We start from the raw sequence: 57,786 nt of genomic DNA, 5'->3' as shown, positions 1-57,786 counted from the left end.
CCTGCTGCTTGTGGACTCTTGTGAGGATTACATGGATAAGCTACCAAGGGCACATGCCAGACAAGTGGGCATGGGCAGTAGGGATTGTTAAGGTAGAACCCTGGGCCCAACGTATAAGTCCTAGTCCCCTCACGAGTCCAGGGTCCTCCCTCTCCTGATTTTCTTGAGGTAGGCACTCATCTGACTCTTCACCTAAGATTACCTTGACTCCTTACCACCTTTCTCAAAATGCAAGCATGCAGCCCAAACTTGACCATTTGGGGGTATTAACATGATCATTTCCTATTCTCCACAGTCCTCATCCCTGCCTAATATTTCCCACCTACATACCATCACCATCATGCGAAATTAGAGGCTGACTCCATCTGAGGGAGGTGAAGGCAATAGCTCCATATAGAGCATCCCTGAAGATGAGGGGAGAATAAGAAATGGGGGAGTGAAAAGAAACACTTGCAAAACAAAATTCCTCTGGTTTCCTTTACAATTGTCCTGGGACCAGCGGCCCAGAAGAGAAGTAACTGGGAGTTGCAAAGGGCCCCAGTGTTTCATGGCTTGCTCCTAGCTCGCACCAGTGGGCAGGTGGCACCTGTGGGCCAGGTGTGTATGCCCTAACCAAGTTGGGAGACTGGATGTCTGGATTTCCAGAAGACTGGAGGAACAAACAGCTAACTGCTGCTCAATCTGATTCCTAGGTCTCAGGGCCTGGGATCACCAGGCTGATTTCCTGATTCTTTTCTCAAAAAACTCTCTCCCAAGACTCGAGACAGTTCTTTTGGGTAGTCAAGTAAATTCTAGCTGAGCACATGGCTCACTTACAACTAGCTGAGCACACAGTCATTAACATTTCCCAGCCTCCCTTGCAACTAGCAATGAGATAGAAGTTGAAAGGAAGCATGCAACTTCCTGATGACATCTTTGAAAGGAAAGGTGCTTTCATTTCAGAGGGGAGAAAACAAAAGTCCTTCAAGCAGCCTACAGGGTCCTAGACCAGGGCTTTCCAATAAATTGTCCATGATGATGGAAATGTTTTAGAACCTGACCAATGGGGTAGCCACTAGTCACATGTGGCTATTGAACACTTGAAACGTGACTAGTGTGACTGAGTAGCTGAATGTTTAGTTGAATTTCATTTTAATTAGTCGAATGGCAACCATTTTCCACAGCACAGCTCTAGATGATTGGCCTTGAGCCTTCCCAACCCCCTACCCCACATAGGAATTTACCTCCCATTCTTCCCAACACTGGCCTCCTTGCTACCGAGTACTCATGGGATGCTCCTGTCTTAGTTTTACTCTGGCTCTTCCCTCTCCCTAGAACACTCTTCTCCCAAGCATCCACTTGGCTAATTCCTGCATCTCCTGCAAGTCCTTGCTTAAATCTCTTTTACAATTTTTACCCTGACCCCCTATTTAATACTACAATCTGCCCCCAGCCCCACTTATATTACCTTGTTCTATCCTCCACCCCCATATCATTAATGACTCTCAGACCTACTACACAGTTTATTTATATGTGTTCTTTCTGAATGAAAGTACCACAAGAGGCAAGATCTTTGTTTCATTTATTAATGAATCTAAAAGGGCCCAGAATAGGGCCCAGCGCAGAGTAGTTAAGTACTCAAGAAGTACTTATTGAATAGGGGGTTGGGGAGACAGAAAAGAAACTGTTGCCCACCTCCTTCTCTCCTTCTTCCCTCTGGGTGGAATGAGGGGGTGGTAGGCTGCGACAGTTCTTAGACACAGTTGGAAGGAATGTATCAGAATGGCAAGAAAGAAGATTCAGCAAGGTGTGGGCCTCCACTACTGGAGAGCCCTGCCTCTGCCCAGCAGAAATGCCCTCCTTGCCTAAGTCGCCATTATATTCGAAGCTTGCTTACAGCACCCCAAATGAACCTGCACCTGTTTAATGGGTTGAATCCCACTTGATACTTCAGACAAGTTGCTTTTATTCTCGGAGCACATTTCTTCATTTCCAAAATGAAGCAAAAAGTCGCTTCCTGAGGTGCTCAGTGGCATCATGGAAGACCCAGACTCTAACAGGTCCACCATAAATAGTAGCTACTCAGAGCTGCTGGACTGAATATAACTTGGGCATGTAAGAGGCAGGCCCCTGAACTCCATGGGGAAGACACAAAGCATCAGTGGGGATGTGCATGCGTCGGAGGCTGGGCAACATGTCCCTGGCTCTCTAGTGTCAGGGACACAGAACGGGAGTGGCACTCAAGCCCCAGCGTACCTTGTCGCTCCTCGGGGCTAGAGAAGTACCTGCTCTTCTCCAGCATCCCCCCAAGATAAGACCAAGGAACAGAGGAGCTTCCATTTGGTGAGGAGGAAGGGCCTGCAGAAGCCAAGGCACCGTCAATAATTCGAAGTAGGTAGAACCCGAGTCACTGCGGCCAGACCCTACTGGAAGCTCTTTCTTCCAATGAGGCAGGCACCGCCAGCTCCTACACTCCCACCGCAGCCCAGAGCCCAAGGCTAAGACCAAAGTCTCAGGGAAGAATTGAGAAGCAGGACCAGCGGTTAGGTGTCTGCCTTCAGCTCAGGGCGTGACCCTGGGGTCCCAGGATCGAGTTCCACATCGGGCTCCCGTGGGGAGCCTGCTCCTCCCTCTGCCTGTGACTCTGCCTCTCTGTCTCTCATGAATAAATAAACAAAATCTTTAAAAAAAAAAAAAAAGAATTGAGAGGCAAGAAAGTCACCACAAAGGGAAAGATGGATAAAAGGACCACAGGCCATAATGTTTGAGATTTTAAAAGTTTATCTCATTCCTAAACTTCCAGGTGGCACTGCCTAGGAGGAAGGCTGGGCAGGAATGTGAACATCTTAAAGACACCCAGTGATGCTGACCAAGCCAGTCTGTTTCCTCATTTTACAAAATGAGGGAGGTGAGCCGCATGGTCTCAGAGGACCCATCATGCTCTGACGCTGCCAGATCGGTTTGTCCCAAAGGCAGGTCTGAGGGAGAAGAAAACCCCCAGGGTTAATGAACTGGTGCTCAGAGCTCCTTGGGGCTGGGACATGCATCCGTCAGCTGCCGGAGGTGAGAGGCTGCCTTGTCCAGCTTTGACAACTCCAGCTGGAGGGAAGAAAGCTAGACGGGAAGAGAAGCAGGTGAAGATTCTGATATAAGGCCCACCCTCTCCAGCCCACGTTCCCTCAGGGAGTCAGGCTTCCCCCCAGCCTTACCCTCTGCTGCCTCTTAGTCTCTTCCTCTCCCCCTGATGGGGTCCAGGCCATGAGGCCATCCAGCTGCTTCTGCAACTTGCGTCTTCGGGCAGCTAGCAGAGCCAGATGGGCCTGGGGGTCCACCAGGCCCTGTGGAAGAACAGTGAGGGCTCAGCCTTCTCTGTGCCACCTGCATCTCTGCTTCACCCACAGCCCGTCCAGTACCTCCCTCACCCCATTTTCAGGAGTCTTTCTCACTTTTACAGAACCCGCCCCTTGCCCTCCTCCTGACATCCGTTCGATGTCTCCCTTCCCCTTCCAATCTCCTCTCAGCACCTGTAGCTCCATGTACACCTGAATGGTGTCACTGAGTGGGGCCTGAGCCCAGCCGGAGGGTGCCGCTACACCTGGGGGTAACAGGCCCACGGCCCCACAGTGGCCCAGTGTGGCCAAGGGCTCCAGGAAGGGCTTGAAGAGGCTCAGCTCTCCAGGCTCTGAGCTCTGCAGCAGTACTGAGGAGGAAAGGGCCACTGTCAGGGTCAAAGCATGAGACCTTGCTTCTCTTCCCATCCTGCCCCTCCTAACTCTGGGCTCTGCCCCCCAGGCTCGCACCGTGCCTCTGCCAACCCCTTCTTGCCACAGGGCCTCAGGAACCTAGGGCCCATCTCACCTCGGGGCCGGGCCTTGGTGAGCTGGTACGTGGCTCGGAGGGCCCTCAGTACCTGCACAGCCTCCTGGACCTGAGAGAAGTGTTGTTCCAGCGCAGGCTGGCGCCAGTGCTCCTAGAGACAAAGACCCAGAGCTGACAAGCAGGATCCGGGGAAACTCACTATCAACCCTCCTGGCTCCAGCCCACACCTGCCTACCCCAGTCTCCACTACACACAATTCACCACCTCAAGCACAACCTGGGGCACATCTAAGATCTTAACAGATATCTGTGGTTGATGTCTGTTAACTGCTCTGATCAAAGATGTCAAACAACTTAACAGATATCTGTGGTTGATGTCTGTTAACTGCTCTGATCAAAGATGTCAAACAACCAAAAGGAAATTAGAATTTCAACTGTGTTACTCACAAAACCGAACAAGCATAAGAAAATTTAAACAGGTCAACTTTAAAATAATTTTGGGGGTGAGTTGGTCAGCATTTATTCTTCTGAAATTATTAAAGCTTAAAATTGCAGATATTTGGGGGCCATCCTATCCTTATCATAACTGACATGAACTATTACTACCCCTGGTTAAAGATGGCAAACTGAGGCACAGCCACATAGCAATGTAGTTCTGCTCTTGTACGCTGCCCCCAACACATCCCTGCAAGAACTACTCACCTCCCTGAAGACTCTATATTAAAGTCCACACCAAGACTGTTGATGACCCCAGGGCACCACACCCTTTGAGAAGCCGGCGCCCCAGCTGTTCACCAACGGTCCCATTCACAGACGTCAGGGATATGTCACTCACCAAGCTATGGGTGGTGGGGTAGGGAGCAACAGAGATGCTAGGGGCAGAGTTGCTGCCAGGCCTGGGTGGCAGCCTCTGCCAGAGCTCTTCAGCCAGGAAGGGCATCAGTGGGGCGAGGAGGCGGAGACCCACATCAGCACAGGAGAACAGGACCTGAGGCGGGCCTTGGGGATGGGGCGAGTGCGAAAGCACTGGCTTCACAGCTTCCTAGGGAGGAAGCCATAGGGTCAGGGGAGAGGCCCAGGCCCAGGCCCCCTCCATGTCCTTTGTCCACACATTCACTGCCCTGCCAGTGGAAAATGCTGTGGGTAAACAAGGGCGGGAGCACACAGAAGCCTGGAAACCACTGGCGGTCCCAGAACACACTCTGGAGCAAATGAAAAATGGAAATCTATGGCAGGGAGTCTCAGAGGTGGGAAGAGGGAATAAAACTGGTTTGTATACTTTAGAAAGAAAAAAAAGCACTGAATTTTTTGCCTATTAAAAAGAGACAGAGTCCTTTCCGCCCCCGGACGCCGCCGAGTAAGCATCGTTAGTCTCCCCTCCCACCACCATCATGTCTAAGTCAGAGTCTCCCAAAGAGCCTGAGCAGCTGCAGAAGCTCTTCATCAGAGGTTTGAGCTTTGAAACAACCGATGAGAGTCTGAGGAGCCATTCTGAGCAATGGGGAACGATTACGGACTGTGTGGTAATGAGAGATCCAAACACCAGTGCTCCAGAGGCTTTCGGTTTGTCACATATGCCACCCTGGAGGAGGTGGATGCAGCCATGAATGCAAGGCCACACAAGGTGGATGGAAGAGTTGTGGAACCAAAGAGGGCTGTCTCAAGAGATTCTCAAAGACCTGGTGCCCACGTAACTATGAAAAAGATTTCTATTGGTGGCAGTAGAGAAGACACTGAAGAACATCATTCTAAGATTATTTTAAACAGTATGGGAAAATTGAAGTGATTGAGATCATGACTGACCGAGGCAGTGGCAACAACAGAGGTTTTGCTTTTGTGACATTGGATAATCATGACTCTGTACACAAGACTGTCACTCAAAAACACCATATTGTGAATGGCCACAACTGTGAAGGAAAGCCCTATCGAAGCAAGAGATGGCTAGTGCTTCATCCAGCCAAAGAGGCCGAAGTGGTTCTGGAAACTTCAGTGGTGGTCGTGAAGGTGGTTTTGGTAGGAATGACAACTTTGGTCATGGAGGGAACTTCAGTGGCTTCGGTGGCAGTCGAGGTGGTGGTGGATACGGTGGCAGTGGGAATGGCTATAACGGATTTGGTAATGACAGAAGCAACTTCGGAGGTGGCAGAAGCTATAATGATTTTGGCAATTACAACAATCAATCCTCAAATTTTGGACCCATGAAAGGAGGAAATTTTGGAGGCAGAAGCTCTGGCCCTTATGGTGGTGGAGGCCAATACTTTGCCAAACCACGAAACCAAGGTGGCTATCTATGCCTGTTCCAGCAGCAGCAGCAGCAGCTATGGCAGTGGTAGAAGGTTTTAATTACTGCCAGGAAACAAAGCTTAGCAAGGGAGGAGAGCCAGAGAAGTGACAGGGAGCTACAGTTTACAGCACATTTGTGAACTCAGCCGAGCACAGCAGTGGCAGGGCCTGGTTGCTACAAAGAAGACACGTTTTAGACATACTTGTGGGTATGGGCAAAAAACTTGAGGATCGTATTTGTGACTAATTGCATAACACATTATCTTAGTTTCTGTTCTGTCTAAAGTGTAAAGAGTCTTAATGTAGTTTTCTTTTTTCGCACCCATGCTGTTGATTGCTAAATGTAATAGTCTGATCATGACGCTGAATAAATGTGTCTTAAAAAAAAAAAAAAAAAAAAGAGCGGCTCCTGGGTAACTCAGGTCATGATCCCAGGGTCCTGGGATGGAGCCTCACATGGGATCCCTGCTCAGGAGCATGCTGCCCCCTCTCCCTCTGCCCCTCCCCTTGCACATGTCTCTCTCAAATAAATAAATAAAAAATCTTTAAAAAAAATAATGATTCTGTAATGCTATTTAACATTTAAAACAAAAAGAGACTGAACTCTCTGCCAGAAAATCCAATCTCAAGGGGAAGAGGAGGCAGGCATGCAGGAGTGGAATGCCATATTCCAGTCTAACTCACCAAGTAGACATCACAGAGGCTGTGGAGCCAGAAGTGGTGGAGGGCATGGGTGATGAGTGGCAGCTCCCGAGCAAGGAAGGCTCGCTCACACTCCTGGGCAGTGTGGGCCAGACGGCTCAGGATCCAGGCGTCCGTGGGGGATGAGGGGGATAGCTGCGGGGGGAAGACGGCTTCAGGACAGGATCACTCCTCCTCCTCCTCCTCCAAATGCCATCTTCAACCCTCAGAGAACTAATGATTCTGCCTCCCAAGCCTCTTTTCTTATTCTCTTACCTCCTCTGCAGGCTGCGGTACAAATCCCTCTCCTAAGGCATTGAGGATAAAACGCAGGGCATTCCAGATTTTGTTGCAGAAATGCCGGGAACTCAAGACCTCAGAGACGGACAAGTGTACATCGCCCCCTGGTAGGGAGTGGGAGGAGGAGTGTGCACATCGGTGGCAGGAGCACAGGGAGCCCTTGACCCTGCCCCACCCCTCTACAGGGGTGCCTACAATGCCAGCCCCTCCCTTGCCCAGGCTTACCCAAGGCCCTGTGGGAGCACAGGGCAAATCGCAGGGCATCTGTCCCACACTCAGGGATCCCATGAGGGAAGTCCTTCCTCTGCAACCAGAGGGATAAGAGGGTGGCAGATGCCTACACAGCTGCAGGGACAGAAGCCTGGGCTGCAAAGGAAACCCAGCAGCCGCCAGCTTGAGGCTGAGAGAGGCAGATGCTGGGGACTCACCTGTGCCGCAGCCGCAATCGCCAGCTCTGTGGAGTCCAAGTTCCCGTCCTTCAGCTTTTCCTGCAGCACCTGGGATGGGTAAGCACTTCAGTGGCCTCGGTCAAAGACCCTGCCCCTTCAAGGGTCCTACCCGCTCACTCTCCCTCCCAGCCGGCTCCTCTGCTCAGGCTCCCTTCTTCTGCCCCACAAACCCCATCCTTCGCCAGACTCTTCATCCTGACCTGCAGTTCCACCCCACTGATGATGTCTCGTGGGTCCAATACATTCCCCAGGGACTTGCTCATCTTCCGGCCCTGCCCGTCCCGAACCATGGAATGAAGAAGCACCTGGGGGGCACAGAGGGAGTTGGTAGAGGGGTTAGGGGAGCCTATCCTAGGAGGTGCCCAGGGGCTCTCTGGCCTCCATGTGTCAGGGGTTAGGACAGGAAATGAATCAGGAAAAAGGAATTGGGACCACAGACAATAGCACATTAGAGGTTCGAACAGAGACCAAGATTTAGGGAAAACTGGGGAGTCAAAGATGGGCTAGGCACCTAAGGGCCATTACCTTGGTGAAGGGGAGCTGCCCTGTGAGCTGTGTCCCCAACATGACCATGCGGCCCACCCAGAACAACAGGAGATCACTGCCTGTTTCCAAAAGTGACAGGGGGTAGAAACGAGCAAGGTCTGGGGTCTAGGAGGAAAAAGAGAAGCAGTGAGAAGCCTAAGCCCTATACCTGCAGCTCTTGAGGCTCACTGCAGGGGTGGGGGTAGGGGGGCGCTACTGCCTCCTTCATCTCCTTCATCATCCCCATCTTCACCCTCTTCCTCTCAACCCGCCTCACCTCTTGGGGCCAGCCCAAGGCAGCAAAGGGGAAAAGAGCCGAAGAGAACCATGTGTCCAGGACATCAGGATCTGGGAAACAGAGTGGGGAATGGAGACAACTGGAACGTCGAGCGTACTGCTGTGCACCTTTCCAGCCCAACTCCAGGCAGAAAGACCACGGTCAGGCCCTAACCCCATTCCCAACCTCCCTGACCTCACCTCCTCCACCCCAGAGTCTGCTCCCCCTGAGGCCCAACTGCCCTCCTTTGCCCTCCACAACCCTGACACTCACCCCTCTGCAGGGTCAGCTCTGCCTCTGATCTCCCAGTCAGTTCTGCAGCTATTTTTCTGGCCTCGGTCTCTGTCCGCCCAACCACCCAACAGTCTTCTCCATCACCCTACAGAGAAAGTAAGGGATCAAGAAGAATAAGGAAGAACAGCAGCCACCAGGTGTGAAACGTCACGGAGTTTGCACAGTCTCCCTTGTGGCCTGGGAATTGCCAGCCCCCTCTGGCGGTGAGATGAAGAAGTGCCAGCTCGGAAGCGCCGATCCCACAGTGGGGTCCCTGCCCAGGACAGGCAGGGAGCTGGGACTGACACTGGAAGCCCTCTCTGACTCCTGAGCTGTGGCTACTTCTCTTTCTGCTATGCCCAACCCTCCCATCCTCTTCGTCCTACCGACCTTCATGTGCTCCTCTACAACCAGGTAGGCGGGAATCCGATGGCCCCACCACAGCTGCCGGGAGACACACCAGTCCCTGCCCAGAGAACAAGAGGGCATCAGTGACTTCTCAGAATAAGCAGTGTATCACCCTGCCCCACCTCCAGAGCTCCCCTCGCCCTTACCCGATGTGGGAAAACCAGTGCTGCCAGTTCTTCTGGTGGAAGGATGGACTGAGCTCCAGAGCCCCTGACTCCACGGCCTGAACAGAAAGGCCGTTAGAGCTTCCCTTCCTGCACCTCACTTGCATCTGTCCCGAGATGGAACAAGTAGCCTCTGAGGCAGTGCTGTGACTCAGAAAGGACCTTCCAAGGCTCCCAAGAAGATTCTGAGGTCAAGCGGGAGATGAGCCAGCCCTTTCTGGGCCATCCTTGCCTCCACCCCCACAGCTCTCCTCTCAAATGCCAGGGCCAGAAGTCTGTGGGGCAGGAGGGCCTCAGCCTCCCTATGTCTTCATTCCAATTTTCAGGGCCTTCCCAGTACCTGAGGCTCCGGCCTTCCCTGCACTTCAGCCTCACCTGGGCAGCTCGGTCCCCCATCTCCCGGCAGCGGACAAACCACTGGCTCTTCAGTAGATATTCTATCACGTCCCCAGAACGGCTGAAAGAGAAAGGAGGAATCTGCTGCTCCTCAGCTTCTGTGCTTTCCCCCCAGGGGACACGGGACCCTGCTACATGCCAGGCCCTCAGAACTGAGGCTACAGCAGCCAGTAAAACTGACACAGAGCCTCTGTTCCCTTGCAAGGGGTACAGAGCCCACCCTATTGTACTCTTAAGCTTCTTCCACTCCCTTCCACTCCCTTCCTCGGGAACCCCTAAGTAAAAGGGTTAAAATGAGGTTACCTGCAAATAGGAAGCACCATGGGGTGGTTCTGGAGGCCCCGGAACAGGCCCCGCTCCCGCAGCGCAGATATAATCTTTTCCCGGGCCACAAATCGGTGAAGACCCTGGGGAGAGAATGGCAACAGTCACAGTTAGAGGTCACTAAAAAACAAGAAAGCAAGAGAGGGGAAGAGGTGAGGAAAGGCAGAGTGCCCCCCAAGGACAGGGTGACAGTGAGGCCAGTATCACCTGTAGCCAGTCCCCACAGAGAGAGGTCATGGTGCCATCCTCCGCGATGACACTCAGAGGGCTCAAGCCGTGTCGGGCCCCCAGCTCAGCATCAGCAGGGCTATGCGCTGGAGTCACCTTCACTGCCCCTGGGGGAGCAGAACCACAGTGAGCACTGGCTCCTGGCCTTTTCCAGAGGTTCCGTCATCGCCCACATCCCCGTCCCTCCTCCCTCTTCTCAGTCTCTGCCTCCTTTTCGTCCCACTACCCACGGAAGCTGCCCTAAAAGAGGCTTTCCCTCCCCTCCTTCCTTCCTCACTCCTCTAGGATCCCCGGCCTGCTCTCCTTCCCATGGCTTCCACCCACCTGTGCCCACATGTGGCTGAACAGTGGAGTCTGTGATGAGGGGGAGAAGCTGCCCAGTCAAGGGGTGACGAAGCTGTCGCCCATGCAGGTGCTTAAAGGAAAGGAGCAAGGTCAAGGACAGGCATGCATGTGGGGTACAAAGGTCTGGGCCGAGTCTGAGAACCCTGGGAATCAGAAGGTGAAACCAAAAAGTAAAAAGCCAGAGCAGTGGTCTGTGAACTTTTTCTTATGGGGCCAGAGTGTATTTTAGCCTTTGCAGGCCAAGAGGCAAATTCAGTCTCTGCACACTTACTCTGCTCTGCCACTGCAGCAAAGTTGGGTATTGACACCCAGCTGCAGGTAATATCTAAAGGTGCAAGTGTGGATCATACAAAAATAGGCAATGGAATGGACCCGGCTTGCAGGCCGCATAATTTGTCAACCTCTGAGCTAGAGAAAAGAAAAGGCATCATGAAAAGAAAGAGACACCGGAGAGCTGAGATGAGAGAAGTCTTAGGAAAAGAAAATTGAAGAAAAGAAGGCACTACCAACAGAAAAGAAGGGAAGAGTAAGTTATGCGGTAGGAAAGGCAGGTGGCAGACAGCACGCTGCTGCATTACTGTGTATCGGGAGTCGTCGGGATGAACAGCCACAGCAACGTCTCCAGGCAACGTCTCTGGCCTTGTAGTTCCTACCACGACCTCTGCATCTAAAGACAAAATTTAAGCACTTGACACCAGTCATCACCCTGGTCTCCCACTCCCAGGGCTGGAAGCAGCCAAGGTTGAGCAGGCTCCCAGAAGCAACTAGAGAAAATTAGGAGACTAGAATTTCCCTGTGAGCTGATGACCAGAAGCCTGGAAAGCTGTCTGGTGCTAAGGAATTTCTCGATAACTTGCATGGGGGAGACGGAGCATTAACAAAAGCAACCAGAACATTTACTTGGCGCCCAGATAATACAGAGGTTTCTCGGTGCCCTAATCATAAATGCTATGCATTCTTAGGGGTCAGCACCAGGCCCTCCTTGAGAAACTTCCTCTGTCTTTTCCAGCTAATCTTTCTTCACTTTCTCTGAACTCTTCCAGACACTTACTGTTCAAACACACTTTGGACTGATCTTTTATCTCTTTCAGCGGTACCAGCCTCCTGTAGAATTATGTAAAGCTCCTGGAGGGCAGCCACCATGTGTACTTTTCTTTCACGGCCCAGAACACCCAGAATAAGTGCCCATAAGAACACAAACACTACCAAGGCTCCTTATGTGCCTCCCACCAGGTCATGTGGGAAACAGGCTGGTGGGTTCCCTCCCATCAACCCAACACAGGCTCAAGAAAGCAGAGGGAAAGGGCAGCCCAGGTGGCTCAGCAGTTTAGTGCCGCCTTCCCTGCATGGAGCCTGCTTCTCTCTCTGCCTCTCTCGTTGTGTGCGTGTGTCTCTCATGAATAAATAATTAAAATCTTAAAGAAGGAAAAAATAAATAAAAAAAAGCAGAGAGAAACAGGCAACTTTCCCAAGGACTATCCTCACCAGGCTCTCCATCCACAGGGAAGGCCACAGACACAAGGAGGCCAAAAGACACAGGAGTGGGGCAGCCAGGCAGTTGAAGCTCCGTGTGGCCAGGCAGGGGCCGGCTCTCCACCTGGAGGAATCAAAGCAGCAGGGTGCTGCTGAGAGTAGCCTTTCTGCAGGCTTCCCACCTCCACTCACCCACCGCCCTGGGCTCCCTACAGGCATCTATAGACATTCAGAGGATTGAGGACTCACCTTCCCCTCCCTTAAGTCAGTCACAGTTACAGAAATATTCACCAAGCACTTACACCATGCACAGGTATTGTGCTGAACACCTTCCATGAATTCCCATTAAATTCTCACAATGCCCCCTTGACACAGGCATTTCCATCATCCCTGATCTACAGACTGGGGAAACTGAGGCTTCCAGGGGCTTCCAGAGGCCTGCCAGAAGTCACACAGCTAGCTGGTAGGTGGCCAGACTCAGTGAATCCTGGCAGTCTGGTTCCAGAGTCTGAGCTTTCTCCTCCTCTGCCTCACCTCAATATCCGAGATGGCTGATCTTAAAGTGCAGGACCAGTTGACAAGCTGCTGGCTCCGGTACAACAATCCTGCCTCGTAGAGTCGCACAAAAGCTTCGGTCACGGCCACTGAGAAGCCCTAGGGAATGACTTCAGTGTCCAGGGACCCAGGCATTCCCATCCTGCCACCCCCAACATACACTACATCCCACCTGCCTACACGCAACTCTTGACACTGCCTCAACACCCTCAGGTACCAAGCATGGAGCACTCACAGCATCCATAGTGAAGCACTCTCGGTCCCAGTCCAGGGAGGCCCCCAGAGCTTGGAGCTGCTCACTGATCTCTCCACCTTTCCTGTGCCCAGAGAGACTGTTATCAGCAAACGTGTCCTGAGCACCAACTACGTGCCAGGCCCAGTGATACTCCCAATAACGCTGGAAATTGGAATATGGCATTGATCTAGCTTCTCGAAGCCAATGGAGACAGACATACAAACTCAGCATGGGCCTTCCATGGCATTAAAAGAAGTATAAAGTTCTGGGGCGCCTGAATGGTTCAGTTGGTGGAGCACGCGACTCTGGATCTTGAGGTTGTGAGTTCAAGCCCCACTGTTAGGTGTGGAGTTTTCTTGGAAGGAAGGAAGCAGGAAGGAGAGAAGGAAGGTAGATAGACAGTAATTCTACAATTACAAAATGTAATTCTACAATTACAGAGGGGGCAGCTCATCTGGGAAAACCCCAAAGAAGCTTTACAGAGAAAATGGCATGTGATAACAGACCTGTAAGAATGAGGGTAATTTCAAGCAAATGGAAGGTAGGAACAGATAAGTAGAAGACTTAGTGAAATCTAGGCAAGGTATCATGAAATAAGCAGAGAAAAAAATACACAAAATGCCCACACACACAAACATGTGCATTTTAAAGTACGTGTAATACACACACACATGGAGACCCTGCTGAATGCTAAAGGAATCCAGAGCTCCCCTCTCTGAGGGAGAGCCCATCAAGTTAGGGAGAACAGCTGGGGCAATCTCGGCCCCTCCACTTCCACTGGTCATTACTCACTCGTCCTTCCACTTCCACACCTCCCTAAGGAATTTTTCCCGGCTCAGTTCATGTCTCCTCATTCCTCGCTCCTTCCACAGTTGCTTCTCCACCACAGCCTAGGGTAAGATCAAGAGGCAAAGGGACAGAGAATCAGGTCACTTTGGGGGTACTCTCCTCTACCCAAGAAACGGGAAGAATGGCAAAATGCATACTTGTGTAGCAATTCCTGCATGATCTGAGCCAGGGATCCATAGCACCTGATCCCCACGCATCCGGTGCCTACAAAACAAATACCATTACGTGAACCCCTGAGCTTACACGTTTACACTCCTTCCATACTACCACACTTCCTCCTTCCCCTCCAAGGATGCAAGTAGCCCCATTCCCCTCTCACCAGCGCACCAGGGCATCCTGTATGGCTACTGTCAGTGCATGACCGATATGCAGGGAGCCAGTGACATTGGGAGGTGGGATACACATGGAAAACGTCTCCCCTGTGGCCTGGGGCAGCCTGGTCTAGAAAGTGGAAAAGTCAGTGAGCAAAAGATAATGGGATGTTACCTGGGGGAATAGCACCCTATGGTGTCTCTAAGACAGAAAAAACTGGGGGGGAGAGAGAGAAGGAGGAACAGTTCTGCAAACAGGAAAGGAGAAAACCTTTTGGACAGGAAGGGCAGAGGACAAGCCCTGCCAGTTTCCTTGGGCAGGCTGGCTGGAAGCTCGACTGTGAGGCTCAGCTGTGACCAGCAAGCTCAGTGGCCATTCTGTCGTGGGAACCGCTCAGCACCCCTCCCTCCCAGGTACTAACCTGATACTCCGGTTTGAAGAAGCCCTCTCGCACCCACCAGGAGTACCAGGCCGCCTCAACGTAGCGAGGACTGTATGCAGGAGGCAGGAGGCGGTACACATCTGCAGCAGTGGCGGAAGGAGAGCTCCACTAAGTCCTGAACTTCGTTCCCAGGCGGCACTTCAGCAGCCCAAGCCCGCAACAAAAATGTGGGTGCAGAGGCCTTCAAGTACCCTACGTACCTTTCTTTTCACCCGGTTCCGTGGGGACTTCATACAACACTACCTCCTTAGGAGTCCAGGCCTTACTGGATCCTGCAGGTGCCTGGAGAGGAACAGCAGAAGCGAGGGTGTGGGATGCCAGGTCCAGCGTACCCCGGGCAGAGAACCAAGGACAAGCTGCGTGACCCCCTGACCTTGCCCTTCGGGGTGATCCCAGCCTCCAGCGCCATCTGCTTCTCCCGCTGGCGCTTCTGTTTGGCTTCATGGTTCCTCCGGGAGAGGGAGGACCGGCACGGCTCTGACTGGGTAGAGAGAGGGTGGGACCTGCGGAGGGCCTGAGAGGGCCCGAGCCCCCAGCACCGTGATGGAAGCGAGGCCAAGGGCGAACGAGGCATCAGGAGTGTCTGCAAAGGCGGAGAGGCGCTCCAGACCCGCAGCATTGCGACCCGTGGGTGGGCGGGCGCGGCACGCCTAGTCCTCACGCCCGGGCCCCTCGCTCCCACACAGCGCCTCCCCGTGAGGGCCCGAGGGCGCGGGGTCCGGCTCGGTCGGGCGGACCTCAGGGTGCCCCCCCCCCGCCCCCTCGGCCCCACCCCCACCCCCCCACCCGCCCCGCAGGCCGACCCGCGCGCTCACCGCGCCCGCCCGCCGCTATCCCAGGGCGCCCCGCGGCCGCCGAGCCGCAGGCGCTGGGGAAGCAGCGAATCCGGCCGCCGACCGGGCCCGCGAGCGGCGCGGAGCAGGGGCGGGGCCCCGTCCGGGGCATGCGCGGTAGCAGGACCCGCCCCGCGCGCTCTCCCTCGGGTCCGACGACGGTTACGGCTGCAGGAGGCGGGGCCTCCGAGGAGAGAAGCAGCCTCTAGGGCAGGCGCTGGGGGCCGCGTGGCTCGTTTCCACAACTTTATTAAACCGGAGCCCAACACGTAAATAGAAAACACCAGAGTTCTGAGGCCGCCCCCGCCCCGGTCCCAGCCGCCCTCAGGAGCTGTGCTTCTGCCGCTTCCAGAAGCGCTTGACGTCGCTGTGACCAGCCGGGGTCACCACCATCAGCCGCTTGGCCGAGTTCTCGAACACCAGCACACCCAGCTCCCGAGCATGGGCCAGCAGCAGCTCAAAGTCCACTTGCGACAGGAACTGGTTATACAGGACACCTGCAGTCCGCAGGGCAGGGGCAGCGGAGGGCCAGCGTAGAGAGAAAAGCCAAGAACGTGAGGCCCCTGCGTGGCAGCCTCGGGGCAGGGGTCTGCGCTTGCCAGCCACCTCCATTTCAAAGCTAATCCTCTATGCTTGTCTGTTCCAAAGCTCATCCTGACAGTAGTTGATCCAGCCACATTCAGTAAGGCAATATAACACGGGTGGGTAAGAAAACCCACTAATGCTCACCAAACCAGAGAAACTACTGTGAATTATCCCTCCCAATTTCCCTCTTCTAGCTAAATCCCAACAGCACTGATTTGAGACAATTTACTACTACAGACTCACTCCCCAAATAAAGTGTCCTGCCAGCTTTCCTCTCCCAGCCCATGTAATAAACAAACCGAAATGCATGAATAGCTTTTTCTGTTCATCAAGGCTCAAGTGTCCTTCTTCCGGCCGGTGACAAGAATCAACCACCAGAAGCCACTCACCCTCAGTGAACCGGAGTCTGTCCCTTTCCAGCTCCCATAGCCGAATCTGGTCTGTGATGGTGGGTGGCAGCACAGGCGTCTGCAGGGGCAAGCAGTTGCTCTGAAGATTCAGGAATACTGTCCCAGACATCCCTAGCCATCTACTCATTCCCCAGATTTGGATGTCCCTTTCTCTTTTCCATCACTTCATCGCCAGATGCCAGGGGTTTCCAGCCTCCAGCAGCTTGGTACCTGTTTGAGCATCACCGGGTGGGCCCTTGTCCTTAGGAAATGGATGATCTGGGAAAACAGACAAGAATGGGATCAGGCGCTCAAGTAAGAAGGCAGGAAAGCTACCTAAGCTGTCACCTAATGTCACCAGAATACCAGCTTGCTGTTTAAAAACCTGCAGCCATGTGCCTATCATTAACCTATCCCCATTCAGCTGTCATTCTAAGCTGCTGCTCCCACTGGTCATGTCTGCTATTCCTTCTCTAGCACATCTGCCCTTTGCATAGTCTTGTTTTATTCTTCTTTCTTTAAAATAGCAGCAACTATTATTTTTTGAGCACTTACTGCATAGCAGGCTCTGAGCCAAAGGCTTTACTGCTATTCTCTCATTGAATCCTTCCCAAAGCCTGTGAGGGGAGAACTGTTATTATTTCCATTTTCCAGATGACAAGAGTGAGGCTCAAAGAAGTGAAGCAACCAGGCCATTAATGCAGCTAGGAAGGGGTTGGCGGTGGAGACACAAATCTATATCTCCTCCCCTTGTGTTTTTTCCCACGCTCAGAGCCTTGACTTCTCTTTATGTGCATGGTCTATGCTCAAACACAACTCGCCAGCTGATAGTAGCCTTCTGTAAGATGAGCTGTATCCCACAGCCCAAGTGCAGCCTATCTTCCTGCACCCACCTTCCCCAAGTGGGGATACCTGCTGGGCTGTGATGCCACTGGCGATGGCCTGCTGCACGCTCTCCCGGGTCACCTGTGCCACCACCATATTGGGGAAGCGATAGAGCATCTCTGAGAAGAGGGCAATGAGGGCGATCTGCAACTCCGACTCTGGCTCAGGGGTAGGAAGACAAGATGAGGAGGCTATCCCCATACCTAGACTCCCTCCAGACCTTGAAGTGTGACCCAAAATGTCAGAGAACTCTGTAAACTGGCAGGTAAACATGAACATGAATCGGCACTCCCTCCTGCGTCCTTCCCTCTCCCCACTCCCATTCCCAGGCTGCTGTCCTCCCAGCCCTCTCTGGCCTCACCAGTGTAGGCATATAGTCGGTAATTAGTTTCCACGATAATGAAGCCTGGCTGATGGGCAGTACCCCCAGCTCCAGAAACACCTGATGAGAGATTGATAGCCAGGCGTGTGGGGTAGTAACGCCGAGATTTCCTCTAGAAAAGACAGAAGGGAAAGGCAGAGGGCCCCCTCTCAGGTGTCACTAACCATATTCCTGCCTGAGATATCAGACCCCTCCCAAAGCAAGAGCCTCAACACCCAATTTATCGACTCCAAGGAACCCAAGTACTCAGTCTGGCGACTTCTTCCTGGTACTGCCTCCTGAGATCCCATTCTTTTTTGTTTTTGAGTATAGATGATACAATGTAACATTAGTTTCAGGTACACAAAATAGTGATTCAAGAACTCTACATCTACTTATGCTATACTCACTGCCAGTGTAGCTACCATCTGAGACCCCACCCCCTTTTTAAAAGCCAAGGCAACAGACCACCTTGCCTTTCCTAGAAGCCATGTATCTGGGTGCTCATACCTTCCTCTGGAAAACAAGCCCAAACTCACGCAGATGTTGCAGGAAATTCAACAACGAATCACTCATACCTTCCACAGAGTAATCCTGGGGAAAAGAAGTGGCCAGTTGGGGTCCAAACACATCCCATTCTCCCCCTTCCCAACCCCATACACTCATTCCCTCTTTTCCCATCTATGCTTTGGTCATTTTTATCTTTCACACTTTTGCCCATAACCTGACGTCCCCCCTCATCTACCTACCAGCCTGCCCACCCAAGCCTCCAGCTGCATCCCCCTTGCTTACCTTGCCCAGAGTAGAGAAGCTGAGCTGGAAGAGGAAGGATAGAATCTCCACTAGGTCCATGCCCCGACTCTAGGGATGAATGGTCAGTGACAAAGGGGCAGGGATGGAAGGGAGAAAATGAGGGGACAGAACATCAGGAAACAGTCTGTGAGGGTAGTCTCTCAATGGTTCTCGCGAAGATCAGAGCATGCCAGCAAGTCACCTCCTCACCTGGGCTGTCTGCAGATATTGCAACATAAAGTACCATAGCTGGGCAGGAGTGTCCAGCAACAGGAACTGGAAGCCGGCTGAAGTAATGCAGGGTGGCTCTCCGGGTTCAGTGCTGGAGGCAGAGAGGGACCATGGCAGAGGTATGCGAAGAGAGGCCATCGTCCCCATTTGTCCTCGCATTTTACCTTGGTTTCTCTCTGGCCATACTCCACGCAGCTCTCCTTTTTTAGTTAACTGCCTGCAATCCTAACCCACCCTGGACACACAGTTTAGCAGGGATCTGATGCACCTCTGGTTTCCTCACCTCTTCATGAGCCCAGCCTGGCTGAGGAGCTGAGCCAAGTCCTGGCTGACGGCTGCACTGGGGGAGCCCACCATGAAGTGCAGGACCACCTGAGGAACAGAAGTAGACAGAGAGAACGATGCCTTTAAGGGCCATGGGATGTAGGAGTACAAGCAGAGACACAGAGTCCCAAGTCCTCACCTCCCATCGCTCCTCGGCGTACTTGTCAAGTGAGGGAACATCCCGGGCGTGCTTGTCTGGACCCAGCTGACTTGTGTCATCAGACCAGGCCTTGCCCCTATGCCAGAATGGGCCAAGAATAAGGGACCCTGGCTGTGTTCCCTGCCTGCCCCTCTGCTCTTTCCCTCTTCATCCCCACGGGCTCTGAGTAGGAGACACTTCTTTCCTACATCATGCAGCTCCATCTTGTCCAATTTATCCCTAAAGGAGCTCCCAACAGTGGAGCCCACAAGGTTCCAGAGAGGCTCCTCAAGGGCTCTCTGCCCCATCGCTGCCAACCCCACTGCTAACAGTTTAAATACTAGTTCCCCTGGCCTAGCTTAGGAAGATGGAAGTGACATACCCACCCAGAAGGGCAATGCGGAGGTTCTGGCGGAAGATGGGGTTGAGGATGAGGCCCTGGAGACCACCAGGGAGCAGCTGGGTGTGCCAGATACGGAGACCACTCAGCAGTCCTGTACTTTCCTCCTGAGCTCTGAAACAGAAGCAGAGAGGTTAAGGGGGTGTCTGGAGAATAAAAAGAAGGAGGCCCATAAAGGCCTCCATTTCTGCCTTTTCTGAACTGATCATCCCTTGGAACACCATTTCACACAGAGAAAACAGTGTCTTCTTAAGGCAGATTTCTTTACTGCCACGCCTACCAGAACTTTGTTGAAGACATCACAACTTTCCGGGAGGGAAAATAGAGTATGCAGAGTTTCCCAGACTTGTTTAAATGTAAGTGTTGTGGTATATCCATTAATATTTCTTGGAAATGTTCCAAGGAACACCTGGAAGATCTAGTTGTTGAGAAATCTGTATCTGGCTGAGCATGCTGCAAAGACTCACTTGCTGAATTCCTTCTTCACCCACAGGGCTACAGCAGCTTGTGGCAAAGGCTGCTCCAGAAAGAGCATCCGCATCACCCAGTTCTTAGCCAAAAATGGGAGCTCCCTGTAAGGAGGTAGAGGTAAACTGTTAATATCAGAAACTGCCTTACCTGTATCTCTGCCCTCAACAGCCTCTCAAACATCTCATCCCGCCCACAGCTTTACCAGTCTTGCTGTTCCCACTCTGTTTTGGCTTGACACACTTCAATCTTCAAGCCCCAGCAGGGCTAAGCTTCAAGTCATGATAACTTATTCCAGCCTGAAGGCCCCATTACATTTGGTCCCTACCATGAAGGAGGTCCTCACCTGAAGACAGCCAGACAGGTGGCAGGATGCCCATACAATCGGTCCAAGACGCCAGGGCTCAGGCCCCCTAGGAATTCCTGCAGATTCCTGCATTGTAGGTGTACTCGGTTCAGTCCTCCCCTTGCGGGGGTGCTCTCCATCACCTGAGAGATGCAAGGTTAGAAATGCACCCCCACAGTCCACGCCAGTGTCATCCCTCAGCTCATTCCCGTTCCAGACCCACTGGCCCCCACAATAACCTGTACTTTCTATGATTTCCTTTCTATGTCACTCATCTCCTTTCCTTTCTCCCAGACCTGACCAACCTCCTCTCCTCTCTTGCTTCCTTGCCACTTCTGGCCTCAACTCCAGTTTTCTCTCTGTTTCCAAATAGAGAATTGTTCATTGTCCCACATTTGCAGAATCAGTTTTTATTTCAATGTTTACCTAAGCAGTGACGCGGAAGCTAGTTTCAGACCAGCCCTCCCCGGGCTCCCGGCTCCCGTCAGCTCAGGGCATGAGCTCGCGTTGGCCAGTCCTTCGCACCTACTTCCCGCCCGTGGGTCCTGCGCTGCCTGCCCGCCTGTCCTCCTGGCCCCGAAGGACCGCACCCGAGCACCCGGACCCACACAGCCCCGGCTCCTGTCCCCCGCCCCCGGCCCCCTTCCTCCCTCCCGCCTGAGTCGCCACCCCTCGTGTACCCGGAGTCGCGAGGCGTCGCTTAGCCGGAGCTACGGTCCCGCCGTGCCTCCCAGGAATAGGAGAATGGACGAGGGGGATGGAGAGAGGGACAAAGAACCGCACAGGAGACCAGACGGGAGGACTGCGGCGAGAAGGAAAGGAGGGGAAAGAGTGGAAAAGTAGGGAGGTAAGAACAGGCGCGGCACCCGCTCGCCCGCCGCGGCGTATTCTGGGAATTGGAGTCCTGTCCTGGCTCGCCCCGGGATGGGCCGAAGCGTGGCTGACTACAATTCCCAAAAGGCACCGCCGCCGGGAGGGAGGCTGGCCTTTAATCGAGAGAGCCGAGGAAACCCGAGGCCGCGCAACTTGGTTCCGCGTCGGGTTCCGCTCTCGCCGCCAACGGCTAGTTTAACCGACCTGGACAGCGGGCGGATGCCGGGAGGGGAAGGGCCCCGGGGCTCCCTGGCAGAGGTGCGGACCTGGCTCTTGGCGACACGCTTAGTGGAGAGACGCGGCGAACCGCGCTCCTTGAGCCCTTTGCTCTCGTCAAGTCGGAGCAAAGCACTCTGTATCTAGAGCGAGTTAGGGTTGGCGCTGCTCCCCGCGCTCAGAACAGCCCTAATGCCACTTCCCCGGGCTCCCACCGCCCCGCTTCTGTAGAACGTGCCAATAAACACAGTTGCTGTAAAGAAACCAGTGGTTGGTCTGGTTGGTCGATGAGGCTGGGGCAGGGCTGGGGAACGTCCTAAGCCAGAGCCAGGGCTGCAGTACAGCGGCCTTAGGACTGTATCGTTCCCGTTACAGACGACGAGACGGAAGGAGGCCCCACAGACCGTCGGCCCGACGCCCCGCGGCTGGGGTTGCGGAGCCCGCACAGCGCACCCGGCCCGCCCGGCCGCTCCCCCGCCTCTGGCTCTTTCCGTGGCGGTCGGTGCATCACATCCGCAAAAATGACACGAAACTGACAATGGCTAACGGTACGTAAAATAAGAGACAAATTAGTCTGGGAAGAAATATTTGACAAAATAGACAATACAACGAGCTTTTACAAAGCAATAAGGAAAAGAACAGAATAGAAAGATTGTACAAAGACGTAGCAGGCAACAAACAGAAAAAATATAAATTGTTTATGATCAAATGAAAAAGCTCTCATCAGTAATTAAAAGTAAATTTAAAAAATAAATAAAAGTAAATTAAAGAAACAATAAAATATCTGATTAGCAAAAAAAAAAAAGGATTGGCAGCCTCGATGTTGTCACTGCAAAGGGAGCATACAGTAGTCAGATACTTTTGTTGAAAGTTTACGTAGTCACACCTTTTAAAGGCGGCTTTGGCAGTACCTACCAATTATTTTACCGCAACTGCCATTTGACCAACTCCACCTTTAGAAATCTATCACACCGAAATCCTCCCACATGGACACAGATACACATGCAAAACTACTGAAGTGTGTCTGTTACTGTTATGAAAGCAATGGAAACCGGGGCCCTTGAGTGGCACAGATGGTTAAGCATCTGCCTTAAGCCCAGGTCATGATCTCAGGGTCCTGGGATGGAGCCCCACCCACATCAGGCTCCCTGCTCAGAGGGGAGCCTGTTTCTCCTTTCTCCCCTCCCTCTGCTTGTGCTCTCAAATAAATAAATGAAATCTTAAAAAAAAAAAAAAAAGAAAGAAAGAAAGAAAGAAAGAAAGCAAGCAAGCAATGGAAACAGCCCAAATGTCCATCATGGGGAGTTGGTTAGATAAAATGTGGGTCATTGCAACAATGTAGAGTAGTGGGCAACACTTAGAGCACTGTATGCATAGTGGCTGAGCTGTGTACAGCCTATCAGGAGGGGAAGAAGAGCAGATTGCAAAGTGGCATGCAGAACTTTTATCTGTGTGTAAAACTGAAATAGGTCATGTGCTTCATTTTGACAGGAGCAAGCAAGGGGAAGTCGTGCAGACCAGCTTTAAAAAGAGAAAACCCTTTAAGGCTCTATCCAGGGGTGCCTGGGTGGCTCAGTTGGTTGGGCATCTGCCTTCAGCTCAGGTCATGATCCCAGAGTCCCAGGTTGGAGCTCCACATTGGGCTCCCTGCTTAGCAGGGAGTCTGCTTCTCTCTCTGCTCCACACCCCACTCATGCTCTGTCAAATTAATAAAAATAAAAATAAATAAAAGGCTGCCCTGTCCAGAACAGGAGCCACTAGCCACCTGTGGCTATTTAAATTAACCAAAAATTTAAATTCAGTTCCTCAGTCACATCAGCCCCATTTCCAGTTCTCAATAGCCACAGGTGGCTAGTGGCTACCTATTGCATGGTGCAGATACAGACCAGTTCTATGATCACAGGTTGTCTTGGAGAGTCCTGCTTAAAGGGATGCAGTGAATGGGGGCAAGTTATCTGATGTCAGGAACTGAGTACAGGTTGAGTTTCTGGAGCTGGATAATCAGCCTGCACTCCTTGGAGCTTCCCAGCATAGGATTATCCAACCTGTGATGGAGAGATCATAACCTTCTCCCCTCAGGCAGCACCCTGGAGAAAAAGAACAGCCAGGAACCTATGGGCTGCTTCACACTAGCTTTGCAGTTTCCTGGCCTGTGTGGCCTTGAGCAAGTTGCTTAAAATAGTCTTTTCTGTGAAATGGCAGCAACTGTTTCATCTGTATTAAATAAGGTATAATATGTAATAAGCATGGTCCTGGCACACTGGAGGTACCCAGTAAACATTATCATTATTATTTTCTTTAAAAAAAAAAAAAGTAAAATCACACCTGTATTAAGTACTATAAAGAAAGTCAAGTGCTTTGAGAGCATCAAGAGGGGATTTGATCTGACGGGCCAACTCGGGGAAGATTGCTGAAGGACAAGCAGGACGTAACAAGGCAAAGACCGCAGTGAACTATGTTCCTGGGAGGGGAACAATATACTCCAGAGGCCATGGCAAGAGGGACTGGCCCAGTTGTGGGAACTGAAAGCAGGCCAATGCTGTATAAAGGACAGCGTGGAGAAGAATGCTGAAAGAAGGGGGTGGGGAGCAACTTGGTCAGGAAGGTTTTGTTCTTTATTGTAAAATCAACAGGAAGCCATGAAAGGATTTGAAATAAAGTAGCAGGGTGAGATTTATATCTGACTGACTGCAGTCAAAACAAACCATAGAAGAGCAGGAACAGATCCTGGGAGACTACTATGGTGGCCTGGGCAGGATGGAGGTAGTGTATGCAGGACGGTGATGGAGGTGGAGAGAAATGACAAATTTAAGGAAAATCTGGGAAGCAAGATCAACAGAACTTCATGATAGGCTGACCTTGGGAGAGGGGAGAAGGTGTATCAAGGATGTTCCCCAGGTTTTTGGCATGTGCAGCTGAGTGGATGAGGCTGCTATCCACTGACTCAGGAAACCATGGAGGAAGGAGCAGGTTTGAACACTGAGACAAGTTCAAATGAACTCCAAGTGGTTGTGTAGGTCTAGAGCTTTGGGAGTTCTCAACTCACTGCCATGGCTTCTGTTATTCACCATTCTGGGTTCTGGCCTCTAACCTCCTGACCTGATGAGCACTGGATGTTATACTCTATTTTGGCAAATAGAATTAAAAAAAAAATTTTTTTTTAAGTAAAATAAATAAATAAACTTCTGACCTGTCAACTTGTGTCTTAAAACATGGGGTCACAGTGGTTGGACCTACATAGGTTTCAGCAGGATTGGTGACCTGGACCCCAAGGGGCTTTTAATTCAACAGAAGATTAAATTATCTCTATTGGCATCTTCATTATCTAGTTGGCTCACTTTGTGAATATCATCAACGAAGACCCCAGGGTCTTTATTTCACATAAACTTCCACCAAGATAGGTCTGCCTTTTCCAATACTTGCAAGTGATCTTTCTTTTTTCCCTGACCAACTTAAATTCTGTTAAATGCTCTCTTCGTGGTTGTGGCTCATCCTTCCAAACCTCTGAAATAATCTAGGCTCTTGATTCTGGCTCCCATCCAAACAGATCACATCTATTGAGTCATCTGTACATCTGAACAGCCTAATCCAACAATTCTCTGCCCAGGACTTCCAAACCCTTGAAGGGGGTCCTAGAATTAGGGCCAAAAAAACTTACACGTCTATTTTTATTACCTCTAACAGAAATTTAGCATTTCTTCCAAGTATGAATATGAGCAAAGCCCCCAGCAGTATTAGCAGGACCTGGGACTTGTCACTGAGACACCACAGCTCTTTTTGTATCCCACTACCTTTGTAGAAATCTCCAAATGTTGAGTTTTTTTTTTTTTTTAAGATTTTATTTATTTATTCATAGAGACAGAGAGGCAGAGACACAGGCAGAGGGAGAAGCAGGCACCATACAAGAGAGCCTGACGTGGGACTCAATCCGAGGTCTCCAGGATCACGCCCTGGGCTGCAGGTGGCGCTGAACCGCTGCGCCATCGGGGCTGCCCAAGTGTTGAGTATCTTTTATGCTTATGACTATTTGGAAATGTTAGTAGTTATTACACCTGCTGCTAGATAATTGTTACCAAATATATTTTAAAAACACATAGGTTACTGTATCATACACTATTTAAACATTTTAGTAAACTCAACTGATCTCTTCTGTGATCATATATGAGATACACACATTTTTGTGTGTATGTGTAATGGGTTTTAAAACAATTCTGAGGAGGCACTAGTAGACCTACCTCTCTAGTCTGCCAAAGGGATTGATGGGTCAAACAAGGTTAAGACCCTTGCCTAATTCGGCCCCTTCCAAGCCTCCTGAAGAGCTTGCACTAGAATTAACAAGGAGCATACATTCCTATAGGATGTGAGGTCCCACAGGCAAGGGCCTGGCTAACAGACACTGTGCTGGGTAAGATACATGATAGGAAATGGAATGAGGAGAAGGAGAAAAAGGAAGAAACGAAATGGAAAGGAGTTGGGGGCAGACACAGGAAGCAGATTTTACCAAAATGCTAAGAAACCCACTCACAGCTGTGGAAAATTCAACCTTTATTATTACCTGCCTAGTGCAGGATATTAAAATTGCATTGAGCTAGAACCATATATTAGTGTAAAAATCTGTGTCTCTCCCCCCAAAAATGTACAAACCCCAAGTGAGTATAGAAAAACCAATATGGCAGCTACAACAGAGATGTCCAACCCCAAGGCTGCAGGCCATTGCTCCCTCTTTCCCCCTAACCCCAGTATTTAATCCACAGAAACATACAGGCTTAGAGAAGTTCTAGCTACAACACAGCAGGTGGGAAGTGGGGATGGCTAGGGGTAGGGGACAGGGATCACCCCTAGGTCCAGTGTTTTAGAGGATGTTGGAGGGAGAAGCCAAAGACAAGGACAATTCCAGGAGTTAGCACAAGGGAACATGTTTCTCCCTTTCTTGTCCTCATTCCTCAGATTCTCAGCCAATGGGATCCAGTGTGCGATGGAAAGAGAGAGGCTAGGTGAGCCACAGCCTTCTCTCTAGGAACCAGTGTTGTCCAATGGGGCCCAGGTGCTCCAATAGGCCTTATCCAGTGTCTGTCCTATATGTGCCCCCATCTCCCCCCTCCCCAGGGATGGCTAGAAGAGGTCAGAGAGGATCCCATCCACAGGGCCAGCTGGGTGGGCAGCAGAGGCTTCCAAGAGAGGAGCAGGGAGGGGGCATGAGAGTATGTCCCGGGAAGGGAAGGCATCAGCTCCCTGGCAGGCCCAGCCCACCTCTGGTCACCCTGCCTCTCTCTTAGAGGTGAAGGGTGGTCAGGACAGAGAACAGAGTGGGGGTACCATTCAATTCCCTTGCTTATCGCCTCTGGTTTTGCCTTAATTCTCCCTGAGGAAGGGGCAGCTGGGTGTGATTCACACCGTGTTGAGCGCATCTTCCGCCAGGAACCGATGTAGCTGGGAAAAGGATGGTCGCTGCTCAGGCTCCCGGCTCCAGCAGCGGAGCATCAGCTCATACAGGCCCAGCGGGCAGGAAGGGGGCCGAGACAGGTACACCTGCATCATGGCAGGGTGGATGAAAGGCAGGGAACAAATGTTCTTTAGTCCCTGAGATAGGCTCTGGCCCTCCCAGACCCACAGCCCAATCTTCCCTCTCCTCTGCTCTGACCTGACGGCCCTGGTCCCGGAAGAACTCCCCTGCATTCTCAATGACTTGCTCGTCAGTGAGCTGTCCAAAGGGCTGGGCACGGCAGAGCATCAGCACCTCCCACAGGGTCACCCCAAAGGCCCACACGTCACTTGCAGTTGTGAACTTCCCCTGGTGTATGGATAAAGCAACAAAGACAGAGAAAGGCATCAGGCAAACAGACCCTCCTCCCCTCCCACAGGGAGCTGCACGTCCACTCAGCACTTCCCAGGGCCTGACTCCCCCTGGCTGGCCCCCTCCCAGCAAGCCTGCTCCTCTCTCCTTTGGGCTCTCCCTTCATTCTCAGGCTCTAGTCCTCTCCTTGACCTCTTCCCTCTTCTACCCACCCTTACTCTTCACCTTGCCCTTCATTTTCTGGTCGTGATTCTCTTCCAACTCATGCCCTTCTATCTCTAGCCTCCTGTCCCCCCTTACCTCTTTTGCCCTCTGCCACCCTGACTCCAGCTCTTGTACCCACTCTTGGCTCCTGGACCCTTTCCCATTGTACCACTCCTCCCTGCTTTCTCTGGTCCCTAGAGCCAGAAGCAACTTCCAGAGCACTGGCCCAAACCCTCACTTCATAGATGAGGGAACTGCAGTCCAGGGAATGCAAGTGACTGACTGAGACCACACAGCAGCCAGTGCTCCCCTGCCTGCCGCTGCCCTCCCCTGCCTACCTCCCTCAGGGTCTCTCACCATGAGGATGCACTCCCAGGCCATCCACCGGATGGGCAGCACCGCCCGGCCTTGCACGCGGTAATAGTCCCCAGCGTAGAGGTTCCGGCTCATGCCAAAATCAGCAATTTTGATGGTGAAATTTTCCCCAACCAGGCAGTTCCTTGTGGCCAGGTCCCGATGCACAAAGTTGAGTGTGGCCAGATAGCGCATGCCTGAGGCAATCTGAGCCGCCACATGTAGCAGCATGGGGTAGCTGAGGAAGGGAGCCAACAACAGGGGGTCATGGAGGCAGCCTCAGACCCATCCCCAGTCACAGATCCCTAGGAGAGGAAGGGGGGGCCCATACCCTGGGACTGGGTCACATCTACTCCTGGTGCAGAGTTGGAATGCCCATGTTGAGGGCCCAGGGGTAGGTGCCCATTCAACATCTGTTTGGCTCATCTGACCCAGGGAGCTACTGCTTTATTGTCTGGACTCAGGCAGTGAAAGTGAGAGAGAGCAGAGGGAGATTCTCAACAGAGTTCACATCCCTTAGCACCCCCACCATAGTAACTTCTGGCCTTTTGCTCCTTAATGCCCAGATGGATGGCCATATATTCCTCATCCCAGTCCCCACCTCCCTGAACCTTAGCCTGCCTCTCCATCCTGTGCTCCCCTCCCTCCTCCACATTGGAGTGAAGGGAGAGGAGACCCCCTCCTGCCGGGGAGCTCTCAGGGGAGGGCCAGCCTGGATGAGGGGGGTACCTGATGGTGGGCCCCTGGGCAGCCTCCCTGTCCCTGGGGGCCCCCTCAGCCGCCTTGTCTTCTAGCTGGTGGGCACTGAGGAACTGGTTAAGGTCACCATTCTCCATATAATCAGTAATCATGCAGAGGGGGTCATCCTGCACACACACGCCCAGGAGCCGGATGATGTTTGGGTCCTTCAGCCTTGACATGATCTTCACCTCCTTCAGGAAATCATTCCTAGAGAAGGCAGGGAAACGGCAGGGACACTGAGGGGCTGACCTATACATTCTCTCCTGCTCATATAGACCAGCGCCCTAACCCCAGCAGATAAGCTGACTCACTAGTGACACTGAGACTTGGCCTGAGATCAGCCTGAGATGGCAATTTCCTTCCCTGGCCAAGCCCCCTCTGTTGGTCGCTACCATATTTCTCTCTAGATGATTCCCCGCTCTTCACTGCCTCCCTTCTCCATCGCCAGATATCATTCCCTGGTCCTCACCTGGCATTCTTGGTGGCATCTGGCCGTAGGATCTTGACAGCTACCAGTAAAGGGTGTCCCTTGCACACATTAAGGGGAAAATCAAGACTGACCAGATCTTGCGGGTTCTCTACCTCACACAGGTGCACCTGGGGAAAGAAGTTCGTTTGTTAGGAGGTCACATGGTTCACTGAGTCACAGGGTCAACTGGGATAACACAGACATAGATGACAGGTCTGACCAATGGGGACATATGGGCATGGCATCAGAGCCCCAGACAGCCAAGACACTACTGATAGCTAGCCAGGGATCCTCCTTACCTCCCCAAACTGGCCCTCGCCAAGCTTCTCCTTGAAGCGGAGCCGAGATCGAGGGAAATCCACTCTGGGAGGCCCATCCCCGGCAGCCCCTGGGGGCAGCGCGGGCACAGCATAGGTGTTGCCCCCTGTGACGCCCTGCAGGGTGACAATGTCAGCCTCGGCATAATGGGGGACGCTGTTCTGGGGAGGTGGGGGCAGAAGTGGGGCACCCGGCTTCTCAGGCTCCATATAGTCCCCACTGCAGGCTGGAAAGGTGAGGGGAAAGAAGACAAGACGAGGCATCAGGAGCAGCACCTGAGAGCCATGGTTCTCCATACCCCTGCCTCCCAGAGAACCCTCGTCTCCCAGCTGGGTGAGAGACTGGGGCTATCCTTCATCTTCTTGGTATTCTACCCACCGACCTCAAACCAGCAGGAGTCGCTGGCATGAGATGAGAGTGAGTTGTTTCAGAGTTTAAGGCAATGGAAATGGCTGAACAAAGAATGATGTAAGGTCCATTCTCTAGGGATCCCAGCATAGCCCAAGAGACCAGGACCCAAGTCTTGACTGGAAGAGGAATTCCTCTGTCCACCATCAGAAGGAGGATGGTGCCAGTCATCTAGTCACCCCCTACTTTCCAAACCCTTGTCCCACTCACTGCTAGTCCCTCCTGTTCACTTAGCTGTTCTATCTACCTCCCCCACCCCCGCTTTCAGCCTTAGTTCCTCCCCATCGTGGTTACCCAAACCCTCCCTGACCCAACACCCCAAGCTCAGAGATAAGCAGAGACAGGGGCACACAGATGGGGGAGAAGGAACAGTTCCTCACAGCCAGCACAATGAGGAATCTACAGATAGAGGAGAGGAAGCAGAGCCATCCCCTCTTAGCCCTGGGGAGGGAGCGACAACGAGAGAAGGCAACACCAAGGAACAGAGGAGCAGACAAGAAGGGTGGGGTGTGAGCCTTCACCTCTGGGACTGCAGAAAGAGAACACATAGGGGGGAGAGGGCAAGCACCCAGGGTGAGAGGCCCTCCTCCTCACAGCTCTAGAGAGAGGGGAAACAAAGGAGGAGTTATAAAAGAACCTAGGTCAGCAGCAGCAACCTCCTCTCTGGCTCTAGAAAGCAGAAAAGATGGGGTGGAAGAGGAAGAGGAGGATAGAGCTTTGAACCAGTGAGCTTTCTGCTCCTCTGCTCAAGGGAAAGGCCTCAAGAAAGAACAAGTACAGCAGAGGAGATTTCAGGGCATAAGAGCTTCCTCCTTGAGAGCTCAGGAGAGCAAAAGAGGCCACAGCAGGGAGAGGAGGGAATGCAATGCAAAGTGTGAGGACTTTTCCCTGCCCCAGTAGAGGTATGGGGAGCCTGGAGGAGCCCAGAGGCAAAGGGGCTTACCCTGGGTGTTGGTGGGTTTGGCCCAGGCGGGTGTGGGGGGGCCAGGGCCCCGAGGGGGACGGGCGTAAGTGGCCAGAAGGAGGCGGTAGGCTGGATTGGAGAGCAGCAACGCTGTCGGGAGAAGGAGGGGAGAGACACGGGGAAGGAATGAGACTCAAGGCTAGACAGACAGGGAGACCCGGAGTAGGGCAAGACCAGGGCTGATGGGAATGAATGTACTGAGAAACAGGGACAGGATAAAACAAGGATCTGGAGAGTGCTGGATAGCTGGATGAATAATGAATGGAGGGATAGACAGATGGATGGGTAGATGCATGGATGATAAACAAATGGTTGAATGGATGGATGGACAGATAGACAAATGGATGGAAGAATATATACGGGTAGATGGATGGATAAATGGATGACAGATGAATGGTTGGATGGTGGATGAGTGGAGAGATGAATAAATGGATGTTTGAATATGTATGTATGGATGGATAGATAGATGATATATGAATGGTTGGATGGTGGATGGATGGATGGATGGAGAGATGAACAAATGGGTGTGTGAATATATATGGATGGATGGATGATGGATGAGTGGTTGGATGGTGGATAGATGGATGTACAGATGGATGAATGGTGAATGGATGTATGGATGAATGGATGGATGGATAGACAGAGGACAGATGGTGGATGGATGGATTGATGGACAGATAGATGGAAGATGGATGGGTAGTTGGATGAATGGATGATAGATGGATGCAGGGATATATGGATAGATGGATGATCCATAAATGGTCAGATGGTGGGCAGACAAATGGATGAACAGATGGATGAATGGATAAATATAGATAGGATAGATGATGGATGGATGGATGGATGGATGGAGCAAACATGGCAAGTCTAGGAGAAAGGAGAGGGGCCCAGAAGACACAATGAGAGGGCACAAAAAAGAAGAGACAGAGATGTATATGGGACACAGAGACAGGATGAAACCACTAGGGATTATGGGTAATACATGTAAAATTATTGAGGGAGATTATGTGGTAGGGACATGGGACTCTATATAGAGTGTGGTGACCAGGGGCACAGAAATGAGAATATGAGTTAAAACTAGAAAGATAGGAAAAGAAAGGAATGGACAGAGAGAAAAAGGGATACAATAAGAAAACAGGCAGAGGATGGAGGTGGGACTAGAACAAGGCAGGTCTTACCAGAGCCATTGGGGACACTGGGAGCAGAGTGGGGTGGATTCCCACGAGGTCGGGGCTCTTGGTAGGGGGGTGGCTCAAGAGGGCCTGGGCGGTTGTTGATTAGGATGGTGTCTCCCGGGACAGAGAGATGAACTGTCAGTTCCTCTTCTAACACCCGGCGCTCGGCCTTGTCATGGGAATGGGAACATTAACTGTGTGATTCTAGCTCGTTAAATGCCAAGCTCCCCTCTCCTTTCTGATCCTCACAGCAGTCCCATAGTGGTTTCTACTATTAACTCCATTTCACAGGTAAAAAGAAACAGAGGCTCAAGAGCATGTAAGTGAGTCTCCTGGTGTCCCACAATGGGATTCAAACCCAAATCTGACCAGATAATTACAGAATCATCAAGCTTCACACATACCACCACCACTGAACTCCTGCAGGAAAACATGGGCTCAGAGTTTGCCAGGCTTCTTCCTCTAGCTCCTCCCTGCCCCTCTTGCTCCACTCTCCACCTTTCCTATCTGGCTTCTGCCCCAAGAGGTTGACCAGGATGGACTATATGGACAGGCTTGGTTTGGGCTGGCCGGAGAGGAGTTTGTTGGGCAGGCAGCAAGTAAGATCAGGGTGATTAGTCTCCCTACCCCTCCCTGAGAGGTAGACTCAGGTTAGCTGTATCCCTGAAGCAAACTCCACTGCCCTTCTCAAGGAGCCTTTCTCCAGCATCACTGCAACAGGTTCTGGTAACTTCCCTCCTCTCATCTTGCAGGCCCACATCAGGTCACAGCTCTGTGGGAACTGCACTACTCCTTCTGATTTCCAAAATCCCTCCCACTCCTTTGCAACCTGTCACTTTACTAAGCCCACCTCTGATTAGAGGTTCTGTGGTCCCCACCGGATCCAAAAGAATACAGTAGTCCCCACATATATTGGTCTCAGCCTGGCCTCATTCTCCACACCCACACCCTGTCTGTCCTCTCCAGGCTATTGCCTGCCACCACCACTCCCCCATTCCCCACCCACTGCCCCAACACCCCCCACCCCGCCCACTCTGCTTACCTTGCTGAGGAGCCGGCGCCAGTGCAGCCGCCAGAGCATGAGGGCAATGATGAGCAGCAGCAACAAGATGATGGCCACCAGACAGCCAATGAGGATGGCAGTTGGGCTCCCCTCAGCCTTGGCCACAGGCTGCTGGCCTCTAGGCTCCAGCTCTGGCAGAGACAGGAGAGTCAGAACCACAGGAGGCTTCCCACCCAAGCAGAGGGGGGCCCAGGGAAGAATGGCAGCACAGGACCCAGTTGTCCAGGAGGAGGCCCTGGGCTACTCACCCAAACTGCTGAAGTTGGTGGGAGGTGGACCAGGTGGCCACCAGGGAGCTGGTGGGAAAGTGCCCACCAGAGCTGGAGAGGAATCATTTACAACATCTGTAGAGAAGGATGAGAAGAAAGAAGGGAATCAGGTAGGGAAGAGGCACCAAAGGGAAGCTACTTGCATGAGACCTATGGAGTTCTACTACTAGGAGCAGGGGCAATACTCAGGATGTGTACCAACCAATCTGAATGGGGGGGGGGCCCTAGCTGCTGTGGATGGCAATGTTTTAGTTGCTGGATTGTGGAGAGATACAGGACTCCCAGAGAGAGAGCCCCACGTGGGGTCTTGGGTATCAGGAGGCCTGGAGAAGAGTTCCTCAACCAGCACAGAGTATTTCTGTATTTTATGGCCAACGCTGTCCTACTGGCTCAATGTCAGTCATGAGTGAAGGGCTCATGAAGTAAAGACAGAGACAGGGGGTTAGGAATAGGGAGGTGCTCCAATGATTTAGGGCATCTCTGCCTGGGAAGTCTCATGAGCAATAGGTAGGTAGGGTACCAGGAGCGGCTATTTTGGCATACTGTGGGTTGGCAGTCCCAGAGACTGAGGACTGGGCATAGACCAGGCGCTTACCAGAGATGAAGGAGATTTCACTGAAGAGTAACCAAGGCCCAGCAAAGAGGAAGCGGCACTGCAGAAAGCGGCCCACACGGCCGCCCAGGGGCACTGACACAGCCCGGGCTCTGGGGTCCCCCAGGCTGCCCCCCAGGGCATGGCGCACAGGCTCCCCCTCCCAGGCCATGGCAGGGCCCCGCTTGAAGCGACATTCCACCCCACCAGGCAGGCGGGCTCCCAGGGTGTGCATGTTGTTACAGTGGACCTGGGGGGGAAGGGAGGAGGGACAGAGGGTCAAGGCCAGGAGAGAGCCCAGATGAGCACCCCAGGAGCAACCACCCTGGTCTCAGAAGAATGGGATGCACTTACCTGCATGGCCTGGAAAGCCCTGAGCCGGTCAAACTCAAACTCCATCTCCACGTAGCCACCCAGGAAGCTGTGGTTGCTCCATCCCACATAGTCATAGCCTGGCCAGACCCGCAGTTCCTGGCTCTTCCTAAAGTCATCCAGCCCCACCACACCATCTGCCAGCTGCCCCAGACCTCCGTACAGCAACCTACAGAGCAGGGGAGCAGAGGAAGCGGAAAGTGGGAGAGAAGAGAGTGCCACCCACCCATGTGCTCTGCAACCAGGTGGTGGAGGTCCAGCCTGGACCTCTTGCCCCAACATCCTGAGGCTCTCAGTTTCCCACCCCCTAGACTGTCCTGGTACACGGCTGCTGCAAGCTGCACGGTGGCACCGCCTCTAGGGGGCACTATGCAACCTCTTGGACAGTTTCCAACAGTCGTCTTTTTCTAATTTGCAGGGTCACATGAGCTAGTAGTCTGCCTGGTTACCCTTCAATCCTGGATCCTGTGTCCCCAAGGCCTTACCTGACCCATCTTGCATCTCAATGCCGGGACTCCTGACCCCACCCACTAAGTCCTCCCACCCACCGCAGGCTCAGGCCCTGCAGGGCCTGCCTCTCTTACCCGCCAACAGTGTGTGTGGTGTGCCCATCATAGGTGGAGTCGTTGAGGTGTACTGCCTGGGACAAGTACATCGTCTGCCCCACGGGGGCCGTGTAAGACAGGAGTCCATCTGGGGCGGGGCAGGGGGTGGCTGTCTGAAGCAGGAAGCCTCCTACCCCTCCCTTGCCCCAGTCTCCTCCCCCTCTTGTATCCCTACATAGGCCACAATGTTGGCCAGGCCCCTCCTCACTCAGAATGACAGCTTCCCAACAGAAAAAAAAGAGGACCCTGGATGCCCTCCTCCCCAGGCCCCAGGCCTGGAAACGAATTCTCGGGGGTATGAATGACTCACCCTTCCAGAGGCAGCCATAGAGCTCCACCCGCAGACAGACACTCATGACCCGGTCAGCCCGGGGGTAAAAGCGAACCAGCCGGGCCACCATGGGGGGTCCGAGGTCCTTCAGCACCACTCCCCCAGGGTCCTCATTACCTAAAATCACCTGCGGCCCAGGAAACAGGGTGGATGAGTGGGAAAGGCTCCAGGTTGGATCTAACTTCCCAGTCACCTGCTGTTCCTGGCCCAGCGCACACTGGCCACCAAGAGACTCATGAAGGGTGGTGTTGAGCCTACAGGACTATGGGATACAGCGGGGATGTGGAAAATGAGGGGGTGCAGCAAAGAAAGATCTCTGACACATCTCTCAGCCTGAAGGTCTGTCCCCAACCTCCAGTGTCAGCCTCGACCCCGGACCCATCTCCATTTGTCTCTAAGCCACCCATCCTGCCATGCACAGGTTCTCCCCATTCCCTCACAGCTCTGCACCTCTGCTCTGGCTTTCTCTCTCCTCCTGCACGCCATCCTCTCTGTTCCTTCAGCAGACATTGGTTGAGGGCCCACTCTGTGCCAGCTCTGCACATTCTCAGTGGCAAACATCCATCCCTCCCCTCTGCCCCTGCAGTACTGAGATTCCAGTAGGAAAAACAGCTGTGAAGAATAGGAGGCAGGCTGTGGGGCTGAAGCAGGGGGAGGTGGACTCTCCGAGGAGACAATATCTAGAGGAAAAGCGAGTGGAAGGAGAACCTGAGGACATCTGGGGGAGAAGCTCTCCAGGCACAGAGAGAACGACAACCGAAAGTGTCCTAAAACTGTGGGACCACCCTGGCTTGTTCCAGGGACAGCCAGAAAGTCGGTGGGCCTGAGTGGAGCGAGAATATAGGGAAGACTCATCTTCTTCCTAAGGGAGGTGGGCAAGAGCCAGGGCAGACTAAGCTTCTGCACCCAGGAAGGAGCTGAGCTTTTAATCTGCAGAATGGAAAGCCAGTGGAGGGTTACAAGCCAGGTGTGCCTCATCTGATTTGCACTTTTTTGGGTAAAGTGGCTGTAGCCTCTACGTGGACATGATTTCAGGTGGGAAGAGACAGGAGCATGGAGAATGGTTTGGAGGCCACTGTGTCTGTCGAAGCTGGAGGTGGTGGGGGCATGGCCTAGGGTGGTAGAGGTGGTGGTGGTGAGAAGTGGCTGGCTTCTGGAAATACGGACTGGTCTTGCTGGTTCTTTGGAAGTAGGGGGTGAGAGACCAGAGGAATCAGCGCTATTACCTCGGCTTATGGCCTGAGCAACTGGCCTGAGCTGGAAGAAGAACGGGTTTGGGGTAGGAATGGGATTCAAATTCAGCTCGGGAAGTTTATGGTAGGTTTGAGACACCTCTTAGACCTCCAGGTGGAAAGGCCCGGAAGGTGGTCAGGTTTGCAACACGAGATGGAGCTCAAGAGCCAGGCTTGGACTAAAGAAGGTATAAATTGGGAGAGTCACCTGCAGCCGGGTGGCATTTAAAGTGTAGCTAGGGGAGAGAGGAGCCAACCTTCTGTGGGGGCTGTCCCTGCCAGCCTCACCTCCTGACCCCAGCGGTCCCTCCAGTCCATCCAGCGGTGGCCGTCCCGGGAGTAACGCAACCGGTAGCTGGGGGAGAACTCCTTGCCCAGGCCTCCAGCATGCCGCCCCTGGGTGCCCACCAAAGCCACCAGGTGCAGCCGCCGCAGATCCACCTGCAGGTACTCCTCCTCCTTTGGAAAGACTGGCCCTGCGGGGCACCATGCCCCATCCCCGTCGCTACTCTCCAGCCTGGGAGAGGGCAAGGGGTCACAATGAACATCTGGTCTGCCTCTGTCTCTAGTATTTAAAGCCCCTCACGATGAAGGGTGGAGTTTCATTGGCATTGGCCCTCCCAGAAGCCTCTTGGCTTGGGCAGAGGAGTTGGAAGGGCAAGAGAGGCCCCAGGAACTCCCTCCAGAGCAGTCCCCCGGGTGTGCCAGTTACCTGCTGTGGCGCGCAGCAGTGGAGTCTGACCAAGAGCTGGAGGCAGATATGTCCCCATCTGGAATGGTCCTGTCCTGCATGCCCAGGGCATAGCGGCACTTGGCTGGGTGAACACAGGCATACGGAGGGTCAAGGCCCTGACTCTGTCTCCCAAGCCCCATCCTCAGGGACCCCAGAGCCAGCCTCCTCACCAGGGTCAAAATGTCCCTTCATATCAGCATCTCCAGTTGCCACTAAGAGTAGCAGCAGCAGCAGCAGCAGTAGAGATGAGAGGGCCCCTGGCCCCATAGTTCCTGACTCTTCAGGCCTAAGGGGGTGGAGGCAGCATCTCTGCAGGGGGGGCAAACAAGTGGGAAGGTTAGTGAAAGGGCAGTCAAGGGGCCCGCCTCACAGCCAACAGTAGACTGGCAGAAGGGGCCACATGGGGAATAACAGAAATAAAGCAACAACAGCAATAGCTGCTGAATAGCATCAGCTATGTTGTTAGAATGCTCCCTGTGTGCCAGACACTGGGCTAACCTCTGGTCCCCTCCCCACCCAGGATCCCAGAATTCTAGGAGAAGTGGGGGACCCCAGGGCTTTCCAGTCTCACTATCCTCTGTAGCCCCACCAAGCCCAGTGTGATCCCCGGACCAGCAGCCTCAGCAGCACACAGGTGCTTGGGAGACACGCAGAACCTCATCCCTACCCTGGATCTGCTGAATCAGAATCTTCCCATGAAAGTTTGAGAATCCCTGCTCTTCACTGGCACCCAAGCAGCATGCACTACCTAAAACCACCCCAGCTGTCATCTCCTTGTGAACCCAGGTATCTCCCTATCCGTGAGACCTTTGCCCCACAGCCCCAGCAGGAAAGCTGCTCTGACCTCTCCTCTTCCTGATCTCTCTTCTCCAGGCCCTGGAATCCTGAGGAGCCCCTAGGGCCAGTCCTCATACCCTTAGCCCACCTCTGCCATCAGATCCAAAGCATCCTATCCCAGCTCTCCTCACTCTGCCTTCCATCCCTAAGAGTCAGACATCCTGTCCCCTGGAGTTCCCATTTCTGAAGGTGGCTACCTCTGAAGGAAAAGCTCAGCGCTGAGGAAAAGCCTGAGTTGCCTTGGAGATGAGGGCGGGTCTAAAGACTGGGAGGCCAGGTCACCCCAGGAGGTAGGAAGAGTGGGGGGATATTCCCCCATCCCTTTGTCCTCTTCCAGTTGCTCCCATGATGCTCTAGGGCAGGAATGTAAGAGGCAGCTGAGACCCCACAGCTCTGAAGCAGCAGCTGAGGGAGCTGACTGAGTTGCAGAGGGCACCCATGGATCAAAGAAGAGCTAGAACCAGAGGCATCACACCTGGTCCCTTGGAGGTCCAGGAGCCACGTGCAGGGAGCAGGCTGCAGGGTCCCAGCCGGCTGGCCTCCACCCCCACTTCTCTCGAGAACAGCGGGGCCCTTGTTCCCCTGGGTAACCTTCATGCCTATCCCAGATGAGTCATCGGAGCCAGATGGAGCTCGAGGAGCCCCGGGCAAAGATACAAAGACAGGCAGAGGATAGGAGGCAGGGGGAGGCAGGGTGAGAAATACAAAGCAAGAGGTAAATACAGCAGGCTCAGAAGCACAGGGCACAGAGCCAAGCAGAGAAACACAAAGATGTCTGGGGCCATCCCTCCAACACTCCAATAACCCTATTTCTCTCCACTGGGTCAGAAAAACCAAGGACAGGTGGAGAAGACCTCCCCCAGCCCCACCCCCCGACCCCATCCCCACCACAAACAACACCCACACAGCTCTGTGCACCCACCTACACACAAACGTCAGCCAGGCAAACTTACAGAGCTGACTGTAAACACTGGAGCTAGATGCAGCGCGCACACCCACACATGTACAGGCGCACAGGAGCGCACACGCACCCCTCTGTCACAGACAACTCTTCACAGACTTTCAGAGACAAACACTCGCATGTGACATTCTCTTAAATCTGTTACCCACACAGACTTTCAGCGGGGCAAATACAGACGCTCACGCACACATCAAATCCATCCACAGGTCGGCCTTCTCTAAAGTCCTGTGCCATCACTTAGTGAATAGCCATCCTCAGACATCTGTGAACGTGAAATGATAGAAACCACAAGCTCCTACCATTAGAGGACACCGGGACACACAGTCTCAGGCTCAGGCACAGGATCCCAAGAGGACTGGGGCCCACTCCCAAATACACACCATGATCAAGCCAGAGGGAAGTCAAGGCGGTGGCAGGAACCGTAATGAGAAAAAGAGGCATTGCTCCTTCTCCTATTCTCTCAGCTCTCACCTGTGTCTGCAGTGAGTCTGAACACCAGACACTGGCCGGGGGTAGAGGGGGTGGGGAGGAAGGTCCAGTCAGCAGGGGACCAGCCCGCGAAGGCTGGGCCCGGGGGGTGTGGAAGGGAGCGGGGGATGGGACACTGAGGATGGTACCCACTGGGCAGTGGCACAGTCTCACAACAGAACCAAATGGCCATCTAGAGGCTGTCACCGGCCGGTTAGGGTGTCAGGGCCTCTCTGCTGGGCTGAGGGCAGGCTGCCCCCTGGGAGCTGACGGTGGGGGGTTATCGCTCAGCGGTAGGTGCGGGAAGGGACTGCCCGGTGGGAGGACTGCGGGCTGAGGGGATGATTCACGGGGCCGCTCAGAGCAACTGTGGCCCTGGGGGAGAGTCCCTTCACACTGAGGAAAGAAAGGGGTCCTTCCTCACAGCTGGAACTCACTTTCTCGGGGGGCAGGGGTTCCCCCCATTCTCAGACAGGAAGCCAGCACACTGGGAAGGCGGGCCGGGACCCACCTGGCCGAGCTGCACAGCCAGAGGCGCCGGGCACGTCCGGCCTCCGCCACCAGGCCCCCGCGGCCGCCGCGCCCCGCCCCGCCCTGCCCCCGCCCCCCGCCCCCGCCCCCCGCCCCGCACGGGGCCTCGGGCCGCGCGCCCTACCTCTCCTCGCTCTTCCCGGCAGACCCAGGCGGCCGACCCCGGAGCGGGGCCTCCTGGCGGCGGGGCAGGGGCGGGGAGGCGCAGGGAGCCAGGAGCCGGGAGCGGGAGCGGGAGGCGCCGGCGGGGCTCGGGTGTCGGGAGGCGGCTCCCGCGAGCAGCTGTCGGGGGCCTGTTCCGGGGAGAGGAGCCGGGGCTGCGGCGGCTCGGGCCCAGGCGCCGCCTCCCCCAGCGCCCCTCCCCTCCCCTCCCCTCCCCTCCCCCCCCCCTTCCCGGGCCGCGCCGGGCCCGCCGCTCCCACGCCGCCCCCCAGCATTCCCCGGCTCGCCCGGGCCCCCCCAGGTAGCCGCCCTGCGGCCCGCGCCGCCCAGCGCCCAGCCCCCTCCGCCTACCCGCGGCCCAACCCCCAGGCCCAGGGTCCCCACTAAAGGCAAGAGCCGAAGCCCAGGCCCCACTTGGGGCCTCCCACACATCCAGGCCCCGCGAGAGGAGGGCCCCCTCCCTACTCCCCGTTTCTGGGCTCAGTTCCTGGAGAGGGAGGTGAAGGGGGCAGCCCCAGGGCGCAGGGAAGGAGCAGGTTCCCACAGGCCCGGTGCCAGCCCAGCAGCAGCAGTTTGGATGGAGGAAGGGAGCAGGGCTCACCTGTCCAAGCAGGTCCCCAGACCCACACTTCTCACACCACCGACCTTTGCTTCTCTCCGGCCCCCTCTGGCCTTCTGGCCTCTACACCCTGATCCAGACTGCCCCAGAGCCTGAGGGCCCCCACTCTCTCCTAGCCCCATTCTCTCTCTACTTGCACCTTCTACACTCACCGCCCCCCCTCGCTGCCGCCCCCTCACTCCCAGTTCTCTCAGGACCCTTTGGCCCAGACTCCTAGGCCCTAGGCCCCTTTGGCTCCCTGCTCAAGGCCCAGGAGTCCTCAGGCAAGCCTCCCTCCCGCCCAGCCAGCTCTGGCCCTGGTAAGGTCGAGGCTCTGACCACTGGCAGCGACACACCTGGACGAGGTGAGGAGGTTGTGGGGGACAGAGAGAGAATCGGACACAACCTAAAGGCACCGGAAACAGGAGTCCCAGAGATGGGCAAGGAGGCTGGGTGAGGTGGGCAGGATGGAGGACCTGTGGTGGGAGGTGCTGCACCCCACTGGGCACTGCCTCAGGCCACCATCCCTCCACACCCACACCTGTCAGCCCCACATCAATGTCACCGGCTCAGAAAGATCTGAGTCCACTGCAGATCTCCACCCCACCACACCTCACAACAGATAGCACCTCACACCGTACGTGCAGTCCCAGACAACAGCCCCAAGAAAGAAACACCGAGTCCCAACCAGACAAGTACACAAAAGTACTACCAGGAAGAAGTTGGCCCTCAGTGTGGGCAAGAGCTCCAAACCACCCGGGACACACCAATCCCAGCACGTCCAGCTGCTAAGGGGCTCACTAACGAACAGCCCCATGGCCACTCGGAGATTTGCCTCTCCCCACTGTCCCCTCTGACCAAACCTAGAGGTTCCCAGGGACACATACCCCTCTGAAGACGGCCGCTGGGGAATCTGGGCCCAGGAGAGGCTGAGCCAGGGGTGGAGCCAGGCCGGGGGTGGGGCCAAGGTTCCCCCAGTTACCTCACCTGGGCCAACTCCCGACCCCTCCTCCCAGGGACTGAGCTGGGAGGAACCCTGGGCGGGCAGGCCCGGCTGGGCTGCAGCCAGAGCCCCAGGGAAGCCCCTCACCCGCGGCTGGGACCTTCCACACCCCAGGCCCACGCTCCTGAGCCTGGTGGCATGGCAGGGCCAGACAAAAGGGCCCGCTGGGGAGAGAAGACGAGACCATAGAACCCTGAAACTCTTGTCCCTGATCTCCCCCAGGAGAAATTCCTAGTCGGTGATAGCCACCTCCACCCAGCCTGAAGCTGGAAGAGTGGGAGGGATGCAGGGCTGGGGCCCAGCGGAGTCAAGTGACAGCGGAAAGGGGGCTGGAGCTGGCTGGAATGCGGGGCTCTGAGCCGAGATTCCCAGGGGCCAGAGAGGGAAATCCCAGCTATCCAGGGGTCCCTAGAGCGATGCCAAAGACTGAGAGTGTCCACACAGTCTTTCATGGCCCTCGAGCCCATCCCACATCTACCGCATCGTTCCCAACTCCAGCCCCCAAAGGGCGGTCAACACCTCCTACACCATGCCGTCCCTCCCAGGTTACCCACCCCCCAAGCCAATGGCCTCTAGCCACCCAGGAAGGAGAGGAGGGGAAACAGCTAAAAAAAAATGTGAGGAAAGGCACATAGGGGCCAGCAGACCACCCGCCGCTGCAGGGAAGGCCTGCAGGGCAGAGTGAGAAGGATGGACCACAAGGGCCCCACACACACTAGTGGCAGTCCCTCCCCAGGAGACGCAGCTGCCTCCTGGGCCAGCAGCTGGGGACGATGAGAACTGATGGGGCCAGGGGGTGGCAAGGCCACGGCCATGAGTCAGGCCTCGATACCACTAAGTACAAATGGGAAACTGAGGCCCAGAAGTGGAAGCAGGAGGGAGAGATGACCTTGTATGGGGAGAAAAATGAGGCTGCTCAGAGGCAGCAGCCCAGAGGGTGGGAGGGGATGGGAGGTGGGAGGGCTGGAACTCAGAGGGAGAGAATGGGGGTCAGAAAAAGGAAAGGGGGATGGAGATGAAGGCACACACAGCAGAAGGCAGGAGGTGGAGATGTGAGGAGAAGAGGGCTGGACTGAGCAGCTGACCCAAGTGGCAGTGGGCACTCAGAAAGTAGGGCTGGAAAGTGAGGAGCCCTAAGAAGTGGCCCACAGCCCAGGGGGGACGATCAACAAGGCAAAGGAGAAAAGGGGTTGGAGTGAAACCAAGAGATGGGAGAAGAGGAGGGAGACTGAGGCACAGGGGTTGAAACGAAGGGACAGAGCGAGATGACAAGAAAGGGGCCAGGAAAGGAGGGGGCAACGGTGGGACGGACCAGAGGACAGAGGCCCCGACCTTTCCTTGGGAGGAGCCTAGCCATCTGCAGCGGCGTGGCCCCCAACTCCACTGGGCATCCTTGACGCCCCGCCCTCCTCCCACACCACCTCCCCAGGACGGGTGGGCCCAGCTCCAGCCCCCACCGCTGCCCCCTCACCTCCAGCTCGGGGTTCTCCTGAGTCCCAGTTCCCCGGCTCAGCCCTCCGGGTTCCAGGCCTGGGGTGGCCCAGGCGCCGGGCTTTGTCCGCCTCTCCCGGGGCTGAGAGCAGCTGCCCCGGCCAGCTGCAGCCGGCTTCGCCGTGACCATGGCAACCCGGCCCGCTGCCCTCCCTCAGCCCCTCCCCCAGCCGACCGAGCTGCGCGGCCCCGCGGAGAGGGAGGGAGCGGCCGGCCACTGGGAAGGAGGGGAGGGGGCAGAGGACTTCAAAACTGAACCAGGGGGAGACCCCAGACAAAGAGACCCCAGACAAAGGGAGATGACGGCGGCAGCGTCGGGCCGGCTGCACTGGCTGGCTGTGGCTGAGGCCTTACTCGGGCAGGGGATGTCCAGTCCTCCCAAGGGGGGAGAATCCAGACGTCGCCTGGCTGCAGGCCCTTGGAGGCCTCCTTCTGGGTCCCTAACAATCCACTCCCTCCACTCAGGATTTTGAAAAAGACACCCTGTTTTCAAGAACAGCCCCAGCTTCAAACATACGCTGACCTGTCACCTCTGAAATCAAATGTCCTTGTCAGACAGTGTCCGCCAGTTCTTAGTTTGGAAAATTTGATCCTCAGAGCAGAAGGTGACTGATAGGAGGGGGTGGCGCAGGGAGGGAGGTAGTGACCACACCTCTCACAGAGGGGAGAGAAAGCAGAGTACCAAGTGGGGAGAGGGGAAAGCAAGGCTTGGCCCCTCCGAGGTGAGGGCTGAGCTTGCCACTCACCATCTAGCTTCTTGTGCTGCATCCTACTGCATCAGTTCCCTCACCAGTAGACTGACATAACACCTGTCCCTGGAGTCTGTTGTGATAATGTGAGATGGCATCTGTAAAGCACAGGCAGGCCCTTTCATGGAAGCAACCAGCCACACTCCACTAACACGATCTCCCTCTGTGGCTCCCTCATGTGTCACTCAGGTCTCTGAGTTCCACCTCCCAGTTGATTCCATAGTTCCTAAGGGTTTGTGCGGGCAGGGCTCTGAAAGCAAGCACTGTAAGACATACATTGAGGAACACAACCCACTCCGTGCCACCCTCCCCAGGCATTTACAGTCAAGAGGGGGAGCCAGACATGTATATGCATATATATATACGTATATGTCTATAATCGCAGAAGGTAGCATCACCTGCGCTGGAGCTGGAAGGGGCTAGGGAAACCCAGGGGAGGAGCAGGCCAGTCCTGAGTCAAGGTCAAGGAAGACTTCATGGAAGAGTCGGAGTTTGGACTAGGCCTTAAGTGAGATGGAGATTTGCAGAGATGAGGCAGGGCCGCTCCTGGCTGAGGAAGGGAGGCATGAACATGGTTATGTGAAAATGCAGCTGTGACAGGAAGTCAGGGTCTGCCCAAGTGAGTAAACCCAGAGAGGCAGCGTGAGGTGAGGTGAGGTGAGGTGAGGTGATCTCATTAGTAGTTTGCCTCATTCTGTTGGTGAGAAGGGCCTTGGGATATTGAGCAGGGAAACGGCATGAATAGATTTTTAAAGGTGGTTCCTGGTGGCAGTGTGTTGGCAGCATCTGAGAGCAACAGCTGAGGGGTGCGGGTGGGAGGGCGTGTTGACTGTTGATCTCAACTTTATTCTGTCCACATCTAGCCAGTGTTTGACCTTCCACCCCCAGCCAGGAATGCCATGAGGAAATGCTGAGATCCTGTAGGGAAGTGGTGCACAGGCTAGATATTTTCCTGGTATTTACACCTATCATTTGGCCCTCTCCACTGGAGCCTTTGAGGTGGGTGGCACAGAGCTCTTCATAAAAGGAGAACCAGGGCTGGAGAGGTTCTGAGGCAAGTTACTGCTTCCTGCCCAGGACCTCTCCTAAATTCCTCCGCCTGTCTTCCAAAAGGGGGAGGGTAGAAGGAGGGGATCCAGAACAGCCCCTGTGAGGCCAGACTAGACACTCATCTCAGCCTCTGAGTCCTGCTCTCCCTGGAAACTTCACCTTTCAGCCAACTGCGGAGGCTTACGTTTCCTGCGATGAACAGGGAGGCGCATGCTTCACAAGTGACCAACAACCAACACTGCTATTGGAGAAAGAAGTGAAGGCCTGGAGGGAAAGAAATTCCAGCCTGGGCCTGGAGGCCAGAGAGGGAAGATGGTAGGAGAGAGAAAGGCTGAGCACAAGCTTAGGGTTGATGCGGGTCTCACTGGGGTGAAATATCCTGATAGTCCTGTATCAGAAATATTGTTGTTTATAGACAGAATCTCAGAATCTTCACTTTCTCTCCTCTGTTGTCCTTTGCCAAGAGCCTGTGGTACTCTCAGCAGCCCCTGGCCTCTTTCTGCTGGCGCTGCTGATTACTGAGCCTTGCTAGGGCCAGGCTCTGCCTTCAGCACTTTCCTGAGTCCTCTTATCACAGCTCTGTGATGTGGCATTTTGATATATGCCCACTTTTGACAAGACAAGTAAAAAAAAAAAAAAAAAAGTCAAATAACTTGCCCACAGATATGCACAGCAACTGGCAGATCTGGAATTCAAACCCAAGTCCTTCTGACTCCAAAGCCAAAGCTACACTGGAGGGTCTTAGCCATCATGATTTTCCCAAATCCAGAGTCTGTAAAAAGCCTTATGCTTTCCTTTTAGACCTTGAAAATACTCTTAACTTTCTTCATCTCCCGAGAATACCGGTGGCCCAAATCTTTCTTATTTGTGTATGAAGAACATACAGAGGGGATCCAACAGCGCCAAAAGCTTTGCTCAAGGTCACACTAGAAGTCAAGGTCAGTACTGAGATAGCAATTCTCAAACCAAGGTCCCTGGACTCCTGAGAACCCAAAATGCCCCATGAAAATGATTAAACTCCATGTTTTCATTTGACTGGTAATTTTTAAAAAGAATTGTAAGCATTTTCTGGATCACATATAACTGATCTCCGCCCTGTGTGTTAGTACTTGTGTTTGTTCATGTTTGTGTTTACCCCCTTAGGGTCAACTTAGCACTTCTGTAATTGCCTGAGTTACATGTGTACCAAGTGAAGTCCAGGGAACATGTACTGACAAAGATTTCTTAGCAATTTGAATAGACACAAGTATGGGGAGAACTGAGTCATCACCAGGCACACACACAGTGGAATATTGTGTCAATTTCAAGAAAACCTGCCTTAGGCAGTATGTGTTCATGTTGCCAGAGGCAGCTTCGTTTCAGAGAAACAGCTATTCATCACATCGATTAGTTTAAATTGTCTTTTACTTTTGTGTGTTTTATTTCTCCTTTGTTTCTAGGGCTTTATATCTGCTCAAGTATTGAAGCATCAAAATTCATGGTTGGCTGGGTTTGCACACATTTAAATTATAAAAATAATTTAAATCAAGTCCATGATAATTGCAGTTCTTCCAAAAGTGTCCACACATTCCTCAAGTTTTAAAGCAGGGCCAAACTAAACCTGGGCCTTCAGGAGCCTCCAAAGGCAACCTGTAGTGATGGAACTCCTGCTAAGGACAGAAATCTCATCTTCAAGATCAGTGTAAGGAGGTGGAAACTTGAGACCTCTGGATTACTGAGATGAGGGTAGGTCAGAGTGAAGAGGTCTTAGAGCAGGTACTTAGGGAAACCCCCACGCAGTGTTTATATGACAGAACCAGGAAATGAGGTGAGAATGTGTAGAATTTTCCCCAAATACATGTACACAGATTTTTAAAGAAAAAGTGTCTATGAAAAAGTGAAGTGTGCATAATTTCCCCGGCAATTCTACCCCTAGGAATTTGTACTAGATAGATAAAGTTGTACAGATGCACAAAGATGTGGATGGGCTTCCATTACCTTGTTTGAAATGAAAGAAAGAATAGCAAACAAAAGAAAGATAAGACAGTGAAATGGTCATTAATACTTGTGAAGAGCCATGAAAATGATAGTGGTTTAATTATTTTTTAAGATTTTATTTATTTATTTGAGAAAGACAGAGATAGCAAGTGAGATAGCACAAATGAGGAGAGGGAGAAGCAGGCTCTCTGCTCACTAACCAGGGCGGGGGTGGGGGTGCGGGGGGAGGCTCCATCTCAGGATCCCCGGATCATGACCTGAGCCAAAGGCAGACGTTTCACCGACTGAGCCCCCACAGGCACCCCAATGATGGTGGTTTTAGTTGATAATTTCCTATTAGCATGCTCTGAGAAAAGAACTTGTGTAAAAGTTGACTTTTGTCTTTTTGTCTCCATTTTAATTGACATTAAATAAATTCCTATGCCACCTGCAGCATGATTCCATGGAGATGCCTGTGTAAGAAGCAGCTGGATGGCCAATTAGTCACTATGATTTGAAACATTCACAGTTATAGTTTCCTATGTGAGGTTCTTGCCTGTGATTACTGTTTGTTTTCTTTGTCCACAGCATCTTAGTAGGCTTGGAACATCTTTCCAGGCCTCTCCTTATACATAAATTTAATCTACTCTGGTGGGTGACTGCCAATTTCTTTAAGGTGACATCACAAGTCTGCTAAATTAGATACAGTGTATGCCACATAGCATATATTTTAAGTCATACTTCATCAGACAAAACTTTCAAATTGGAAAATCCACTGTGTTAATCTTCTAACACAAACCACCCTGGGATGGCTGGGTGGCTCAGCAGTTGAGTTGAGCGTCGGCCTTTGGCCCAGGGCGTGATCCTGGAGTCCTGGGATCGAGTCCCACATCAGTCTCCTTGTGGAGAGCCTGCTTCTCCCTCTGCCGGTGTCTCTGCCTGTCTCTCTCTCTCTCTCTGTGTCTCTCATGAATAAATAAATAAAATCTTAAAAAAAAAACCCAAAAGTTAATAGCTTCAAACAACAATAAACAATTCACACTTCCACATGTAGTAATCTGTTATTATTGAAGTTTTCAAAAATAATTTGCACGTCAAAAACCTCTCTCCTTGCCTTGCCACCCACACTAGACCTCAGCTGGTGTTCCTTCTCTCAGAAAGTTGCCTGTCACTGTCTACCCAGAAAAGGCCAGTTTCTTAGAATCCACGTTGGTGCCTCTTTCTTTTATACCCATATTCAACCCATCATCAGGATTTTACTCCTTAAATATTTCTCAAACCTGACAATGTCTTTCCATCTCCTCTATTAGCCCTCCTAATTCACATCTTGCCAGAATAATCCAGGCCCCCCTGGCCTTCACCCTGGACTACTACAATCAATCCACACTGCAGACAAGAATCTTTTCAAAATGAACCTCTGATCATGTTATCCCCTGACTAAAACTCTTCAGTGATTCCCTTTGTTCTAGAAAGAAGTTAAAATTCCCCACCATAATCTAGAGTCCCTACTAGCCCCAGCAGTCGAGACAAAATAGTGGCTTTGAACAGACACACAAAAACAATGTGCCATGAGGTCCTCTAGCCCTGAGGAGCATCCACATGTAAGGATGCACAGGGCAAGAGTTGCCAGCATAGGTGCTGAGCTAATAGGAAGGAGCTGAGGGAGCAATGTTCCTAGAGGCCAATAGAAGGAGCAATGTAAGGAGGTCATGACCAACAAGAGCATGTGAGACTTGCAAGAGATCACTCCTAATCCCTTGGCTGAGCCTTTTAAGCATTAAATTTGTTTTGTTTTGGCTTCTTTGTGGGTTGTTTTTTGTTTTTTGTTTTTTGTTTTTTAGCCCAATGCAGGGCTTGAACTCAGTACCCTGAGATCAAGACCTGAGCTGAGATCAGATGCTTAACTGACTGAGCCACCCAGGTACACTTTAAGTATTAAATTTTTTAAAAAAGATTTTATTTATTCATGAGAGACACAGAGAGAAAGAGAGGCAGAGACACAGGCAGAGGGAGAAGCAGGCTCCATGCAGGGAGCTCGACACAGGACTCGATCCCGGGTCCCCAGGATCACACCTCAGGCTGCAGGCAGCGCTAAGCTGCTGCGCCACCAGGGCCACCGTAAATATTAAATTTTATATTTAGATTATCTTAATTTGTACTGAGTAGGTAATATACTCTTACAGTTCAAAATTTAAAAGCTCTGAAAGTACCTACAAGTGAAGCTTACCTCTCACTTGACTCCCAGGCCATCCTGTTCGTTTCCTCAGCAGCAATGCTGCAAATGAGTTATATCTTTCTGGTACTCTTTATATCCTTCTATACATATGGAAGCAAAATCATAATATACACACTACACACATTTTTGTTTTTTAAACAAAAAGAATCATGTTCTGTGTGTGTGTACTACTCAGTTTCCCACTTTTTTTCACTTATCAACGTTTGATATCAATATATCAAGGACTTGCATATAGTTCTTACAATTGCATAGCATTCTGTGGTATGGAAATACCACAGTTTTAAAAACTGGCCTCCTATTCATGACCATTTGGTTTGTTTTGTTTGTTTTGTTTTACCATTTGTTATTTATAACCTTTTGCACAAACAATTCTGCCACAAACTACCTTGTCATGTCACACATGAATGGCTATGTTTGTAGGGAAGATTTATAGAAGTGGCCTTGCTGAGTGAAAGGGACTTTGTGATTTTTTTTTTTTCTTAAAGATTTTATTTATTGGGACGCCTGGGTGGCTCAGCAGTTAAGTGTGTCTGCCTTCAGCTCAGGGCGTGATCCTGGATCCCGGGATCCAGTCCCGCATTGGGTTCCCTGCATGGAGCCTGCTTCTCCCTCTGCCTATGTCTCTACCTCTCTCTTTCTGTGTCTCTCATGAATAAATAAATAAAATCTCCATGAGAGACACAGAGAGAGAGAGAGAGAGAGAGAGAGAGAGGCAGAGGGAGAAGCAGGCTCCCCACGGGGACCCCGATCTGGGACTCGATCCCAGGACCCTGGAACCAGGACCTGAGCCAAAGGCAGATGCCCAACCACTGAGCCACCCAGGCACCCCAGGAATTTGGGATTTTGATTGACTTGGCCGGTTGCCTCCATTAGAAATTGAACCATTTTATACTCATACCACAAATGTAGGAGGGTCTTCTTAATATAGATTTTGATAGAGATTTGCTCCCATACATGAACTGACAAAATTAAGAAGTCGAGGAGGGCAGCCCGGGTGGCTCAGCAGTTTAGTGCTGCCTTCAGCCCACGGCCTGATCCTGGAGACTCAGGATTGAGTCCCATGTCGGGCTCCCTGCGTGGAGCCTGCTTCTCCCTCTGCCTGTCTCTCTCTCTCTCTCTCTCTCATGAATAAATAAATAAAATCTTAAAAAAAAAAAAAAAGAAGTTGAGGAAACCAAAATATAATTAAAGGCACTGTAATTTAAAAACAAAAGGAAAGAAAGAATCTTCTCTTTTGTGTTCAGAAGAGCTTTTGAAACTCTTTAGCACTTTCTCTTTGACAGAGGTTTTGCTAACTGCAGCCTACAGCTTTACTGACCACTGAAACCTGTCCTCTCTATCCCCTTGTTTGGACAAGTGGCCCTGCCATTCAAATGCTAGTTCTATTAGAAATGTTAAAAAGAAAAAATCCTAGCTAAGTTAGAAAAGCATAGTGTAGGGGATCCCTGGGTGGCGCAGCGGTTTGGAGCCTGCCTTTGGCCCAGGGCGCGATCCTGGAGACCCGGGATCGAGTCCCACATCAGGCTCCCGGTGCATGGAGCCTGCTTCTCCCTCTGCCTGTGTCTCTGCCTCTCTCTCTCTCTCTCTGTGACTATCATAAATTAAAAAATAAATAAATAAAAAAAGAAAGAAAAGCATAGTGTAAAGTAAAATACAGGCATAAATAAAATTTAAATAATTTTTTAAAAGGTCTGGAAACATATCAACCAATTACGATATAGGAATCTTATTTGGATCCTGATTTTCCAAGAAATTATATGTGTGTGTGCATAAAACACACATTCTAAGAAAGTTAATCCTTTATCCCTGACTTGGTATTTAATGATATCATAAAAGAATCATTGTTGATATTTGAAGTGTGATAATGATATTGTGATTATATTTTTTAAAAAGAGAGCTGTTACTCTTGGAGATCAGAGAAAATATTAATGAGGGGAAATGATGTAATGTTTGAGAGTGCCTCAAAACAATGGTGCAGTTGGGGCTGGATGAATCAAGATTGGTTTTTGGTTTATATGCCACAGGCAGGCAGTGGAGTCTATTATAGCATTGCCTCTCCTATTTTTTTTTTTTTAAGATTTATTTATTTATTTGAGAGAGAGAGCAGGAGCAAAAGGGGCAGAGGGAGAGGGAGAGAGAATCTCAAGCAGGTTCCACACTGACCAGAGAGCCCAATGTCACAACCTGAGTGGAAACCAGGAGTCCGGCGCTTAACAGACTGTGCCACCCAGGCACCCCACATTGCCTCTCCTTTTAAATATGATTTAAACTTTCCATAATAAAAAGGATATTTTAATTTAAATTTTTAAGTGTTTTACAAACTATTTGCTCCTCAGAACAATGGGTTTTGATGGGATGCTTGAATTTTTCCATCAGATAGATTAGTAAAAGGTTTGGAGATGTTTCTCATAAAATTTTTTTTGGTAAGAGAAGATGGGGAAGTTCTTATCTGCTCCACAAATGGAAGCATTGCTCCTATAGAGTTTGGAGCAATGAAAAGCAGTGGCACCACAGGGGTAGCTCCCCTGAGTCTGTTTTGGGGAGCTGTAAAGATCTTACAGGAGATCACACCCAAGCTAGACAGGAAGGATGAATGGTGTTTACAGGCCAAAAAACAGGGAGGAAGCACTCCAGGCAGAGGGTAATACTGTATGCAACAGCTTGAAGGTGTGAGAGAGACCACTGTAGGCATGAAGTAGAGGAAAGAAGAGGTGAATTGTAAAAGATTATATTATGCAAGTTTATCAGTCAGAATGTTGGTGGCTGCAAATGAAAAGTTTTTGGGTTTAAAAAGTTTCCAGACAAAGATCTGGGTTAATTTGGTGGCTTGATGATATCATCAAGGACCCAGCTTCTTTCCATCTCTCTGTTCCCTCATGGTCAATGTTTTAGAATTCATTCTTATGGACTGTGGTTGGCTGCTAAAGCAGCAGATACAATATCTTAAACAACCATGTTCAGAAGCAGAAAGGTTTTCCCAGAAGTGCCCCAGCCGACTTTCCCTCACTTCTCACTGGGCCCAGAGCCCTACTACTAAATCAACCATAGCAAGAGTGATGGAAGAGGCATTAGACGAACCATAGTAATACTTATATCTCTTTGGGCTGTGAGAGGACCTCCTTATCTGAATTTATGAGAGGGCAGCACTGAAACAATAAATAAAATTTGTAAAAGCTTTGCCATCAAGGAAGTAGGGATGACTGTTTTGTGAGTGCCAGAAGTGTCCTCTGCGAAAAGCTTTCATGAGATTAGACAGGCTTTCTTAAAGGGATTTACCTGCCATGACAAGAGGTTCGGATCTAATCCAATAGACTCTGGAAAGACCTTTTGAAATTGAGCTTGGGCATGATCAGATTTGCATAATGTTATAAAGAATGCTATGAAGGGAAATGAAATTAAGAGGCAGGGGTGCCAGTAATACAGGTGTTTTTTATGTGCTTCTAATTCTAAATCAGTTATATATCAGTAAACCAAAGCTGGCAGGTGGATAGATAACCTATGATGCCTGCTGGATTGCAGGCCACAAAAGGTGTTCTTCTTGGATCCTCCCCATGAACTTCATTGCTCTTCACCCTTGGGTAGAGTTAACCTAAGTACAAACAGAAGACCTAATGCCTCACTAGGATGCACTGTGATGGCAGCTGGTGGGGGTGGGGGGCAGGGGGCCCTAAAGGCCCCCGTGGTCAGGGTAGGAGGGGGCTGATAATGTTTGAATCAAAAAGGGCTGACATAAGTGCTAAGTTCTGCTGCTCTGCTCCAAGGAGAGACCACCATGCCCCATTCAAGGCACCAAAAGTGACAACCTGAGACTTTTACTTAATTTTAGGCATTATGCTATAAACTATACTGCCATCTATGATACATTCATCTGAGGGAAGTGCCCAAAAGCCATCTCATGCATCACTCAAGAACTTCATAAAGACCTGTCCCCTGACCTGAGAGCAATAGTGATACAAACCAAGTGCTACGCCTCCTTCTCTGTACTGCCAAAGCCCCTCCATTCATCATAGAAATAGTCTGCCACCACTACTGGCAGATCATCAGCTGAGGCTTAAAGTTCATATCGTGTCTCTGGAAAAGAGTGTTCAAACTTCTCTGCTGGAAGAGTTGCCTGTCCATTTGCCATTACCCACAGCAGGGGCCAGGTTCTGAATAGCAGTATAGCAACCTCCTGGAGGCATTCAACCATGGCAGGGTGTCCACCTTGACTGAGGCTTGGCCCATGTGCTCCATGAAAACTGCACTGAACAGTGAGGGGTTGGAGTTACAAAGTGGAGAAGGAAACTTCTCTGCAGAGATCTACCCTCCCTATTAATGGGATAGGCTTTTTAAGTTATTAAACTTACTTTATAACATAATTTCCAAAACACTCTACTCATATAATGAAATTATTCATATTATGAAAGAATCTCTCACTTGATGAAGTAATCACATGAACCCATTAGGTAGTATTTTCTCTTAATGTTATTATAGGGCATGTTTCCTGACCAATAGACACTTAACAAAAGGAGGGATTGAAAGTTTCTGTATTCTAAGCCACAGAACCAGAAAGTAAGAAAATTAAAAAAAAAAAAAAAAAAGGAAATCTGAAATTCTAGTAGTGTAAAAAAAAAGTTATATATTTGGATTTTCTTAGACAGGAAGCTAAAATTCCAGGCTTGTTTACAATCCTGGATGACCATCAAACTGAGCTTGGTTTCTGTGGGCTGCACAGCTGGAGGCAGATGTGCAGCAAGGGCAGGATGGCAAGTAGGCAATGGGGCTTAGTCTTACTATTTGTTCACTGGATGTTCTTCATGAGATCCTTTCCCTTCTGTAGAAAATGAGGCAAGAATACACCTCCTTTGTATACCATTTGGTAATTCAGGAGTCTTTTCACTCTCACAGAAAACTCTAAGAAATATTGGTACTCAAGGTTTACAAGGCCAAAATCCAAACAGTATGGAGTCTCAGGGGGATGTACCAGTTGTTCCCTGCCATGCACCTGCTGCTCAGACCTTTAGTCTATCTCCGCATGGGGTTCCCTAGGCCGAAGGAGAATGTGCCTCCAAGACCCTTCTCTGTTCCTCTGGAACCTTCTACTTCCCCCTCTGCAAATTGTCCTTCCTTTCAACTTCTGTCAAATTTTCCCATCTCCCCATGTCTGCACTGGCCTGCCTCCTTCTAACAGGATTAGCAAAACCCTGGTCTTCTCATGGTTTTGAAGTTATCACAGCCAAGAAGCCATTCTCCTCACTATCCAGTCTTGCCACAGAGTTTGGGAACCATGGTGTGGAATGGAAGGAAGAAGCACTTGGAGAAATAAGTGCATGTTTTTCTTTGGCTGTCACTAAATGTGGGGAAAAATCACACAATTTTAGCATAGCATAGAATAATCTCCTGTACTAGGCCCCAGTAGATCAGTGTAGCCATGGATTAAGAAGGATATTGCTCCACATGGTGAGACATGCTGTCAGCATCTATTTGCCTGAGAGTTGGCAGGCTTTGTGCACAAAACTCACCCAAACAGGAGCAGCAGCCAAACACAATTAACTGCACCCAATAACAAAGTCCTGAAGGTAAAATTTTAAATGGCTTTTTTTTGTCATTGTGTGTTTTGTTTTGTTTTGGTCTTGCAATGGGCTATAAACTCCATGGATGCAGAGACCATATGTATCTTGTTTACCTCATGGCTAGCATAGAAGAGGAATTCAGGAGATATTTGTTGAATTAAAGAGTAAGTGGATGTGATTTGTCACCACCGTCCAGTCCTCCATCCCAGGCAAAAAAAAAGAAGACTGTCAACATGTATCTGGTTCTGGAAGCTCTGCAAGACCCTGAAGCACACAGGTATTGTTTGGGCAGTCCTCTAATGAAATAGAATATGAAAAAGAAGGGACTCCTGGGTGGCTCAGCAGTTGACGTCTGCCTTTGGCTCAGGGCATGATCCCAGGTCCTGGAGTCGAGTCCCACATCGGGCTCCCTGCAGGGAGCCTGCTTCTCCCTCTGCCTGTGTCTCTGCCTCTCTGTCTGTGTCTCTCATGAATAAATAAATAAAATCTTTTTAAAAAGAAAAAGAATATAAAAAAGAAATTTCCTCTCTAGGCATAGACATCACCTAATGTAGATTTGGTGCCTTAAGGGCTTCAATTCATTCAAGGTGATGCTCAAGCAGGTGCTGGATACAGAATGACAATATACCTGGATGACTGGATTTGTGAGCTCTTGTGAGATTCCCCTCAGAGCCCAGAAGTACTTGGGCAGAGAAGGGGACTTTTCAGAGGTTGGGAAAAGACACTGAAATTTTGATTATTACCTTAAGGTAGCCTCACTTACATATCTGTGTAGGCTAGTGAGAACATGGAAACTCAGGTTACTTTTTTGGAGTTCAATCTTGAAACACTACTTGCACCATCCCTGGAATAAGAGCCCCAAACCTGTTGGGTATGGTAGCAATGGCATCAGCACTGATGGAGTACTGCTGCAAGTGGCTCTGGGTAAGGTGGTCTGGAAGTTCAAACAGAAGAAGAATGTGAATGCAGTGCCACTAGAGCTCCCAGGAATAATTCTTGTGTGATGCCGTGGAATGTATGAGGTAAGTGAGTGGACTTGATATTTGGAAAGCAAACAGTGGCTCTTGCTCAAGACAATGTGCTTCTTTGGGTGCCTAACTGGCTCATTTGGTAGAGATTGTGACTCTTGATCTCAGGGTTGTAAGTTCAAGCCACACATTGAGCATGGAACCTACATTAAAAAAAAAAAAAAAAAAAAGACAACGAGCTTCTAAAATTTTGAAACTCTTCCTAAATAAAAGAGGGAAATCATGACAAAAGGGGCCAGAGTCCCTACGTGAAAGAACACTTCTGGAGTCCTGAGCCTGAGAGTGTCCCTGTGAAGGTGACCATAGTCTGGAGTAGGAAGGAGAAGAAATTAACAATTCAGCCTCCTGAGGGAACTAAGGTATTGCCCTCATTTAAGCCCAGGGAAAAGGGCTTTGGTAAACCCTTTCAGAGAGTTTAATATGTGTCCCCTGCAGTTTGAGCACAGGGTGAGCTAGTGGCTGACTCATATCTGAAAACCAAAAAACAAAAGGCTGTCTAGCTGCCCTGATGGTGGTGTAAGAGAGGTTACTAGGTTGAGGGCTACCAACCTTCCCAGATTCCAGGGACACTGGATTCATGATGTTTCCTATGGACCGGCTATGGGGCCAGAAAAAGAGAAAGCTGACACAGGATTGTATTAGATCCTGTCCAAAATGGTCAGTCAGAGAGATTTGGTGATCCTAATAAAGGGATGAGTTGCTAGACACTTGGAGGCTACAGAAAGTATAGTTGACCAGCCTAAGGCCTTGCCCTCATTAAAGGATCGAATGAGAAATCCTAGCAAAGTCAAGGATTTATCTCCAAGAAATTCACCAAGTGTCTAATTGAAGGAAGAATCAGCTATGCCTAATGATCCAGGAAGCACTTGTGCCACATAGTATCTCTAGCCAAATCAGACCTCTCCTGGTCCCGTTAAGCCTCCCCCTCTCACCACTCCAACTCTAGAGGGATCCAACGTCTAAGTTAGCAAGATGAGGGACAAGCATGCAAAAAGACAAAAGAACAAAAGTTAATTTATTTCTCATGGAATAGTTCCAGCATAAAGACTCCTGGGCTGGATAGTAAGTCCACTGCTTGGGGATCCAGCTCCTCCGTCTTGCTGATCTGTCATTGCCTAGAATACTGCTTTCAGCTGCGAGGTTGGAATGAGCCATCATTACATCTACAGAGTCTCTTCCAGCGGAGAGTAGGGGAGAAGGATAGGGGAAAGGGAGCACTATTCCTGCTATTGAGTACATTACCAAAAGATTGCTCACTTGCTTTATTCATACCCTGTTGCCAAATTAGTCACATGGCCACACTTAGCTTCAGGGGATACTGGGAAATGTAGCCTTTATTTGGAGTAGCCACATATCCACAAAAATTTGGGAGTTATATTAATAAGGAAGAGGAGAGGGGTGCCTGGGTGGCTCAGTCAGCTAAGCGTCCAATGCTTGATTTTGGATCAGGTCATGATCTCAAGGTCATGAGATCAAACCCCTAGTTGGGCTCCGCTCAGAGCATGGAAGCCCCTTAAGATTTGCTCTCTCCCTCTCCCTCTGCTCTCCCTCCCTCCATACACACTCACACACTTTTACTCTTGCTCTAAAAAAATAAGGAAGAGGAAGAAAATGGGCACTGAGGGACAATAGCAGTTTCTGCCACAAAGTGGCAAGTGAGAGATCTCTGCACACCTTGATTCCTAGTGAGGGCAGCTGATTTCAAAGAAAGGGGAGAAGCCTTTATTTATTGATTTTTTAAATTTATTTATTTATTCATGAGAGACACACAGAGAGAGAATCAGAGATACAGGCAGAGGGAGAAGCAGGCTCCATGCTGGGAGCCTGACGTGGGACTAGATCCCGGGTCTCCAGGATCACACCCTGGGCTGAAGGCAGGTGCTCAACCATTGAGCCAGGCAGGTGCCCCAAGAAGCCTATAATTTTTTTTTAAGATTTTATTTATTTATTCATGAGAGACACAGACTGAGAGAGAGAGAGAGAGAGAGTGAGAGAGAGAGGCAGAGACACAGGCAGAGGGAGAAGCAGGCTCCATGCAGGGAGCCCGATGAGGGACTCGATCCCAGGACTCCAGGATCACACCCTGGGCTGAAGGCAGGCACTAAACTGCCACCCAGGGGATCCCAAGAAGCCTAGAATTTAAATAAAGCTTGACGTTTTTACCATTATGAGATTGGACCATTTAACTACTGAACTCTTTGGGGTATTAGAGTGGCCACATGACTTTCAACTACCTTCACATGACCAGAAAGCTTATAGAACCTGTCTCAAATTTTATCTAGGAGCAGGAGACTGAATCCCACAAAATGGGTTTACATAGAAATAAATGAAAATAAAGTTACTTCCTGATCTTACCTTATATTAGGTAGGTACAATAGTCTG

General features: G+C 51.6%; 3 protein-coding genes and 2 long non-coding RNA genes across 20 annotated transcripts; 2 read left to right on the top strand and 3 right to left on the bottom strand.

Moving 5' to 3' along the window:
• Nucleotides 1-1,544: 1,544 nt before the first annotated feature.
• On the bottom strand, nt 1,545-15,249 carry VARS2 (valyl-tRNA synthetase 2, mitochondrial). Of its 4 annotated transcripts, XM_049092511.1 has the most exons (30): nt 15,132-15,249; nt 14,690-14,899; nt 14,517-14,598; nt 14,296-14,396; nt 13,882-14,003; nt 13,700-13,766; nt 13,506-13,603; nt 12,714-12,795; nt 12,458-12,577; nt 11,936-12,047; nt 11,029-11,117; nt 10,430-10,520; nt 10,085-10,212; nt 9,857-9,960; nt 9,533-9,614; nt 9,140-9,264; nt 8,976-9,051; nt 8,586-8,691; nt 8,313-8,383; nt 8,036-8,161; nt 7,711-7,815; nt 7,490-7,558; nt 7,287-7,365; nt 7,038-7,165; nt 6,765-6,917; nt 4,633-4,839; nt 3,838-3,949; nt 3,504-3,679; nt 3,189-3,317; nt 1,545-3,093 (listed from the first exon to the last, which is right to left on the bottom strand). In XM_049092511.1, the coding sequence occupies exons 2-30, from the start codon at nt 14,888-14,890 to the stop codon at nt 2,998-3,000; spliced, it is 3,237 nt and encodes a 1,078-aa protein (XP_048948468.1). In that variant the 5' UTR covers nt 14,891-14,899; nt 15,132-15,249; the 3' UTR covers nt 1,545-2,997. The 4 variants fall into 4 exon arrangements, with proteins under 4 accessions (XP_048948468.1, XP_025273897.3, XP_025273900.3 ...); XM_025418112.3 differs by lacking the exon at nt 15,132-15,249 and having other exon boundaries at nt 14,690-15,060; XM_025418115.3 differs by lacking the exon at nt 15,132-15,249 and having other exon boundaries at nt 9,140-9,216; nt 14,690-15,059.
• Nucleotides 15,250-15,382: 133 nt separating this feature from the next.
• On the bottom strand, nt 15,383-20,945 carry GTF2H4 (general transcription factor IIH subunit 4). 3 transcript variants are annotated; one of them, XM_049092523.1, is made up of 14 exons: nt 20,750-20,945; nt 20,070-20,212; nt 19,723-19,827; nt 19,238-19,369; nt 18,856-18,952; nt 18,676-18,764; nt 18,372-18,483; nt 18,162-18,230; nt 17,880-17,963; nt 17,370-17,502; nt 17,036-17,166; nt 16,355-16,402; nt 16,124-16,202; nt 15,383-15,646 (listed from the first exon to the last, which is right to left on the bottom strand). In XM_049092523.1, the coding sequence occupies exons 2-14, from the start codon at nt 20,207-20,209 to the stop codon at nt 15,474-15,476; spliced, it is 1,392 nt and encodes a 463-aa protein (XP_048948480.1). In that variant the 5' UTR covers nt 20,210-20,212; nt 20,750-20,945; the 3' UTR covers nt 15,383-15,473. The 3 variants fall into 3 exon arrangements, with proteins under 3 accessions (XP_048948480.1, XP_048948482.1, XP_048948481.1); XM_049092525.1 differs by having other exon boundaries at nt 18,162-18,185; nt 20,750-20,919; XM_049092524.1 differs by lacking the exon at nt 20,750-20,945 and adding an exon at nt 20,496-20,633.
• A 12-nt stretch (nt 20,946-20,957) lies between these two features.
• Nucleotides 20,958-25,318, top strand: LOC118350443 (uncharacterized). The gene is made up of 2 exons (XR_007401416.1): nt 20,958-21,706; nt 25,015-25,318. It is a non-coding gene; the product is annotated as an uncharacterized LOC118350443 (long non-coding RNA).
• Nucleotides 25,319-25,686: 368 nt separating this feature from the next.
• DDR1 (discoidin domain receptor tyrosine kinase 1) lies at nt 25,687-42,967 on the bottom strand. 11 transcript variants are annotated; one of them, XM_049092520.1, is made up of 20 exons: nt 39,704-39,864; nt 37,817-37,972; nt 36,953-37,091; nt 36,762-36,864; nt 36,338-36,566; nt 35,268-35,429; nt 34,797-34,944; nt 34,466-34,574; nt 33,864-34,050; nt 33,513-33,759; nt 32,897-32,992; nt 32,628-32,779; nt 31,589-31,754; nt 30,390-30,500; nt 29,020-29,264; nt 28,721-28,848; nt 28,240-28,458; nt 27,514-27,748; nt 26,800-26,949; nt 25,687-26,687 (listed from the first exon to the last, which is right to left on the bottom strand). In XM_049092520.1, the coding sequence occupies exons 3-20, from the start codon at nt 37,047-37,049 to the stop codon at nt 26,547-26,549; spliced, it is 2,925 nt and encodes a 974-aa protein (XP_048948477.1). In that variant the 5' UTR covers nt 37,050-37,091; nt 37,817-37,972; nt 39,704-39,864; the 3' UTR covers nt 25,687-26,546. The 11 variants fall into 11 exon arrangements, with proteins under 11 accessions (XP_048948477.1, XP_048948474.1, XP_048948470.1 ...); XM_049092517.1 differs by lacking the exon at nt 39,704-39,864 and adding an exon at nt 38,095-38,444; XM_049092513.1 differs by lacking the exons at nt 37,817-37,972; nt 39,704-39,864 and adding an exon at nt 42,814-42,967.
• A 39-nt stretch (nt 42,968-43,006) lies between these two features.
• On the top strand, nt 43,007-45,848 carry LOC112641267 (uncharacterized). Its single transcript, XR_003124569.3, has 3 exons — nt 43,007-43,438; nt 44,799-44,947; nt 45,434-45,848. It is a non-coding gene; the product is annotated as an uncharacterized LOC112641267 (long non-coding RNA).
• The last annotated feature ends 11,938 nt before the right edge of the window (nt 45,849-57,786 follow it).

This window comes from Canis lupus, chromosome 12 (genome assembly GCF_003254725.2).
Source record: "Canis lupus dingo isolate Sandy chromosome 12, ASM325472v2, whole genome shotgun sequence".
NCBI classification, from domain to species: domain Eukaryota; kingdom Metazoa; phylum Chordata; class Mammalia; order Carnivora; family Canidae; genus Canis; species Canis lupus.
Note: the sequence above shows the minus strand (reverse complement) of the source record. Positions and strands in the feature narration are given on the sequence as shown.

Coding starts and splice junctions, on each gene's coding strand:
- VARS2 (XM_025418112.3), bottom strand. CDS start 14,935: ATGCTGCGGGTCTGGAGCGCCTCTCCGCCTTTGCAGACACTCCTGATG. Junction 14,004..14,295: donor TCTTCAAACCGGAGTATCAG/GTTAGTACCTGG, acceptor TCCACTTTCTAG/ACCAGGCTGCCCCAGGCCAC. Junction 10,213..10,429: donor TCAGCCACATGTGGGCACAG/GTGGGTGGAAGC, acceptor CTGCTCCCCCAG/GGGCAGTGAAGGTGACTCCA.
- GTF2H4 (XM_049092523.1), bottom strand. CDS start 20,209: ATGGAGAGCACCCCCGCAAGGGGAGGACTGAACCGAGTACACCTACAA. Junction 18,953..19,237: donor CGCATTGCCCTTCTGGGTGG/GTATGTCACTTC, acceptor ATTCTGGCATAG/GGGCAAGGCCTGGTCTGATG. Junction 16,403..17,035: donor GTGGCATCACAGCCCAGCAG/GTATCCCCACTT, acceptor CTGTTTTCCCAG/ATCATCCATTTCCTAAGGAC.
- DDR1 (XM_049092513.1), bottom strand. CDS start 42,963: ATGGTCACGGCGAAGCCGGCTGCAGCTGGCCGGGGCAGCTGCTCTCAG. Junction 34,945..35,267: donor GAGAGAAAGCCAGAGCAGAG/GTGCAGAGCTGT, acceptor CCTGGGCCGCAG/GTGATTTTAGGTAATGAGGA. Junction 28,459..28,720: donor GATGCCACCAAGAATGCCAG/GTGAGGACCAGG, acceptor TGCCTTCTCTAG/GAATGATTTCCTGAAGGAGG.